At 38.8% G+C, this 72,089-nt stretch overlaps 1 protein-coding gene across 3 annotated transcripts; it reads right to left on the reverse strand.

The window, feature by feature from the left end:
• Window positions 1-22,694: 22,694 nt before the first annotated feature.
• Window positions 22,695-39,679, reverse strand: LOC134851543 (uncharacterized). 3 transcript variants are annotated; one of them, XM_063867674.1, is made up of 6 exons: window positions 39,646-39,679; window positions 34,046-34,159; window positions 33,820-33,967; window positions 30,026-30,224; window positions 23,443-23,540; window positions 22,695-23,089 (listed from the first exon to the last, which is right to left on the reverse strand). In XM_063867674.1, exons 2-6 carry the CDS (start codon window positions 34,106-34,108, stop codon window positions 22,872-22,874), a joined length of 726 nt encoding a protein of 241 aa, XP_063723744.1. In that variant the 5' UTR covers window positions 34,109-34,159; window positions 39,646-39,679; the 3' UTR covers window positions 22,695-22,871. The 3 variants fall into 3 exon arrangements, with proteins under 3 accessions (XP_063723744.1, XP_063723745.1, XP_063723743.1); XM_063867675.1 differs by lacking the exon at window positions 39,646-39,679 and adding an exon at window positions 34,871-35,093; XM_063867673.1 differs by lacking the exon at window positions 39,646-39,679 and having other exon boundaries at window positions 34,046-34,853.
• Between the last annotated feature and the right edge of the window lie 32,410 nt (window positions 39,680-72,089).

Here is a 72,089-nt window from a genome sequence, read left to right on the forward strand (position 1 = left end):
TTAAATAATCAAAAACAGATTTTGTTCTAGGATAAAAGAGAATCCAAAATCATATTCGTTTGTTGTTAATGGTTCATCCCATTTTTTTGTATTAAAAGTTGCCGCATCCGCATAAGTTCTATCCAATCTATCTGAACGGCATATTTGTTGAAGTAAATTTTTTTGAATTTACCTTTTGGGATAAATTGCTGTTCATCGAAGTTTCATTATTTAAAAAAAATTCCGCACCCGATATCAAAAGTTCATACTGAAGCTTAAGTCTCTTATCCAGATTGACCATACCTTTTGCGTTTATCTATAGAACTGAAAACAGACAGTCCGTTTTGATTTCGATTGACCCATGAGAGGTAACGCGGAAACGTCGTAGCTTACTTATTTTCATTTTGATTAACCGTATGTCCCCTCTTCAGTCATTGCCATCGCTTTTCAAAAAGATTTTTTCATTTGCAAAATCTTCAATCGATAATCTTGGAATTAACAATTTTTTTTTCTTTTGTATAACTCATTTTCCGTTAACTTTGACACAATTATACTAGCGTCCCAGATTGAATTTAAGGCAACAAGCAGCCTTCATGGTTTTATTTTCAGCTTTCTTACCGGTTCTAAAGCAGTCATTGACAAACTTCTTCGACCTTTTTTTATCTTCTAATTGATCTCTGACTTTTGAGTTGTCCGCGCTTTCAGCTAAACCAGCAATCCTGAGTTGATGTGTATGTTCGTTTCAAATTTTGTCATATGTAGTATAACGTTTTTTAACATTTTGTTTCATTTGTTTGTTCACGGGTATTGGAATATTATCAGAAGTGATTTCAAGTTTTCAAAAAAAGTTATTTAGTTTTTCCATTTCTTCATTGATATTTTTTGTGGACTTAATTGTTTTTCGTTTTGCCCATCAACTTGAAGTCAGTTGCTTTTAATCCAACGCATTTCCGTGAAACTACTCGTCGCAAGAGTTACACAATTATACAAAGTTTCGCTGACAATCTTTGAGCACCTGAAACAGATGCTTTCGTCTGCCACGTAAAATACACTGGCTGTTTCTTTAGTCTCATTGGTGGGCATCATGAATTTTTTTATTTAAAAATTTTATCACAACAATTAGGCTAAATATCTACTTTCTTATCAAATTTGGAGATTTTTTTTATATCTTACTTAGCTTTTCCTCAATTAACTCTTCGATTTTTAATTTACTTGATGGACATGTTCTCTATTCTAAGTCAAAACTAATTTCTTACGGAAATCTGAATGTTTGCTTCCTACTCCTGAACTCATCCCTAACTTTCAATTTGGCCTCAGTTTCCTAATGTGCAGGTGCTTCCAAGGTTATGAGTTTGTTTACGTTAAAATTGTAAACTGAAAACACGTTTTTGCACAGTTTTTGTGCATGTACAGGTTTAAAATTTTAACTAATATGCACAGATTGAAAAAAAAAATAAAAAGTGTCAATTACATTAATCAATATATATTAGTTTGTTACATAATTTCTATTATGCAATCAATTTTTAAATATCCCGCCAAATTTATTCTGAGAACTTGTTATTTTACCAAATTTCTCTATTCCAAGTTTTCGTTTTGAAATTTATTGTCATGCTAACCTGCCGTTTTTTAAAAAACATCTGATGTTCCAGCCAAAATTTTTCGATTTCGGAACTATAGCTTCAATGTTAGCTCCCTGCTTCTAAACTCGTCACGTTTGTTGAGTCCTGGCTTCTCTTTCCTAATATGCTGCGCTTCTAACGTCAATTATGTATTGTTGCTATTGGCTTGGTCAAGGATCTTCCAACAAAATTCTGAACTCAAACCATCGCCTCCCTACTTTTTCGGATGTTGCCCGACGGGAGTATCCGCTTTTCGGTGCTCTTCATCCCTAGTGGAAAGATGTCTGACCTTTCGGCCGACATAGATGGATTTGCATCCACTACATTCTAATCATTCTACTTTTTATACCACTTTGGATTTTAGCTCACACGAAAAAAATGATTCCAACGACGGCAAACATGTTGTTTTTAATTTCCTCGTCATAAAACTTTTTTGCGCGGCGGCGATTTTCCCCACTTTCTTCGCAAAACTCTCAGTGTGGTTACCTCGATAATGAATAATCAGCAGTATAAGGTGGTGTTTCTTTATTGCTAGTAGAAGATATCTGGTTCTCACTCATGCTCCTGATGTTATTATTTTCCCCCATGATCTTTCCGAGGTTACTGGATACTGGTTGTCTGATCTGGATACTGGTTGTCTGACCACTGTTTACGATTGATTTTCATTGCCTTATTAAGACTTTCCCAGGTAGTTGTACTCCGGAAGACACGGTGAAGAATTCCTTCAATTACACTCTTTTTTATTTTGAAGGGGTGCCCAACTCCTAAAAATAAGGTTGATACCTATAACAGTTGGTTTTTGATACCATCCATAGCTCAACCTCCTGTCTTTATCGATATTTATTTCTAAATTTAAAACAGCAAGATATCCCGAGGCATTTGGGGTTTCAATTGTGAGTAAGAATGAATTCTATTCGCTGCTTAAGGTACTGTTTCAGGGTCAAACTTGACCGTCCTTGCTATAGTATCCACGTAGCGGAGGAAAACTTTCACACCTTGAGATTCTGCCTCGTTTTCCTCCATACAAATGCAACTTTTACAATACCACACTAATTCAGCTATGTTTTGATAATCAATGTCTGATAGATCTCCGAAATTAACTTGATACAAATTCAAGCATCCCTCGCAATCTACCCCTTTTGACCTGTAGGCAACTTTTTTGTTGCATTTGCGGCACCGTTCTTTACAATAGTTTGCAGGTGTAGCCAATTTTGGAATTTCCATTTTTAGTGCATGTTCATTTTCTTTGAGCCGAAGATTTGCTAAAATCACTACCAGAGTGGCTCCTATGGCCCAACCATTTTTCTGAACAAACCAAGTTTCATTGCATTTAAAATGCATCTGGCTGACGGCCCTATTTAATACATTTTTCATGGTCTTTCTTCCCATTGCCTGTGGTTTTTGCAGCTATTTTACTAACCGCTGTATCAAGTGCTTCCTTGAGTGGGACATTCGTGTATAAACTTTTAACATCAAGAGAAATTATGTTCTCATCCGACTCCAAATTAGTACTTTCAATGATCCTCCCTCCTGTTATCCAATGAGTTTGTTTCAATATTGGAACACTCAATACCCTAAAAAATTTTGCCAGGGTCTTGTTCAAGTTATCAAATGAGCTACCAGAGAGTGATATGACCGGTCTCAGTTGTGTGTCAGTTTTGTGTACTTTGGCCAGACCGTAAAATCTGTCGGGTTGTCCGCCTGTTGATCTTACCTTATTGTAGAGATTTTCACTAATTTCATTCTTTTTTTTTTCATGGCCAGTAGTTCTTTAGTGATATCATTTTCAATCTTCACTACTATTGAGTCGGTCAATGCTCTCTTTTTACTGAATTGCTTCGGATCAAGCAGCCCAAGAAACTTTGTTTCATAAATTGTTTTCTTCATGACAGAGAAACCGACCTCCTTGTCGAAAGGAACTGCCACTAGCACGTTGCCCTTGAGATACTTTCTCGCCTTTTCCACGCCCTTGTCCGATGGTGTCTGTTTCACCCGTTTACTGTAGGCTTTTGCCGCGGCCTCAATCTCACAAAGAGCCTCCCTGGGGCTTTCCGATGTTTGAGATCTGAGAGGAAGATGTCGATATCAGCGAGAAAAAAGGGTCTCATTGAACTTACTCTTAACCGGCCGGATGTTTTGGTCCCAAAAACAATAGTTGCTGAAGCAAAAGTGTTAATTCTATGTCACGATGGTTGTCACTGATCTCTAAAATTTCCGACCTAAAGGTCAATCCTGCCTTTCAGCCAAATTTTTCAGCTTCTTTTGAGGTGTTTCAGTTACAAGACGCTGTGTTGATGAAGTTTCTGGTGACCATCCAGCAGCTCTGGCTCTGCCTTACTCTTCTTCTTCGTTATCAAAAACTTCGTGATGGAGACTGCCAAAACACCCGAGCTGATCAGTTGACTCTTGATGTTAAGTATTCCCCTTCTCTGACAATAAATAACTGCATTGATGTTCAACTCCTTTAGTACTGCAGTCAAACCACCAATACAACATCTGTGAACTGAGGAGCCCTGCTGAAAAGATTTGCCAGGTTCTTCTGAGGATTCACGGTGTTTGGATGTAAGGTTAGACCCAATTGTTAAATCCAAAAAAGTCCTCAGAAGAACCTGGCAAATATAGTCAGCAGGGCTCCTGTTAAATCCTCAGAAGAACCTGGCAAATCTACTCAGCAGGGCTCCTCAGTTGAGACAGATAGAAGTGTGGCACATGGTCATAAGCAATACAATTGCCAGAAATTTCACGAAAAACTACAGAGCTGTTATACTTCAGATTTGATTGCAGTGCTAAAAAGTTTGATCATCTACGCAGTTATTTATTGTCAGAGAAGGGAAATACCTAACATCAAAAGCCAACTGATCAGCTCGGGTATTCTGATAGTCTCCATTACGAAATTTTTGATATCGAAGAAGAGGAAGGCAGAACAAGAGCTGCTGGAGGATTACCACAAACTTCATCAACACAGCGACTTGTAACTGTAATCTCTGAGAATTGTATTCAATTACAAGGATAAAAACCCAGCGATCGAACACAAAAACGAAGTCCTTATCCAGACGAAAAGGTGAGAAAAGAAGTTTAGTGGACAGGATCGAGGAAACAGAAACCTGAAAAAATGATGAGGAGGCTTCAGCTGAGAGGGTGAATTAGAGTTGTATTTTTTGTTTAGCTCTGTGTCACGTGAGGTTTATTCCTCGTGGCCTGCTTAGTAATGAGTAAAAATTTGCTCTCACCTCCATTGTTGATATGCTCTTTTAAATGAAAACTAATTGGGAAACTGGTTCGAGACTATGCCTCCAATTATATTAAAGTCATTAAACGGGTCTATAGCTATGAGTTTTATTGCGTTGTTTGAATGATCTCTATCTTTCAACTAAACTGTACAGTAGTCGCTTCCTCCCCACACTGCCGTATCTGTATGCCTACAGTTGTGTCTATTTCTTGTGTTCCTCAATACTCACGGCCAAACGTCGAAAAATGTGTCCAATATACGCGGAATTACATCGACAAAAGACAGTTTGTAGATCACATTGGATTTCAGATCAAGCAAAAAAAAAAAGATGAGATTGGAAATTTCGTGGAGCTGACGACCGAGGACAAAAACGCCAGCCAGTATTGCAGGCAGAAACTCGGTATTGCTATTCAGAAGGGTAACTGCGCTTGCCTCAAAGAATGCTTCTTTCTAACTAATAACAACGACAAAACCAAATTTCCGTGTCTTCTGTGTTTATTTTCTTAAATTGATCCATTTTACTAATTTTCTCAATTTGCGGGTAATAAACACAATTTACGCATTTGTGATGCTGCGCACCTTGTTTGCCAAGAATTGACTCTGATTTACTCGATACTGAAGCAAAAGTATTGGAGGTGTCTCATCTCGGTTGTCGTTTGTTGCACGAGTTTCCCGCTTAGTTTGTATTATTACTGCACAAGTTTTGTTTGATAGTGATTCCGAATCAAATTTGGATTACCAATCATCTGGGTACTGATTCTCTTTTCATTGCTGTCTATTGATTAACTTTGCTAAATGGTAAAGTTCTCATCTAGATTTGCTCTTAAAATACCTGCGCACCATACCCTAAATTTTGTTTCTCTTGTAATGCATGGAGACGCCTGTATCCGTTAATTTTTGATACCATCTTCATTTAACGTGCTTGTTGCCATCTAAAATCAAAATAATCTCGGCAAAATTCAAGGGCTCGCTCTAACAGAGTGTTTTGGCTCTGAAATGTAATTAAGGATGCAATTTGTTGGTAGCTTGCTATACCACGTGTCGGTCGGCTTTTACAGTCCTCAAAACATGGTCTCATATCGTACTAAAAACTTCATACCTGTTATGTCAGCACATTTTCACACATCTCGTGGCAAAAATTGCAGAACCAAAACTTTTTTGATATGCCTTTACATTCCTCATCAAAAATGCCGCCAGTACTTTTATGATACCAATTCAAACAATCCTCACACACTTCTGATTTGGTTCTGAAAGACAACCTTCTATTGCGATTTCTGCAAGTACATCAATCTTTTGACGGTTGTACACAGATAGAACCTTCTCATTGTCTTTCAACCAATGGTTTGCACCAATGGCCATTTCATCCTTTTGTACAAATCATGTGCCGTTGCACTGAAAATGGACATCACCAACAGCCATGTACAAAAGGTGTTTCACTATGTTTCCTGACAAGTCAGGTGGCTCACTCTGGCTGTATATTTTCGTAAGGGAGATATAAATGGCCTCTTTATGTGTGTACAGGTTTTTCACATCGAAGGAAATGATACTTTCATTTCAGTTTAACTCGATATTCTCTATCATATCCTTAGCTGCTTCAGTGTTCGTCGCAATGTTTGAACCTCCAATTGTATCAAAAAACCTTGCTGGCGTTTTTTTTCAGTTTTTCAGAATAACTACTGGGGAGAGAGATGACAAACGGCAGTTGTCTAACCTTTTTATATACTATAGTCAGTGCCAAAAGTCGTGCCCCGGTTGACCACCAGTTGATTTCAACCTTGCTGATAACCCATCTCTAATCTCGTCACTTTTTGTCATGGCCAGAAAGTCTTTTTTCAAAACTTTGCTTTAATTATTTGAACAACTATCAAAGAATGAAGAACTTTAATTAGTTCTTCATGATTTCAGGTCTCCCCAAACTGTCTTGATTGTGTTATTTGGGTGAGTTTTGCTTCACATAGGGGTTTTTTGATGCGCAAAAACCAAATCTTTCATCAGAATGTACCGCCACTACTCCGTTGTGATTCGGATATTTCCTAGCTTTTTCAATTCCCGTATCTCTTGCAATGTGGCGTAAATTTTTTGTGAACGACCTTGCAGCCGGTTCAATTTTTCATAATTTTCAACCAAGCACGACATGCTTCTTCTGTTCCAACAGAAAATATCTGTTTGCTAAAAATTGACTTGAATGGACTCGTCTCGACAGGATGTTTAGGTCCCACGGACAATAAATCATCCATCCATCCCGGCAAATTTAACGTATTTAGTACCCACTTAGTTACCTCTTGCTTGACGCAGAACATACTTTATAACCGATGGTTACAACCTCTCATCAATTGCTCTCCTGAACATGCCCTTACCACTATCCATTTTCCTCCTACTCATTTCTGTCCTTAAAAGTTTAAATTGAAAGCTGTCAACCGCTTGGTCCAAATACACCTCAATCTCAGGTACCCTATGCTAGAAAAAATTACGTGTTATATCGGTTTCTAGCCAATTTCTCAGATATATAAGAATGTATTGGCTATTTAAATATATTCAAGTAAAGTGCATAAATCAATAGACTTTTCCACAATTTTTTTTTCTGAGTATAAATCTCAAGAACGCTGGTGGTAACTGCATTATATTTATTGCACTGCTGGCCGTGAGAAAGAAATACTCACAAGGCGCTAACAGCGCAAATCCAAAAATGCAACTAACCTTTCTGTGGGACCAGCTTCTTGTCGTTCTGTTGTCTATCCGCGGTTACACGCTACGAGGTCATGTCTTGCTGCTTCTACTTTTGGAAATCATCTCAGGCAACCGCTTCTTCTGCTCCTAAACCACGCGCAGAGAGTCCAGTTCGAGTTCTTATTGTCGGTGGAGCTCACTATGTCCTTCGATGACCTCGGTTTGACACCTTTGCTTCAACTTGAAGACGACAAAATTTTCCCATCTTCACCGATTCCTCCTATACGTTTGAGGACCTTTCCTTTGACAGTAAAGGATGGAACGAATATGGTCCTTTCTGTCTTCTAGATGCTTGATGAGCCCTTTGGTTGTGTAAGGGGAAATATGTTTAGTTTGGGGCTGCTCAAAATTTATTGATAAGGTCATGCCTTAACCCTAATTCATGTTCTCCTTTCAGTGGACTTCTCTGGAGTGAAATTAACAGATTCTTGTCTCTGTTGACTTTGATTTGTGTTGAAAGCCAGGCCCGGGTGGCTGTGATGTGCCCCGCATACTTCCCCTTCTCCTCTGCATCGAGATCTTTCAAGCTGTGGGAAACTGGCTGCAAAAATATGCGACAAAAATATCAAAAACCCTTTAAAAATAGCCATAATTTTATAAGACCTTTACGCTTCTTTTGCTACAATTTTCGAATTAACCAATTTTTTATTTATTTTAGAACAAATACTTGCGTGCTGGTAAAATTTTTCCTTGCCGGTAAAATTGTTCAAATTTAAGCTTTCAGTTTTTTCTGTTAACTGATAAAATACACAAAAGTGGTTACGGAGAAAAAATATTGAATTTGAAATAATTGATTTTCCGATTAATGTTCATTTTCAGGTTCAAAAATTGATAAAAAATGACTTTTATCAAAACCTCCTAAAGCCAAATAAATGATTCTAACTAAAAATTCAACCTTTTCACGGACCAAACTTACGCTTAATTAAGTAATTTAAATTTTTCTCTAAATTTTCACTTTTTTTTGTCCTAAATTCAAAATGTTGAAAGTCAGCAGTCAGGACAATAGTTGCGACATTTTTTGACATTTACAGCTATTCTTTCTTTTAACTCGATACCCAACTAAAATCACGTGGAACTTACTCATTTTGAAACATTCGAAAAAACTTTCAAAACTGATCAATTTCTTGAAACGCGATTTTTTTTTTCAAATCTTTAGCTCTGAGAAAAGAGTCCTTGAAGTCTCCCTTATTTTTTCATTACTAATACATGGCTTCCAATTATAGTCACCTTCTCTTAAAAGTTTCAAGAAACTAGAAAAATCAGGCGAAAATTTCTGCTGGATTTTTTACAAAAGAAGTTATGCTTCAGCCTTGAAAAACCTTCGATTAGTGCCCATCAGTTTCCAGCTGATTAAAGCTGACATGGTTCATCTTTAGAAGCTTTGCAACAACCGTATGGATCTAGTTACTGAAAAATGCACAATTAGTTCAATTCCGATAGCAAATACTAAGTGAGGGCTACAGGGTAGACAAGAGAGTTATGGGTGCAACAAAACCAAACTTGAAGCATCTTTGACTAACATGAAATCGGTTCCGAACTGTGTTCTCTCTTCTTAACCTTCAAACTTTGTCAAATGCCTCAAGTTTCAGACAAATTAGCCAGACTTTTCATAAAGAACTCAATCTATGTGAAGCAATAATACGCTTTTCTAAGGGAACAGGTTCAGAAACAAAACCAAACTTGAAGCATCTTTGACTAACTTGAAATCGGATCCGAACAGTGTTCTCTCTTCTAAACTTTCAAATTTTGTCAAAAACCTCAAGTTTCAGACAAATTAGCCCGGATTTTTGTAAAGAACTCAATCTATATGAATCGATTATACGCTTTTCTAAGGGAGCTGGTTCAGATCAAAAAAGTTCCCCAAGTTTTTAAAGATATTTTTCGTAAGTCGAAAATTGCAGTACTTAAATATCTGATATCATTAATTAAGCTGATAAACCGCATTAGAGATGGCAGAAATTTCTTTTTCGGCGCGAAGTTTTCGCCCTCATAAAAATAGACGGAGGACTGAGACGATCTGCCAATGCAACACGCTAAGACACATCGCTTGCAATTGCGCTGGTAGCAAGACCCAATCCAAACAACAATTTTTGGGAAAATTACAGGTCAGGTGGGGCGCTATAGGAGCAGCAAAAAAGCTGCACACTCGTTTTGAAACCTAACTGAGCTCGACGACAATCCAGATCATCTGTTTTTAATAAAAAGACTACAAGAATTCGCGTAGTTTAGAGAAATAATAATGAATCAAATTTTTTCAAATTATGCTGAATTGTACAAATACAACCATTGCGCGTATAGTAAACATAGTGTTTTTACCGGAAACTCAACCTTAATGTCAAGAGACGGAACTCAGAAAAACGCTCCTGCTCGACGCATTTTGCGGAATCAATTCAGCCGTTAGTAAAACAGCTAGATTTGAAAATATACACAAGGTTCTTAGATGATGGAAAATTAACTGAAGAAAATAAGTCAGTTTTCCGGGACCTTATATACATTGAAACGGGTACAAAATTTAAGTCACAGCTCAAACATTGAACATAAAGAACTTAAGGTTGATCAAAATAAAAGTCACTTGTCGCGCAACTTGACAATTATTATTAATTATCAACGTAAATTATGCTGGGAAAATTAAAAAAAAAGAACTTTGCATGAACTGCAATCGGCGATTTCTGCCGAAAAAAAACACTTCGACGAAAAACTTGAGAAGCTCCAAAAATTTTTCTTGACTAAGTCGTTGACAAACTAGATGCCCATTATGCACTTTATCTTCATTAATAATGCTCTCGGATGCCAAAACCCCTAAGCTTTTTGCCGAGCAATTTTTTGGCAAAATGATTATGTGGAACGCCATGACAGTGTACTTTAAAAACTCAATACTTAAGGTCTCTAATGTGAAAATTATTGCTAATCAGTTTTTACAAGCAGATCTCCTGGCAGCCAAACGTGGCTTAAGTGCTTCTTCCGCTTGTTAACTAGCTTTACCAGATTCTTAGCCTCAGCAGTAGGAATAAAAATGGCCAACTGCACAACTCTAAATTGGAGCATGTGGACGAAACTTAAAATTTTGCGCCAAAACGGTGATTAGAACATTTGAAATGGCTCCGGAAAACGTACAAAAATCTACGGTTTAGCTTGCGAAACGCTCTGAATTTCTCAAACGGCTTAAATGCGTGAGCGAAAAGGCGTTACTGAAAATGATTAGCGTGGCATTTCTTGCCTTAAAAGTGCAGGAGAGTTTCTAGGCATTCAATTCTGATCGTCTCTATGATGCAGGATTCATTTTTTTCTCACATTTCTTTTTGTTACAGAGCCACGACACTTCTAGAAGACCGAAGACGGTTTGACGCTAGTTTTATGGATTCATGGTAAGCAGATCTTGTGGTACGAAACGATAGTAGACTTCCAGTTCCCAGTAAGCTTAATGTGGTGTCAGTTTGTAACCTTCGTACGGCGGCCCCAAAAATTGTAACCCGTTTCCAGTTTAAGCTCGATCACATCAGCACTAATTATCTCCTTTTATCATGATTACCATCTGTTTACCCATTTTTTTTAGTAAAACATGATGCTTTTGGAAAAACTGATATTACATTTTCGCACGCTTTCTATACATTTTTTTCTCTTTTCTTTTTTTTTTGATTCCACAATTTAGAATTAAGTTTTTTTCTCTTTCTCCTTGTTCTAAGAAAACAGGACCATTTCCAGCTTCCTTGTGCTGAAGATAGTACAGCCACAAATTTTAGTATCTTCTGATTTTTTTTGTCGGATTTTTTTCAGTTGAAACGGTCAGAAAAAATTTCTCTGTCAGAAAATTTTTGCTCCATCATCAAAGTTGGTCTTGAAGTTACCCTTTGTGATGTCGTTTCGTCGTCGTCTTCTTTTTTTGTTCACCACTCACAATCTTGCTGATGGTGTTGTTTGCTGATGCGGCTCGAAGAAAAGGAAGTGGTTACTGGTTACTCACAAATTTTTCTTCGGCTTTTGAGATAATCGCATCGAAAGTTTGCCCCGTGGAAGTCGCCTTGTTGACACGAGCGCAGTTCCTCCTTCTATGTTTCGCTTTTACATGGTAGTCGCGCAAACCACGAAAAACAGGAGATGATCTATACTACACCTGGAACACGATAGAAAGTTGCCCTCGAGGAAGACACACATGTCAAGAAAATACAGCTGGCATTCGATACAGCTCAATCGCAATTTTTAGTGAAGGAGACTGTAAACTGTTGCAGTGTCCAAAATTCTGTCAAGCTCAAGTCACTTTGCAGAGCCACATAACTCCTAAAAAACTTCATAGGTGGCAGAACAGCGACTGTGTAGGCGAAAGTCGCCAGCCACAGTGCCACGGGGCGACCTAAAAAACCGATGGCCTTTCTTTTGCTAACAATGTGGTCTGTATACTTTCTGTGATGACATGACTTGCACGTGGAACACTCAACTTACCAACCTATCTTGGTGGCAACACTCGCAATCTTTGGCCTAATCACAGGTTGAGCACTAGTGTCCGAGAGAACAGGCTCGAACTGACTGAACCACAAGTTTGCCAAGATCACGGCCAAGTTTGATACCATAGCCAACGCCATCCATTTGTAAAACCACTTACCAAAAGCCATGAAGAGTAATCTAGATGACAAAGATCGAGAAGACCAAGAAGGCTGCCTCTATCCATCACAGGGAGGCTAGCCGCGTACACACGCCTTTCCGGTAACGACAGAACGCGGAAAGGCGTGTCATTCTTGTCTATTTTGGCAAAGCCCGTAAAATCAAGCGGGCGCAGCTCCGGTCGACCAAACTTCGTTATAGAACTCCTGATTGATCTTGTTGCTGTGTCTAAAATCCGCGATCTCCCTGTTGATGTACTCTTTGATATTGATAATGTGTGGTTTACTCTTCTTCATCCAGGACGAAAATTCAAACTGCGAACAAGATAAGACACCACTCAGCCGCTTGTAGTAGTTGTCCAATTCCCGCTCCTTTGCCGAAAGGGACGGGCAGAACATTGCTTTGTATCAGGTACTTGGCAACCTTCTCTGTCAACCTATCAGGACCTTGTCTGTTAACCATTTTAACATACTAGTTCACCAACGCATTGCCCTCGTTCATGACATCGTCTACCTTGTATATGGTAAACATCGGGTAATAAGGAAAAACAAAAGTTGAAACAACAAAAAAAGAAACTAGCCAGGGACTAGAACATCTATCCAAAAACATCACATATATATGTATACAAATGGATATTTTATATATACAATTAAGTGCTTTGTGCGTGGCAACAACTCCCGTATTAAAACAGCTAATGCTGTTTAAATAGCTGAACATCATCTGCCAACATTTGCCGTACGCAACGTATATGGTTGCTTTTTTGGCCATCAATTTTGAATCAAAATTGTCGTGAAATCTTTAGAGGAACTCCAATTTTTTTCCCTTACCAGCCCTCCACCATTAAAGTTTGTAATCGCTCACCCTTTCATTAAAAGAAAAAGTTTTTTTTTAAAGTCAGCGCTGCTTTTTGCAGTTTTTGAGAGAGGGGGTCTGAGTTGAAAGAAGCGCGTTTGGGCTTGCGTTTTTTATCCCCACTAAATTGAATTAAAAAAGAAAAACACAACTTTTCATCGTTCGAAATAAAAAAGTCTCCAATCATTTCATTTACCAGCCCTCCACGATTAAAATTAGTAATCGATCATCCTTTCATTATATGAAAACAGTCTTTCATTTAAAAAGCCAGCTCTGCTTGTGGCAACGATTTTGTTTTTGCAGTTTTTGAGAGAGGGGTCTCTGAGTTGAAAGAAGCGCAGTTGATTTTTTAAATGAAATACTGTTTTCATATAATAAAAGGATGAGGGATTACTAATTTTAATCGTGGAGGGCTGGTAAATGAAATGATTGGAGACTTTTCTATTTCGAACGATGAAAAATTTTGTTATTCTTTTTTATAAAAGAGAGATTTCATCTGATAGGAAAAAAACGATCAAACTAAAATTTCAATTATTTTTTTTCGAATTTAGTTTTTATCCCTACTAAGTTAAACAATTATTTTCCGCTTCGATCTATTTTGGATTCAGTTTTAAATTTTTTTATTAGTGTTACGGTGTAATATAAGGTTTTCAGGTCTTAAAACTGGCTCTCATTGCTGCTTTACTGTCCATGATTTGAAGAAACTTTTTATACCTATACATCATTATGAAACGGAGTAATTTCAGGGCTCTTATAGAGATATCGAAAAGACGACTAACAGATCGTTGGGTGGTTCAGTTTTAGATTCTATTGAAAGTAGAAAAAAAAGGCTAAGAAGAAGTGAGTGAGACTGCAGTCTGGTTTGATCAAATCGTGAAACCACACTTCGAAAGAAGCAACCCGGAAGTCAACTTAGAGATGATATATTTAAACATTTTTCAACGACAACGCGTGAACAGATCGCCGACGAAGCTTACAATGGAAGTGTCTTTGCTGTTATGATACTTGGCGTAGAATAATTAGATCGTCAAAAATAATAAGAAAATATACTTTAGAAAACAGATAATTTTATACTGTAATAAATCAAAAAACGGTTGCCTCGCAAAATAATTTAACAAAAAGTTTTTTGAATGAACAAAAATTTTTCAGCAAAATATTTCTAGAAACTCAACCTGTTTTAGATCCAAAAACTTCTGACAACGCAAAAAAAAAGTTGAAAACGAAAAAAATCAAAGCGTTGGTAAATTTTAGTAAACTTTTACGGGCAGATGGGCAGTCTAATTGGTGTTACTGTACATAAAAAATTATTGATTCGCAATGATCTAGGCTGAGATATACGAGTTTGCTCGCACGTTTTATTTGTATAAAGTTGTAGAATAGATGAGCGAGCTTTATCAGATATGTAGCACGCTTTAGAGCTTATTTCTAAAAATGACAAATCCTATTTGTTTTGATCACTGAGAGAGGGCAGGAAATTTGTATTGTGTGTGTTTTAGTTTACACAAAGTATAAACACAGTGTATGTGTTTTTGTGTGTGTTATCTCCACACAATATCAAGTGAAAAATAAGATCGTAAAAAACGTTTGAAAGTTTCGTTTGTATCATAGTTTTAGTGGTTTTTGAAGTTTCTATCCGAAGTATTAATTTTCAGTTTTCAGGCTATTTGAAATGAAGCTTACAAGCAACAGATTGAGCCTTTATGTCCGTATGTCAACTTTCATAACAATCGAACAATGAGCACAAAAATTTAACAGTTTACAGAAAGTTTACAGATGTGAGTAGAAGTGAGGTGGCGTGTATGGAAAATATAGCCAAATTGGCAAGTGGTAGTGTAACTGCCCGATTTGACCAAAAAATGTCATACAAATTTCATTTTCATTTTTTGTAGTCTTGTATGAGATAATCCTTCGTAGTTCTCTCAACTCTATGAATAATAATTAAAAACTATTGAATTTGGCTAAAAACTTCCTAGTAAAAAAATAATTGATTTTTTGGCTTGATTTTGTTAGACGAATTGAAGTTAGTATTTGATCAAAAGTTTTTAAAAAATTCGGTTTTTTTTTCATCAAAATTTAGCCTTGACTACATTTGGCTTTTGCATGCAGTTTTTTTGCAAAAAACGTCTAATTTTGCATGAAAATGATATTGCGACTAAAAATTGAGAAAACAATTACCCCCAAAATTTAGATTTTTACTTCGAAAATTTCTTGCAGCAAGATAAAAGTTGCTTATTATAGAAGCTCCATACCCGGAAATTGAATGATAAACTTTTTTTGCCAAACAAACCGTGTATGAAAATGTGTGATAGCATTTTTCTGGTTGATAAGTTTTTTTTTTGTTTCTGGAGGTCAACCCGAGTGTATAAAAGCCATTTGCTGCTGTTGACATTCAACATTGAGTAGTTGCGAAGATAAAATACCAATTTCTGAAAAAAATGTAAGCTAAAACTACTGTTTATTTGATGTGCATTTTAACTTCTTGGTTGACTAACTGAACATCAGTTGAAAAAAAAACTTTAGGTCAAAATTTCAGTTCTTTTAGTTTATGAAGAATTTGGGATTTGATTTGTAAAAGTTTATCTTTAAAAATCTGTAGATTCCACATGAAAACTGTAGAATGCCATATGAGTTTTCCATCAATTTTGTCGAAAATTAGATTTTTGTTTCTCTGTAAAATAAAAAATTCCTTTGCGTTTTGACAAAATTCCAAATAAACTGAGTTTTTAAATGGTGATTTCCTAAGTTGGAAAATTCAATTGCTTCCAGAGTTTTTTTTATAGCTTTTTAGACTAAGCTTTTATTTTTTTTCTGAACAAAATTTAACAGTTAAATTTTAGATTTTATCAATAATAACTGAAACAATTTAAAAGATTTTTACTTTGTTGATAATAGAATAAGTTAAGAAAGCCTTAGGAAACAATTTTGTAAAAATTGTTTATGATTACATTGCTTTTATTCTTAATGATTCAAAAAAAATGAAACGAAGTCAATTAGTGTTAGAAAAGCAAATCTTTTGAATTTGTTTTAACTTCATATTCACACTTATAGCATAGACCAATTCTTGTCATAGACTGCAGGGTGTCTTCACTACAGGTTGTTATGAATGCTCTACCATTTTGCCAAAATGTGAGTAACTAAAGTGACTATTCCCACGGTAAGCAGCACACACTCTTCATATTTTGATGATCGTTCAGTTGGATTGATTCTGTTCACGCATGTTTTCGGTTTTTTATTGAATTTTCACTGCGGATTAAGCTGAACAAGCGCTTATAGCAGTGATATTTCAGTGCTGATTTAAATTATCCAAACAAAACAATTATAACTTGAAAGTTTAAACGCATTCTTTTTCAATTGGGTTGAATTCATACAAAAAACGAAGATAACAAAATGAAGAAGAGTTTCAGCAGAATATGGCTCAAATTTTTGCACTATAACAATATAATTATTGGTTACTTTTAGACAATCAATTTTTACGCAAAAACTACCGACCACTTGCTAAAAAATTATGCCAAAGTGAGCCTCTCATGTAGCCAAACAAAGTTTAAGAAGTTTAGAATTTTTCAAAAAAAAGTACAGATAAATGTGTTTTTGTTTGGTAGCCAGTGAGTGACATTTTTACCATAAGAAATATTAAATTTTTAATGGAAAACACTTTTCAAACGTTTTACTCAAAAATTTAGAGATCATACTACTCTTAAACTTTGTTTGACTGCATAAAAATTTCGCTTTGGCATGCTTTTATCAGCAATTATTCTGACATTTTTGGCGTATTTTCAAATTGATTAAAAGAGCCAAAATGATCAGTTTCGTAGTAAAACTTTTGCCCCGAGTTTCCCAAACTAAATTAAACGTTAAGAATTCTACAAAGTAAGCAAATTGCATCCTAATCAATTTTTGTATAAGGTCAACCCAATTTCAAAATTTATTCGTTTTGTCGGGGTTGTTCAAATCAGCACTATTGTTCATGCCAAATTGTTGGCACTTTTCATGACTTTGAGCAATTTATTGGTGAAAAAAAGCTAAGTTTAGGTTAATTACTTTTTTGTTTATGGCTTTTTATGTGCTCAAAAGAAAAAAGCAGTTAATTGACCAGATATTGACAACAACTCGGCAGCAATTATAAAATTACCAGATAAAATGAACTCCAACAAAAATTTTCAATTCATTACTCTTAAATTTGGTTAGTTTTTGACAAAAAATGATAATCACAATAATTTTTTTTAGTTTTTACCAACCATTTAAATTATCCAAACAAAACAATTATAACTTGAAAGTTTAAACGCATTCTTTTTCAATTGGGTTGAATTTGCGAAATTTAAAAGCAAAACAACGCATTTAAACTGGAACATTTGAATTTGTTCAAAACAAAGGAGGTAAATATTCTCAATTGATTGAAGAGTAACTATGATACAACCTGTTTATCAAACTATTTTTGAATTGAAAAAATGACCCGTTTCAAGAGTATCAATCAGCCTAAAACTCCGCAAGTTGTATCATAAAAAACTAAAAAACTTTTATAGTGCTAATACATAAAGAAGATTTTAGATGAGATAGTTGATTATAGAAATTTTATGCCAATTTTAAAACCGAAAGCAAGCAGTGATCAAAAACCAGCTGCATTAGACAAGGAAAAGACATTTTTGAAGAAAAACATTTGCAGATATGGTACAAACTTGTCCAGGTCAAGATAGGACACTGGTATTGTTTTGAGACCTTACACAGACAGTAGTAGCAAAGCATGGGATGTTTTACGGGTGAGGTTGAACAGTTTTCAGAGACCGAGACTGCAAAAAATAATCTAAAAATTTACCAATCTGAAATGGAAGAGCAATAAAACAGTGATCGATTATTTGACTAGAATAGAGGAGATTCAGTATAACAAAGAACGAGTTAACGAAGGAGTGAGTGAAAAAACGTTAATTTGAATTGCTTTTGAAGCGGGTCTAAAGCATTTTTTTTTCTATAGCCAAGTTTAGTAGAGATAAGAAAATTTAAATGAGTTGGAAAAAGATTCAGTGAATTTTGGTAGCGAGAGACTAATCTTTGAAAAAGAGCATGCTTTCAATAGCGATAACAGAGTTTGTTTTAAGTGTTAAAAAACATGTGTCGAAACAGTGCAGAGAAAACTTAGGCAGGAGACAAGATAGTGAAGACAAAGCTCAAAAATTCAGTGCTATGAAAGCAAGGAGTTTCGACCTTTTGCAGAGTTTTGCCAGGCAAAGAAAAAATTCATAAGTAAGGCCAAACGAGAACAACAACAAAATCTAGCAGAGGCTCATTTTGTTTTTCGTGGAGTTTCACCGGGCGAGGGCTTAGTCGTAGACTCTGGAGCCACCAATAAACTGGGGATCGAGAGATAATTGTTATTTTAGATGAGTACTTCAAAGGATCGATTAGGGATGCAAATCTATCTGAGTCAAAGTTTTAGGGAAAGGTGAAGTTAGAATTGGAGTGAAAGAGGAGAAAAGCGAATTTAAGATGATTGAGCTGAAGGATACTTTGTACTTTCCTGAAATTCAGGAAACTTGATAAGTGTACCAAAAATGAAAAAAGCAGGAGCAAAAGTTGTTTTTGGTAAGAATTCGTTTGTTTGTCAGAGAAATGGTTAAGCGTTTTATGAGGAGATTTTGTAGGAAAAGACGAGTGTCTTGTAGTTAGCGCAATTAAACATTGGCACTGTAGGATGACTCATAATAACTACAAAGACTTTAGTCAATCTTAGCAACATGTTGAAGTCATGAAGATAAGTGATTTTAAAATTGAGAATTGTGAAACTTCTGACTTGAATCAAGCAGAAAAGAAGCCAGTCCCGAAAGATTGTTACACCAGGTAGACCAGGTCACTAGATATTGTTCAAACAGTTTTTTAAGTCCTATTGACCCGACAGAAATAGATGTTCTTGGTGTGCTACAGATTTTGTGGACTGTTGTTCTAGATATCTAAAAATATATTCGACGAAGACGAGAGATGAGGCAACCGAAAAAATGGAAAAATTCTTAGCAGGTGTAGGAGTCAACCAAACTGTAGTTCCAAATGTCGCAATAGATTACATTGGTCAGGAGTTTAGGCAAGTTTGTAAGAAACAGAAAGAATAGACTGGAAATGTGGGCTCATTATACCCATCAAGAGAACGGAAAAATAGAAAAGATGTGGGAACGGTTACTCCAATAGCTCGCTGCATAAATTTTGATGTCAATTTTTCGAAAACCAATTGGCCTTATGCTATTATTCTGGCTACTAATCTCAAAAACATGTGCTTTCTATCTTCTATAGACAAAACACCCTACGAGTCTATGCATGGAGAAAACGCAACCTTTGTTTGGTGATAGTTTTTGAATGTGTAGCATATAGTTTTATGGAAAAATAGTTTCGCTAAAAACTAGACAAAAAATCCTAAAAGGAGAATTTTCTTGAGGACATCAAAAAATTATTGAAAATTATCTGATAGGAATTAAGAATTAAGGAAAACTCAAAGTGCAAAAATCTGGAAATGTTAGTTTCGACGAATCTAAGTTTTATTTTGGGAAACTGTGATGAGGAAGAAAAAGTAGGCGATGAATCATTTTTTGGAGAACTTGTCAAAAATATAACAAAAATTACTAAGAACGCTTTAACAGACCAGGACTGTCAAAAAACAATGAAAAAAAAGTTTGATTCATCAGATAAAAACAAAGTTTTGAAAATAGTTAGAAACGGAGAAGAGAAGCCTATAAGCAGGTTTGAAGTACGGACCTATTGGTGAGTTTTCATGGTTTAAAGCTAGACATATTGCTAAAAATTTTAACCAAGTTGAGGGAGGGGATTTTCACGAAACACGTATTCGCACACAACTAAGATGTCGACAATAAGAATAGTTGAATAGTTCATTTAGACAGTTAGACAATAAAATTGCATATTTGAATGCCAAATTAGATGAAGATATTTTTATTAAGCAACCTGAAGGGTTCGAGAAGTTTGATGAAGAAGCAAAACTTTTAGTTTTTCTCCTGAAGAAAAGTCTTTATGGAGCAAAGCCGTCCGGTAGAAACTGGCATAGAACCCTGAAAAGGAACCTTGAGGAGTTAGGTTTTGAAAATTCAGTTTTCGATGTGTGCTCGTGAGGAAAATTGAGGGAGAGATAGAAGGTTTAATTTGCTTCTGGTTCTATGATTTAGGGGTTTGTGGTGCGGGCAAAATTTTTTTTGCTGGTTTGAAATCAAAATCTCCGAAAAATTTGAGATGAACGAGATAAGTGATCTGAAATGGTTCAGAGGAACAAAAATTGATATCTCAGAAAACGAAATCAAGATAAATCAGGAGATATATATTTGAAAAATTTTATCAAGGTGTAAGATGAGCAAAGCAAAACCGATAAGAACCCCTTTTAGTGAAAACGAGAAACTGACAAAAAAAATTATCAGTTAGAAGGTAGCGTATAACAAGCAAATATGAAGAAAAGTGACTATCGAGGACTTGTTGGTTGGCTAAATTACTTAGCTTCAGCAAGTGTACGCGACACTTGCTTTCCAGCAAACCTTCTGAGTTCTTGTGTGGAAAACCCAAGTAAAAAGCTTTGGAAAGCCGGGAAAAAATGTCTAAGGTATCTGCTAGGAACAAAAAAATTATCTTTAGAAAATTGAAGGGATAAGGCGTTGAATCTTGTTAGCTATCCGGATGCGGATTGGGCTGGAAATATAGAAAACAGGGGAAATAGTTCAGAATATTGACTCAAGCTCCGTGAAAACTCAGGTAAAATAAGTTGGACCAGCGTTTTGTATGAACTTCAACAGCCGAAGCAGAGCATAATGCTTTGGTCGAGACAGTAAAATAAAAAATTCTTTTACATGGCATACTTAGAGACATAGGCATAATATCTAATGGGCCTTTGGAAGTGTTCGTTGATAACCAAGCTTGTATTGCCCTAAGTAGACATTCAATGAACCACGTAAAGCGAAGTATTTTGTCAAGAAGCACACTTTTTTCGAGAGTTAGTTGAACAGAAGAATACGACATAATTGGCGACATTGGCGTTTTGTCTAACTGATGAAAAAAACTAAAATCATCGTTCCGCTGTACGACTTTTTACCCGAATTTTGCAAATTAAATTGCACGATTTTAGTTCTAAAAAATTATGCAAACTGTGTCTTGTTCAATTTTCGAATTCGTTAACCTAATTTCAATTTTTATTCTTTATGTCCGGGTTATTCAAATCAGCACTGTTGTTCATGCCAACTTGGGGGCAATATTCAAGACCTTGAGCAAGATATCGCTTAAAAATGGTGGCTTTAGATTGATTAGGTTTTTATATATGGCTTTTTCGTGCTCAAATGAGAAAAAAACGTCAGCCCGTCGAATTGAGCAGTTAACTGACTTCATTCAAATTTGTTGACCGAAAAAGATTTGACAATAACTCGGCATTAATTATAAATCAACCGGATAAAATGAACTTAAATTTTTTAAAACTCATTCCTCTGAAATTTGGTTTTTGTTGGACAAAATTTTTGAGGACAAATTGAGAAAAAAAGTTATGTGAAAATTAACCAACCTTTTTTAGTTGCGGAAATTAAAAGCAAAACAACTCATTTATTTTTGATCATTCGATTTGGACCAAAACAAAGGAGGCATACATGCTCAACTGATTGAAGAATAACTACGATTCAGCCTGTTTATCAACTTTTTTTTGAACCAATTAATTGACCCATTTTAAGGATATCATTTTAGTCTAAGACTCCGCAAATTAAATTGCATCATAAAAAATTGGTAAAATTCTGTTTTTTGCTCAAAGTTAATTGAATTTGAGAGAAAAGTTAGAAATTTTAGTTCGATTGCAATTATTTCGGCTATTTTATAAAATTCTTCTTGAAACTTTTCCAGCTCAAATTGCAAGGAAAATGCAATTAACCAAATAAACATGCAAGGTTCGGGCATTGATTCCAGCAAGTTTGTGTGGGTGATTTACCGTATATATTTGATCTGAATTATTAGTAGAACTATCAACCAAATCTCATTAATTTACTCCTTAATAATTATTCATTTGTCGCTGCGATAATCTTGATTCTACGAAAAAATTTTCTGGCTTCCATTTTGCCGATGGTTGAAATTGATTATACCGAAATTGAACTCTTTTGCTTGGAATTTCATTTTTTGTTTTTATGCAGTTCAGAAAACGCAGTTCCGAAAATGCTAATATTTTGACGCAGTTTCGAAAACAAAGTTTGTCTGAATCCCAGACATTTCAAATGACTGTAGCTCTAAAGCATCAAATCTAATTAAGTTCTAAAAAGCTAAGGAACTATCTCTAAGGAACTAACCAAAATCATTGAAGAACAAGCAAAACTCATATTGATTAAATTTTCAATCGGAAGTCAAACGAACGCTAAAATGAAGTAAATATTTTTGAGAAATTCAGTTTTCAAGTCAATTTAATTTAAGACTATTTATCCACGGGGGAAAGGACCAACACAATAGCTGTACAGCTCATCACGGCGAACCGCTGTTGAGCCTCTGTTTAAGAACTACATGCAATTTTTTTGGTTATTTTTCTGGGCTGGGTAATGTTGCTTCACCCTCAAGCAACGCGCACGGATCATGGTGGGCCTCGAACATCCGAGCTTTCGACTGAGAGGCGGAGACGTAACCACTTCACCACCGCTCAATGAAGTCAAACAGTCAGGTTTCTAATCTTTTCTTTTCTAACATTTTAAGTGGTCAAATAATAAAATGTTTTCAGATGATTCTAAAAGGTAACATATATCTTGAATACAACATAGATTAAATATACATTTTTTGATATTTCAAATATGTTCCTCTTAGCCATTGTCGCGTTCAGTTCAGTCCTAACTCTCAAACTGATCGAACTCGACTCCTGCAGTCTCGTGTTTGCTGTCACGTCATTCATTCACTACCCTCACTGGAATTGAAACTGGGTCACCCACCTTTTTGTTAGTCGCCTGCTCCAGAATTGTGATCATTGTATCAGCTTCAAAATTGCTCCATTTGTCGAGGACTGGTTGGAAATTTTCTTCAACTATACTTGCAACGGTGCCACAATAGGAGCCAATTTTCAGACCGACGAGCATGATATCACATTGTGACACTGATACTTCATCTAAAACGCAACCCGGGCTGAGATACCGCTCAGAAACCACTCAAAAACTTGAGCGGTTTGAGAAACTTTAGCGTTCTTTTTTCCAATCAGATGGCTCAAAAACCGCTTAATCATTTGCAGAAAACTGCTCTGAAACTGTTCAAGTTGCTTCTTCGAAAGCAAGATTTTGAGCCTAATTATTTAAAACGAACCGCTCACATCGATTAATTAATGCTAAGAAACAACTCGGGAAGCACAAAATGACTTAATTTTATAATACAGAGTGACGGTACAAACGTTTTGGGTTTCATAAATTCAAGCAGGAAACATTAAGATTTTTTTCTGATATTCTGTTAAAAACTAGCCAAACTAACCAATCACCCAGTTTTTTGGTTTGAATGAGAGTGTGAGGTTGAAGCCAAACTGAAGTTCTGGTTGATTGTCAATAGGTACAATTTTTGGATCGATGGCACTAAACAAAAATGAATATTGTCGAATATCCCTCATGTGATTTCTAGTAAAGAATTTCCACCTTCTAAAACAGACTTCAACAATTCAACTAAATCCAATTTTCTTACCTCACAACGAAGTTTGGATAAAGATAACATCGCGCCACATTCACCCCTCCCCCTCCCCTCAGACCAACAGTTTTAAATTGAAATTGCTCAGCGCTTTTTGTAAAAAGCAGCTGGTTGTTTCCGATGCTTCTGATTGACCAAAATTTCCAATTTAATATCAAGTTATCATCCCACCTATCACTTAAAGGCTTTGAGGGGAGGTGGTGGTTTTTGCCATGGTGCCGTATTTCATCCCTTTGGCATCCCTTTTTTTCCAGTCGCTTTTTCCAGAACGGAAACTATAGTATCTGCTTTAAATTTTTTCTATGTATCGAGGAATGCCTGAAAGTTTTCTTCAATCTAAATTGCAATAGTGACAATAAGAAACATTTTTTGAAAAGACATTTCTGCCTCTTTTTATGAAAATTTTAAGTGTTTTTTTTTAATCAAAATTTCATTTGAGCTAGTCTCGAAGCGACCTTCCTTACGTGTGATCAGTTTATGTGTGATGATGTTTACGTTGCATTATTGCGAGTTGCGCAAAATCGTTTACTTGATACAATAATCTGATTCTGAGAACCTTGTTGTATTCAAAACGGCGTATTCAAAACTTCTGTTATATCGATACAGTGTCCTCTATATTATCCATCTAAATAAATTACGTATTAATTTACTATTTTCTTTTAATCCGTCAGTTTCGAGTCAATAATGGGCGAGTTATACCATAGCACAGTCAGCAATTCCTGTGAGTGAAGACAGGACTGAATTGTTAGATATTCTGCCTTTTTGGACGAAACACTCAGTTGAATCCTCATTCTTATGGGAAACTTGTATCGTCCAATTCCTCCTGGTCGCCAAATTAAAGGTCAATATCATCCTCAACGACCGTCTTGTAGACCCAGCGACTATTGCCGACGAACCACCTTCAAAACCGGAAACACCTGCAGTTACTCGTCTTTGCCGCGATCAAGCAGCCGTTAGAATAGCAGATGATTGGAACGCGGCGAGAAGACGCAAATACCCTCGAACTGACCAGAACTGGTTCTACCACGAGGCAGAAGCTCACATGAAATCACGCTTCTTTTTCTCCTTGGGGAATGAAAGAAGACGGCTATTCACATACTCTATTCCTCATCTCAACCTTAATACCTGTTCGTTCAAGTTTTGCCCAGCTGTTAAGCGCTATTCATGACCGACCGTGATTACGCGGTAGAAGGGTTAAACAGTATAACACGCATTTCATGCTAGAATTCGATAGATTTTAATCTTTTCTAGGTCGGCTGTCCCTGTAAGCGTCATTTGGCAATTGGTCCCAGGCTCTGAAAAGAGAAATTTTGAATGATTTTTCATTGGATGGGTTCGCGATATTGAGGTTCGAAAGCAACTGATTAAGGCCAAGGATGATCTCGATAACACATTGAAATTAGCACTAGCGTTTGACAAAAGGCAAGCAATTTGGCCGAATTTCAGAGGCTACTACCTCACAATAACCAGTGTTCTGGTATCACTGAAATCAAACAAGAGCCAAAATTCTTGATTCAGTCAGGAAATAGTCGCTACACTGCGAAAGGAGGATACAAAAGTCATTCCTCAAAGCAAGGACAGGGCAGCAGTAGGAAGTCATCCTAATTCTGGGGGAAACCTTTCTCCCTGAAACACCGAAAGTCGTGTCCCGCGAGAGAGGTCACCTGTAACCTCTGTAGGAAACGTGGGCATTTTGCAAAGTGTGGCAATTCATCTTTTAAACAAAGAGTAAATGTAGTGCGCGAGGGGAATCTGGAAGCATTACCACCTACTCGATCAGAATAACTTGTGATCGAGTAGGTGGTAAAAAACAGCAACATTGAATTCCATGTAGTCCAATTCTTGAAAGCCAAAGTTCTGCGAATTCAACTGAGATCCAATCAGAATTTTTGTATGCAACTGTCGATAATGGGAGCTCGTTTTCGTTCCTTAATCAGCTTACCGCCAATATTCTGCTTCAGAAGAACCCCAATACCATCATCAAGGGTGCTGCGAGATTCTCTTTGAACACAACGCATGTGGACCACAAAGCAATGGGACCCCAGCAAGTTTTACGGAACAAATTTTACACCCATTTTGTCCAACGGAAGGGAGGTAGATTCCGCGTTGTTCCTGTTCTTGGAAAACACAACCCGATATCTGCAAGGACTGCAGTTACATGCGGCTCATGGCATAGTCTCTACCCAAACAAAACCGGTAGAAATTGACTCAATGACGATCAATGAGCTGTCAGATCCGACCTCAGAGTTCTGGAGAGATGATTTACTTAAGAGGTATGCCCATGTTGTCAATAGGCTGGTTAGGTCGATGAATTGTAAAGTTTTCTCTTAGTTGAAGGTCCATCTAATTCCCAGTCAAAATAAAGAGGGAAAATCCCATTCCACATTCACGATCGAGTAGGAAAAAAAACCTGGCCAAAAACAAACATAAAAGGAAACATGAAAATTGCACGATTAATCATTTCTAACTGCAAAGACGGACTATTCAAAAAATTAGCTTTAAACGCGAAACGCATGAATGCCTGGATCTGGAAAAACGTACCAGATGCCAAATATGCATGAGTTTATTATCCCGGCTACTCAAATCGCGACTAATGCGAAAAATGTGGTTTATATCTCTAGGCCTCAAATATGGCTTCAGTCAACTACCTCTTTCTGATTTCACTAGCAGTCATTGTATTTTCAGCATCCTATGCAGAGAGACCACTTGAACTTATAGAATCAAGAACGGGTTATACTACTCACAGACATGCTTTGTAAATTCTAAAAGGCGATGTACTGCATTTTCCAGGGACTAAAAAGAGTGATTTGCGACATGGATGACATTCTGGTGGCGACTAAAGAAGAAGCGTCGAACCACAACGCGCAAGTTGAGAAAGTGAGGCAGAAGCTAGACGAAGAAGGCTGGGCAATAAAAAATAGTAGGTGCAATTTTTTTGTGAACCACTTTATCTAGCTAGGATATGAGGTTGAGGAAAATGGTTACGCGCGAAGTTTTCAAAAACTCAGTCTATCAAATTGTTGAGAACTCCTCGAACATTGAAACAATTACGATCTTCTATGGTGACTTTAAACTACTTGCAAAGGTTTATATCGGACTTGTATAAGTTTACTGCAAACTTTAGCCCCTCACTAAATAGTTGTAATGAGCAACCTTTCTGTAGGAAGAAGAACGAAACGTTGCATTCTACAAAATATAATATATGACTGCCAGAAACCCAAAAATATTTCATGATGATTCTTCCATGAAATCACAAACTAAGTGCAATGGAAGTCATTGTGGTCAAGGGGCGTGCCCTGAACAAAAATTCGATTGCATTTGCGTCGAAAAACTTAGAAAACACGGAAGCAATGTATAGTACGAATGAACTCGAATTTTTAAAGCAACTATGTGGTCGTGCGAAAATTTTAAACCGTAAATTTTGGGTAAAAGATTCGAAGTCTCAATAGACCCCAAGGCTACTTTTTCCGCACTCAATGAACATTAGGGTAAAAAAACAAGTTACAAACGTTCCAGGAGTGACATGGAGTATTGTGGACTATATCTATAAACATCCCACATTCCACTTTTGCAGCCCCTGTACCTTTCAAACACCATGAGTTCATCGTCGTTGAATCAATTCAGGCTTTCAACAAAGCCGTCACTCGTTTCGCAACGATTGGTAGATAGGAGGATGAAAGCATATCAAAATTTTCAGGGGGTTGATAATCTAAATCTGGGCGGCCATATGTTAATCGCAAGATCTAAATAATCAAAGACGAGATATCATAATTTCATCTTCCGCGGATCGCCGATAGAGGGTGAAAAGATCCAGCTCTCGACAATTCAGGTTGTGATATGCGTTTAACTCGCTATATCTTCAGTCGGTAGAAGGCAGCGAGTTATGCGGGATATATGCCAATCAATCATAAGCTGGTGTGCATATTGCGAGTCGCATATACCGAAAAACGAATCGAAACCCTAGTCTTTGACCTGATCTTGTCAAATTCACTAGCTCTCCTTCATCTCCCATAATGAATTTAATTAAAAGTAAAATTGGTTTTTGTTATAAATTTCTTGGGCAACAAAATTTGCAGTTTTGTTTTGAAACGCTCTCATAGAACTCTTCTTTTTTAATTTGATGAAACCCATTGAGGTCTACATCGATCTCAAATTCAAATCGAGGCAAAAGATGGACCAAATCAGAAATCAAAGATTTGTACTGGAAATTGCTTTGGTGCAAGATATCACTTTGTGGCAGCACTAATAACCGGAAGTAGGGGTTAGCTAAGTTCTTAGAGAGCCAAAATAGAAAATAATTAACCTAAAAGTTCTGAAATCAGGTGACCGCAAAGGTCGGTGTTTATGCGATCAACAACGGGAAACCCTAAGTTAACCGCAGTAAACAAGCATTTGTGATGCTTTCAGGTCTCTTTGACGCTGAGCTACTAGCAGAGCTGACGGAGGAAAATCACTTTGTGCGCCCAATGAAGAAAACCATTGTCAGCAAGGATATTTCTTCATTCAATAAGATGATCGCTTACATGGTCCAATTTTGGACAAAGATGGCGGTGGTCGTCGATTGCGTGATCGTCGACAAAAAGCTGACAATACCACATCAATTGCGTTCGGCTATGCTGGCGCGGTTACAGCGCTTGCACCCAGGAAAAGAAACTAGGATGTAGGCAGGCCTCCGAATACATCAAGTCGCTTTTCCTTAACCGATATGCGTAAAATGTAGAGAGTGTACTCGCTTCGAACTTTTTTTATGTGTTTATTCCTTCATAGCCGCTACTGGAGCTGTCGGATCCAAATCAAGAGTTGCAACCTGATTTTGCGGGTCCAATTGTTGACGAAAACGATTAAAAAAATCTTCATTTTAGGCGGTCAATCGGTTTTTTAAGTCTCCTTCTGTCGTATCAACAAAAACCCCCGGCGCGAATAATGTAATGAAACTCTTAGCATCGTGCATTTGCATTAATGAATTACCGCACTCGATTTGAACTGGCCATAGTTCAGGTTTTAAAAGTGAAGTCGTCAGGCAAGGGAAAAGTATATCGGAAAAATCATATCTGTTTAAAGTTCAACGCCAATTTTTTTTGAAATTCCAGCCAGTCAGGGTATTTTGCGCCAGAGAAACGCTCCTGCTCAGAAAAAGATCGCTCCGAAACAACAGTCGTCTTTTCCAGTACCGGGTGCTCAACATTATGCCTCCTTTAGTTCAAGTTCCGCGGCGTTGACTTGACCGCGGTGTATTTAAGTGAGGGTTCAGTTGTAAGCCTTCCCAATTCTGCGACACAAGCGTCGTCATCAACACCGGTTAACGAGCAGCGGCAACCTCCAGTCATTTTTCAGCACCCCCGAAAAGAAGCTGAAGGCATGGGAGGTGACCCATTTTCCGGAAAAGGCAATCGTGAGGCCAATCGAACCCACTCCACAGAAGACCGCAGCGTCTAGCTCACAAGCAACAAGCTCGTGCATGATGGTGACTCAGTCTGGAGGCGAGGTCGGAAATGGGGATGCCTCAGCAATCAATGTAGTTCCTCCCACTCAGACCCCTGATAAATCTAAGGTGACCAGTTCCACGGCACGAACCAAAAAAAATTACAAGATTTTGTGGCGATCCTCTTCGCCACTCTGTTAAATTAGTGGAATATGAGGCGTTAGTGCAAGAAGCCTCTGTCGCCCAGCCCAGTTCAATCCCAGTTTCTCCTCGAAAAAATAATAAAGTCATAAGACAACAGCGAGGCTTGATCAAGCAAGATCAAGTGACCCTTTTCAAACGAGTAAAACAAGCAGAGATCCGAAACCAGCAGAGCAAAAGAATAGAAAAAAAATGCAATACTTTTTCTCAGCGCTTTCAGAAGCTGACTAAGTCAATGCGGGTCCTGTTAGTAGCTATTTTCATCTTGCTCTGATGCTAAAGTTAAAACCTTATGCTAGAGATGAAACCTTCCTACCGCGGGGAATGTCGTGAGGCGACCTTCGCTACCGCTTTTAGTCTACATATATCTATATTTCTAGGTCTAGGATTATGTGCTAACGTGCTCTGTGACTCCACTCAAGGCCTCTTTTATCCAGTTAATGATGTTTCAACAATGATGTTTACGTTGCGCTTTTGCCAGTTTCGCAATATCCTTTATTTGATACAGTAATGTTATTCTGAGTGCCTTGTTTATATTCTTAACGCCATTTACACTTATCTACTCTATCGATACTGTGTATCTAATTATTCTCTACATAAACAATCTTTTTAAATTACTTATTAATTTTACTATTTTCTTTCAACTCTTCAGTTTCGAATCAGTACTGATCGGGTTATATTAGATTGTTTTTATAAGAGACACCATAAAATTTTGCATGCAAGGATACAGATAGCGCCTCTAACAAGGTTCACCTGATTGCTGCTTTCAATTCCATCAAACCACTCCATTTCAAACTGTCAATATGAGCAGTTGTTTCCCAAACAAAGTCGCAATTGTGATTCCAAAAGATATACTGGCCAAACACTGCCTGTGCCGAACATTGAAAGGAGGCATTGCTGTTCAGGCAAGCTTTAAGGAAACTGTTTCCATCAGTGTCACAATCCTCACTTCCTATAACAAAATACCTTGCTTTGTTGATACTTAGGTAGGTATGCAACACTTCGGTTGAATGCACTTTTTTATTGCTGGCGACTGGTAATGGCTTCAGCTGAACACTGATTCTCGCATGAACAAAGACCACCGACCCATAGCCAATACAGTGCTGATTTAAATTAACCGGACAAAACGAACAAAACTTGAATTTTTAAACGCGTATTTCTCAAAGTTAAGATAAGACAAGTAGTGAAAAGAACAAAAGTTGCTTAGAGTTTCACCAGAAGTACTATGGAGCAACTTTTTCTCCAAAACTCTCAGCCAACATTCTTCCCGAAAAATGGGTCCATTTTCGCTTTTTTCAATTTATCAAGAACTACGCTGCAAATGCATTGTTAATAGATAAGAAATCTATATCACAAGAAGCGTTTTACACATCCCAACAAAGATTTGGAATGATTAAAGTTCCAAAAATCTGTAAAAGGGAAAGTATTCTAAGTTGATAGTCAAGAAATGTATTTTTACTATATAAATTCCAAAATTTTTGCTTAAAAACAAAATTCAAACAATTTGCGCACATTTTTTGGAGATTTAATTTTCCAGAACTTTGTTGGGATGTGTAAGAGGCTTTTTGCGATGTAACTTTCTCATCTATTAACAAATTAGTTGCAGGGTAATTCTAGGTAATTAAAAAAAGCCAAAATGACCAATTTTTAAGTTAAAATGTTGGCTGAGAATTTCGGAGAAGAAATTGCACTATAGTATTTCTGGTGACATTCTAAGCAACTTTTGTTCTCTACAATTTTTGTCGAAACTTAACGCAATTTGAGGAAAACGCCTTTGAAATTTCAAGTTTTTGTCCTTTTTTCCGGATAATTTAAATCAGCGTTGTAAATACCAAATTTGAGGGGAAAGCGAAAGGAAACAAAGTTTTCCAAAAGATGCAAAATCTCTTTTTTGGCCTGTTTTTTCAAGATTTTGCCTGCAGCAAAGAAACTTTGGTCAAAATAAGGTCTTTATTGTGATTTGCCAGAGCTCGACAAATCAATTTGGTCCACGTAATTAAAGGGTCGATAAAATTTTGCCTAGTTTTTTTTTATTCATTTTTTGTACTATAATTTTTCCAGTTGTTCAATACTAAAGTTAATGAAGTCTGATTTTCCCTAATACTGATTTTCCTGTATCTCAACATGCAGCCTTTGGCCCAAACCATGTGAAGCCGATAGCCTGTCACCCAAAACATCTAATGAATTAAATATATCAACAATTACTAATTAAGTTGTTTTTGCTTGATTGTTACTATGATATAAGTAGTTCTTCTGTAGGAAACAAACTAGCCGTGTGATGTTTCTGTTAGTTAAACCTAAATAAAAACTGGTTAATTGCTCCCTTAATTTATTAAGATTGCCTTCTATCTTGTTTTTGTCAAACTTTTCGATTTCATTGATTCTGATTTCCGAGTTAATTTGTTATTCGTAATTTTCGCAGAAAGAAAAACACTTTTTAAATTTTTTTTATAGTATTTGGCAGATACTGATATTCTTAGTTCAAAAAGGTTATCTATTTTCTGAGATTTTAGTTCGCGAAACAATGGTGCTTTGAAAATTGTCCAATGGCCCAGGTTGACTTCCATGGGTTGAAAATGTCATACAATTCCATAAACTAAGTCTATGAAAAAACATTAATCATAAAAAATTTATACATTATGCTAAAAAGAAGTCATCGAACTTTCAAAGAAAGTTGTCTTGTATTGTCATAAATAAAAAGAAAATTTTGTCAACAACAAATGCTAGTCATAGATTTTCTTTTAGGGAAATTCTATGACTAGCATTCTTTTGATGGCGGCAGCAAAAACTCATGTAGTATCGAGGTTTCCTCAAAATAAACTTTTTTTTATAATGGCAACACGAATTTGGTATTCAAATGAACATTTAGAAAAAAAATAGCTTCCAAAACTTAGTTTTTTGTGTTTATAATGTAGTCCTAGATACACAAGAGTTGATTTTTTTTTCCTTTCTCAGGAACACTTATTTCAAAAACGCTGAAAATGCCAATTTATTTCGAAAAGGCATGTCTGTGTATTCATTGATCAATTCATGATTAATTAAAAACTCAAATGTTAACAAAAATCACATTTGATCATTTCTGCAACATTCAAAAATTTTAAATGTTTATTATAAAATTTTTCTAAGACAAACCTAAGACAACTCAGGCCATTTCCGATGCATTGTAGTTTGTAGTTGCGAAAAGGCCAAATCTTTGCTGACTCTAATTTTGAGTATCCAAGGTTTTTGCCACTTGAGTTCGATTACGAACGCAACCCAAACACTTCGAGAAATTAAACTTGAAAAAATCAAACTTTTTGGTTTGAGGAAAAATGTTAGTCATACGGTTTCCATATATAAAAATGCCTAAAAATATACCCTTTATGCAATTTTCTGTACTTATGGAATTACAGTAAAAGTGTATGATTAGCGTTTTTCAGTATATGAAAAATGTCCGATAAGCTTTTATGATCAATGCGAGAGTCCCATCAGACCCAAATTCTTAATTCTCCGTTTGGGCTCGTTACGATCCCTGGTACACTGTATGCTTTTTCTACTCTTTGCAAGACCTGCAAATTATTAAAAAGGTCTATCTCACGCTGTTCAGTGCTAACTCAGCTTAGTATTTGACGCGTGGTAATACTGATGGGTGGGTAGGTGGTAGTAACTGTTTTTGTGCCTGTGCAACTCTGATTTTCAAAGCACTGTTTGCGTAGGTTTATCATAGAAAAACCATGCTTAAAGTAATCATCTCACTTTTTGCGTAAATGCATAGCTTTTTAGAAAAGTTTTAGGGTGAGTTAGCCGAAAATGGATGTCTCAAAAAAGTAAAAATGTGGGACCCTTTTGGTCGGCAGGGCGTCGAATCCTTGAGGAGGAGCGTCCGCCGCCACCTCCCCTAATTCCTGAACTGGTATGGAAGTTAAACTTTTGTGGAGTTTTTGAAATTAAATAAGTCTTTTACCCACAGATACAAAAAAGACTAGCTGCACGTTTTTTTGACAATTAGCATAGCTTAAACTGTATCTAGAAGTTCTCACAAAAATAAAAAATTTATTGTCTAATAATTACTGAATATTTGGTCAAAATTTTTTAAAAATTTTTCACTAATTCGGTCGATTAGTTTTTTTTCATAATTTCCTTTAAACATTCCCACAAATCATAAACCTCGTGGAATCAGATCTACATTAGAACTTATTATGGGATTTTCTTCTGATGTTTTATCTCAACAAAATATTGAATACTAACCAATCATACTCCATCAAACTAACAACCCACTTATTTGTAAGTGCTGAAACTACTTGTAGTTTCAGCACCAGAGCAATTTGGATTAAACTTAGAATACAGTTGTTCTGATTCTGGAAACTAATCGCATAAACCGGTGTACACTAGATCTACTGAGACTAGGAGATATAAGAGTAAGATTAAGGCTGGTATTAGATTAAGAAGTTGCACGAATCTATCCGGCCAAAAATAAGATAGCGTGACGAGCAGACGGCGTACCTTATCTGAAATTACTCTATGAGTATAATCAAAAGGTCATAACTCACTCGTATAACTTTACGAACCTGTAGTGAAATGCGCTGGCAGGAAAGAGCCATCCATTGTTGCTTGCTTAATGTTGATTTTCATTGGTGTTTTAACTGAACAATGGGTAGTCTTGAGAGTGAAGTCCGGAATACTCGTTTCCATTGTGTTGAAGTCACTTTCAGTCACCTTCAGATTTAAAAATTAATATCATGACGAATTACTTACATCAGACTGATAAAGTTACTGGCGGTATAGCGAACTCACTGGAATGTTTGAAGCCCCTGTCTGATTAAGCTGACTCTGGAAAATCAAGTTCACCTGAGTCATCACCAAAGCCCTGGTGTTTTCATCTCCTGCATTGAACTCGTCGATTTGTTCCTGAGAAAGTACAATCTCGCTAGTTGATTCAGTACCAAGACTTGCATAGCTTTTAGTTATTTGCAGAAAAACGAACGCAGTGTTCAGAATTGAAATCAACTTGAACATAGCGAATGAAAAAAGGTGAAATTATCAGTTTTTGAGAGAAAACTTCAAAATTGATTTTTTTCCCAAATTGGGCGAAAATCGAAGCGATCTGAAATTGGTACTCTCGAAAAGAGCAATTATATTTCAGCAAAGAAAAGGCGTCGAATGTTCAGTATATCAAGTCTCGACTGCAATGGGCAAAAAGTAAATATTGTTATTGACAGATTAACGAAAACTATCCGAAAATAAAACAAAACTTGTATTCTCGACTTATGCATGACCTTACAAATCGGGAGTTTCCATTTACTTGAAATTTTAACAGTTTGCAGAGTAAACAATATCCAGGAATTGGTTGCGCAAGGCTTCAATGAAACCAAACAAAATCGAACCACGAGTCAAACAACTCCAATCTTGAGTCAAACTGGGTCGAACAATGGCTGTCCAACGGGGTGTAAAAAACAAACAATGCCACAAAGGTGAATTGAATTAGAATAAAGCCAAATTATGAGGCTTTCAAGGCCGAATCATGTGTCGAAAATGATCAAAACAAGAAGCGACACGGTAACTTTTTTAAATATAAAAAAAAACTGCTTTTTTGAAAAGTTAGCGACACCTCTAACTAACCGATTATTTCTGCCAGAGTGTCACATTGAGCCTCAACCAATATCAAGGAAATGCTTAACTCAACTCAAGGTCTAATAGTCAATGGAACCCTTTCAAATTTGGAAATGCTGCGACTACGGCAATTTTTTAGATGCGATAATTTTTCTATTGTTCTGATGGTGGTAAGTGGATAACAAGAGAGCAATTATGCAATGTCTTACAATTTTTGTGATATATGATTCAATAATCGTTTCACTGGTTCTTTCTTCTAGTGAAACTTATAATTTTGTTATGATCAAAGCTCATCAAAATAGTTGCCCTGAATAACATGAAAGGAAATTTAAACTAACGTTAACCCGTTTTTCATCAAAACAGTTGCCCCTCAGCACATAAACTGAAAACGAAACTTATGTGTACTCTTTTTACGTGATTGTTATATTCTACGAGGGAAGTTGAAGAAAATGCCCTGCAACACAAAAAAAAACATCATCAAAGTAGTTGATTCTTAGCAAATAATGCAAAAGCAAACATATGTGCACCCGTTTTACGTAAAAAATGAACAAAACCGAGAGTTTTTGAGTTGAAAAAACCAAAATCAATTGCTCTGCAACACAAAAAAAATCATCAAAAAATATTTTCTTCAGCACATAAACTGAAAACGAAACTTATGTGTGCTCTTTTTACGTGATGGTTGGACAGGGCCAAACATATTCTAATAGGGGAAAATTGAAGACAATGCCCTGCAACACAAAAAAAATCATCAAAACAGTTGCCCTGCAGCACATAAATTGAGCAGGAAACATATGTGTACTCGATCTAGGTATTTGAACAAAGGCGAGCAATAGCAAATTCGAGCCAGGTAAGCTGAAACTAGTTGCCCTGCAACACAAAAAAAGTCGTCTAAACAGGTGCCTTGCAGCACATAAACTGAAAAGGAAATTTATGTGCACGCGTTTTACGTGATATTTGACCAAAAGCGAGCAAATTCGAGCCAGAAAGCTGAAATTAGTTGCCCTGCAACACAAAAAATTTCAGCACATAAATTTAAAATATATTTTATATTACTCCTTTTAAGTGATAGTTGATTAGAGCTTAGCAAGTTCGATTCGGAAAAACTGAAGAATTTACTGCAACACATAATTTGAAAAGTAAACCTGTGTATGCTTGTTTTACGTAACAATTGAAAGGAACCGAGTGAATTCGAGTCGGAAATGCTGACAATTGTTGATCTGACTCACAAAAAAAATCAACAAATTAGTTGAACTTCAGGACATACAATGATCGTTTTATGTAATAGCTGAACAAAACCGAGCCTATTTGTGCTGGAAATCTGAAAATAAAAGACCTGCAACACCAAAAATTTCATCAAAACAGTAACTCTTCAGCACATAAACCGAAAATGAAAAATATGGTTACCCGTTTTAGGTGGTAGTTGAACAAAGCCTAGCATGTTCGAATAAGGAAAGTGGAAAAAACTGCCCTCCAGTATAAATTTTTTCATCAAATTAGTAGCCCTGCAGCACATATCTCGAATTTTTTTGTACTGAAAAAATGTGCAAATTTAAGTAGAAAAGCTGAAGGTAATTGCTCTGCAACACAAAAGAAATTAATGAAAATAGTTCCTTTTCAGCACATATATTAAAACAGAAACTTATGTGCACTCGTTTTACGCGATAGTTGAACAGACACTAGCATGTTCGAGTCGGAAAAGTGAGCAAAAATTGAAATTAGTTGCACAACAAATTTTTTCTTGAAAGTAGTTGCCTTGCCTTGCAGCACATATATTGAATCTTTTGTGTACTGAAAGAGTTTGAAGCTACAACTCGGCCAAATAAAATAATTAAATTTGGGTCGGGAAAACTGAAATAAGTTGCACAAAAAAATTTCATCAAAATAGTTCCTCTTAAGCACATCAATTGAGAAGGAAACTTATCTGCGTTCGCCTTAAGTGATAGCTGAAGAGCGCCTAGCATGTTCGAGTCAAGAAAATTAAAAAAAAGTCTTCAATACAAAATTAATAAAAGAAAATAGTTGATCTTAAGCACACGAAATAAAAAAGAACCTTATGCGCATTCGCTTCAAGCGATAGTTGAACAAAGTCCAGTATGTTTGAGCCGAGAAACCTGATAACGAATGCCCTGCAACACGAAAAAACTCATCAAAAATAGTTGATCCTCAGCACATATATGGAAATATGTGCACTCGGTTCACGTGATGGTTTCACAGAACCAAGCGATTTTGAGACTGGAAAGCTGAAAACATTTTCTCTGCAACACAAAAATGTTCATGAAAGTAGTTGTCTTCAGCTCATACACTGAAAAATTTTTTATGTGTACTCGTTTTAGGTGATAGTTAAACAGATCGTAGCCTGTTCGAGCCGGGAAAGCTTAAAATATTGCCCTGCAACACCTAAAAATGCCTTGTAGCACATAACTTGAAAAAGAGACTATGTATAATTGTTTTACGTGATAATTGAAAAAAAAAAATGAGTGTATTTGAGTCGGAAACGCAAAAAATTGTTGCCATGACATACAAAAAGTTTCAACAAAACAGTTGAACATCAGGACCTAAAATGAAGATCAATTCGGAATGCACTCGTTTTATGTAATAGTTGAGCAGAACCGAGCTTGTTCGTAGTTGAACAGTGCCTTGCAAGTTCGAGTCGGGAAAGCTGAAAAACTTTAACCAGCGGCACAAAAGTTTCCATCAAAACAGTTGACCTGCCATTAAAATGCAAAGAACTTTTACTCGTTTTACCTAACAGTTGACCAGAACCGGACACATTCGAGCGGAAAAACTGAAAATAATTGCCCTTCAACGAAACAGTTAGTCTAAAAAACCAGAAACATAAAAACCAGAAAAATCTTATGTGTACTCGTTTACCTGGTAGTTGAACTAGTTAAACAAAATTGAGGGAAAATGAAAAAATTTGCCCAGCAACACAAAAATTTTCATTAAAACAGTTTTTCTTCGGCACAAAAACTTAAGAAGAAAGCTAAGTGTCCACATTTTGTCTGATAGTTGAACAGATTTTAGCATGTTCGATTCGGGAAAGCTGAAAGACTTGCCAGCCACATAAAAGATCCATCAAAACAGTTCGTCTTGAGCACATGAATCGAAAATAAAGTTTATTTGTACTCGTTTTACGTGATAGTTGAACGGAGCCAAGCATGTTCGTATCTCAAAAAAGATGAAAATGCTCGCCCTGCATTGCGAAATTTTTCATCAATAATTGCCCTGTAGCGCATATATTGAGACTTTTGTGTATTGATCGAGTACAAAACTCAACTGGGCCAACAAGATGAGCAAATTTTGAGAAAATTGAAAAAAATTGCCCCGCAAAACAAAGATTCATCAGAGCAGTTGCCCTGCAATCGATGAGGTGCTCAGAAAACTTAAGTTAAATTTTCCTATGAATTATTTTAGAAAAATAAAACATAATCGAACAATGAAAGCTGAAAAAGTTTGAGCTGCAACACAAAAAAGTCATCAAAGAGTTATCCTGCAGCATATAATCTAAAAATAAAACCTATCTCTACTTGTTTGACATAATATTTTAAGATAACCAAGCGTATTTGAGCCGGTAAAATCGAAATTTATCGACCTGCAAGACAAAAAAATCACCATAGCTGTTGCCCTGCAACAGTTGAGTGCTAATGAATTTCAACCTAACTCATGTTAAAAAATTTAAAAAAGAATCGAGAACATTTGAACCGGGAAAGCTGAAAATGTTTGCCTAAAACAAACAAAAATCATCAAAAGAGTTGCCCTGCAACAGATGAGGTGCAAAATAAACTTATGTTAAGACATGTTATGTAATAATATAAGACTAACCAGCAAATACGAGTAGGGAAAGCTCAAAAAAGTTGCCCTACTACACAAAATATTTATCAAATTAGTTGTTCTTCAAAAATTTAAATTGAAAAAAACTGAAAAAAATTTAAGTGTTTTCGTTTTACATGATAATTGAACTGAGCCTAGCAACCAGCAACCGCTGAAGAAATAAATATTTCATCAAAACAAATGACTTGCAGCACACAAAGGGAAAAGGAATTTTATGTGCAACTGTTTTACCTAACAGTTGACAAGAACCAAGCATATTCGAGCGGGAAAGCTGAAATGAATTGCCCTACAAAACAAAAAGTTTCATCAAAACAATTAGTCTTTAGCACATAAAATTCAAAAAAAACTTATTTGTTCTGGTTTTACTGGTAGTTGAACAAAACCGAGATTATTCGAGCGGGAATAGGAGAAAAAATCTTTAAAAAGAACTACTTCAGCGCATAAATTGAAAAAGAAAAATGTTTACTTATTTTCTGTCATAGTTGAACAAAAAATAATATATTCCAAACAGGAAAGCTGAAAAATTTTGCCCTGCAACACAAAAAATTCTATCAAATAACTGATTTTCAGCGCATAAATGAAAAAAATTTGTGTACTTCTTCGTTTTACGTGATAGTTGAACAGAGCTTAGCGTTTTTGAAACGGGGAAAACTGAAAAAATTGCATCAAATAAATTGAGAAGGAATTTTTTTGCGTTTTTGTTTCAGCAAATACCTGAACTGAGCAGATTCGAGCGGTAAAGCTGAAAAAAATTGCCTCGCAAAACACAAAATTAATCAAATTAGTTTATCTTCAGCACATAAATTGAAGAAGAACCTTAAGTGCACTCACTACGCGTAATATTTGCGCAGAGCAGAGGAAATTTGAGTAAGAAAAAAGGTGCAAAAGTTTGCTCTGTAATTCAAAAAAGTTCCTTTCCAGCACATAAAAAAATTTAGGAAATTTAATCGTACTCTATTTAGGTAAAAGTTGAACAGAATCTAGCATGATCGAGTCGGTAAAGTTGCAAAATTAACCCCTGCAAAAAAATTCATCAAAACAGTTGACCTGAAGCACATAAAGAAAAAATATATGTGTACTCGTTTTAACTAATGTTTGAACAAAACCGAATACATTCGAGCAAAAAAGCAGAAAATAATTGCCCCGCATCACAAAAAAAATCATCAAAACAGTTGATTTTCATCAAAAAAATTGTTTAAAAGTGCACTCGGTTTGAATAGTAGTTCAACAAAACTAAAAATATCCCAGCGGAAAAGCTGGGAAAAAATTACCCTGCAAACAGAAAAATTCAGAAAAATATCGATTTTCAGCACAATTAGCGATAACGAATTTTATGTGCACTTACTGTACATGACTCTTAGCATACTCGAGTCAAAAAGACGTAAAAATTTGCGCTGCACACAAAATAACTTCATCAAAACAGTTGACCTTCAACACATAAATTGAAAAGTAAACTTATGTGCTTTCGTTTTACGTTTTAGTTGAACAGAATACAAAATATTCGATTCGAAAAGCTGAAAAAAGTTAAACTGCAACACAAAAGTGATCAACAAAACAGTTGACGGGAAACACAAAATTGAAAAAGAAAATTATATGACCTCGTTTCAGATGATAGTTGAACAGAGCTGAGCGCATTCGAGCGAGAGAGCTGAAAAAATGACCTTCAACACTAAAAAGTCCTTCAAAATAATTGATCTTCAGCACATAAAATGAGCAAGAAACTTAAGTGCACTCACTTCTCGTAATTACTAAACATTAAACGTTTAGTTTGAACAGAACACATCACACTTGAGTCAACAAAAGTTGAAAATAGATGCTCTGCAACACAAAGTTTTCTTTAAATTAGTTCCTCTTCGTAAATTGAAAAGGAAAGCTTTGTGTAACTTTTTTATGTGATAGGTGAACAAGGAATATCATGTTCGACACGAGAAAACTGAAAACACAAAAAGTTCATCAAAACAGATGGCCTGCAGCATATAATTTAAAAAAAAAAATACGTGTTTTCGTTTCTTCTAATGGTTGAACAGAAACGAGCTTAATCGTGCGGGAAAGCTGAAAATAAAAGACCTACAACACAAAAAAAATTCATCGTAACAGTTGCCTTTCACCACATAAATCGAAAATAAAACTTATGGTTACTCGTTGTACGTTATATTTGAACAGAACCTAGCATGTTAGAGTAAAAAAGCTGAAAAAGTTTAACCTGAACTACAAAAAAAGTTCATCCTTGTTCTAGTTGTCGTATCCAAACGAAAGACATTTTTATGGATTCGTATCTTCCAAATAAGTAACAATATAGACAAATAGCAATCGCAAAATTAGGACGAATATTTATTTGCTGTAAAAATAAGAAATAATGCCGATATAAGTAATAAAAGAAAAAATCAAAACAAAAAGCATTTCCAAGAATTTTTCCTCAAGTTAAATGAATTTTTTGTCTGTAATCAATGATTATTGCTGATTTTTGAGTAGATAGTTAAATTCTTTGATTTTGATGTAAATTTGAGAGGATAGCTCAAAGTTGATAAAATTTTCACAGCAACTCTCTGGAAATCTTACTCAAAATCTGGTCATGCAGGATCTTGAACTTTGAAAATCATTAAAGAAGTGAAGGATTCAAGAATTTTGCTGGGGAGTTTCCACACATTTGGGTATCGGGTTGGGGATAAAAAGAGTATTTGATTTTTATCAAACGGTTTCGAGCAATTTCAATTTTTCGAGAATAAACAAAATTTTTTTCCTTGTCAGGTGTAATTCACCCCTGAGTTTAAAGCTTTGATGCTCAATACTTGGTTCGAAATAAAATTTTTTCATTGAGTTAGTTTCTCTAAAGAGACCTTTTCTTATTCGAGAAATTTTGTTTTGTACATCATAATCGTCCAACAAATTATGAAAAAAGTAAGAATCACCATTTGTTCCGTCAACAAGGAAATTGCACGCACGGAATATTTTTTTGTTTCTTACAGAGTAACTCGAGAAATTCAAATATTTTTTGAACGATTTTTTTAAATCATGATTAAGGTTTATGAAAAATGATAAACAGTTCACTTTTAGAAAATGTGAAGAGTTCACTTTTAGAGTCTGGTTGGTCGATTTCCAACAAACAATTTTACTAAAAAAATAATCAGTTCTAATTGGTTGACTTTCTCCGTGCAATAGTAAATGAAAGTCTTTTAATTCTGCTTTTCTTTTACTTTAAAAGTAATTGCTCTACACTTTGTATAACTACTTGAAATTATTTTCAAATGTTTTCAAAAAATCCAATTTTCAACATTTCAATTTTATTAACTTTTTTTGGACATTTTAAATATCCGAATTTTCAAGGAACCATGTGATTTTTTTTAGGTTTGCTCTATGCTAAATCTCCCAGTTTTCCTCTCAGATGGTAACACTCAACTGGAATGTGAAAGTGAAGAGCGACGACTGCAGTATGATGTCAAAACGCTGCCCGACATCGCAAGAGTTGCGTTTGAGGAGCTGTTTTTGTCCAAAATGTAGCTACTGTACTTACAACCAGCAAGAATTGAATTTCCATGCGAGCAAGAAGTACATTAAGTCAACCCCAAAGTCAACAAATTGTGTATTATGCAGGATAGAATTCCCAAGCTAATATTCACTTCAACAACATCGTTAAAAAAATCACGGGTTGAATGCGAGGAAAACTAGTGATTCTAATGCTGGTTTGAATAAAATCTTGGACAACGAGGAAGATAGTGATCAGCTACGAAATAAGTTGAATGCCTGTCAACACTTCTTAACGGTTACCGAGAGAGAAAATGGACGCCACAAGGTATTCAATTTTCAACTTTCAAAACTAGATCCGAATCTACTCAATGAAAATAGGATCAAGTCTTTGAAAAACTTGATTGTATAGCGAAAATAAACATTGCTTTTGGATTTGTTTTATGTAATTTAGAAACTGGCAAATATCGTGATTTCTACGCTCATGAAAATAACACACTTTTAGATAAATCTATGCTGCTTTGCGATCGTTTTAACACGCAGCTTCTACTATGCAAAGATCGAAACGAAAACCATTTCCCCAAAAGTGTTACAGTCTAGGGGAGACGTTACTCAAAAAACTGGATGGGTTCATTTTTGAGTATACCAAAGAACAAACTTTATTCAAAAATGTTTAGACATTTTATCCTTTGAATCAATTTGCGTGCCATCCGAAGAAAAAAAACAACCAAATAAATAATTTTGATCGGAACTCATGAAGCCATATACGTGTCACTTTCATCGAAATTTTTTGACAAACCCAAGTTTTTGTGTGACAAAGATCTACAGTGCGTCAATATTAACTTTGTGGCAAACTTCAAAATCTGGTCATGCAGGATCTTGAACTTTGAAAATCATTAAAGAAGTGAAGGATTCAAGAATTTTTCTGAAGAGTTATCACACATTTGGGTATCGGGTTGGGGATAAAAAGAGTCTTTGATTTTTTATCAAACGGTTTCGAGCAATTTCAATTTTTCGAGAATAAACAAAGTTTTTTTCCTTGTCAGGTGTAATTCAGCCCTGAGTTTAAAGATTTGATGCTCAAAACTTGGTTCAAAATAAATTTTTTCATTGAGTTAGTTTCTCTAAAGAGACTTTTTCTTATTCGAGAAATTTTGTTTTGTACATCATAATCGTCCAACAAATTATGAAAAAAGTAAAAATCACCATTTGTTCCGTCAACAAGGAAATTGCACGCACGGAATATTTTTTTGTTTCTTACAGAGTAACTCGAGAATTTCAAATATTTTTTGAACGATTTTTTTAAATCATGATTAAGGTTTATGAAAAATGATAAACAGTTCACTTTTAGAAAATGTGAAGAGTTCACTTTTAGAGTCTGGTTGGTCGATTTCCAACAAACAATTTTACTAAAAGAATAATCAGTTCTAATTGGTTGACTTTCTCCGTGCAATAGTAAATGAAAGTCTTTTAATTCTGTTTTTCTTTTACTTTAAAAGTAATTGCTCTACACTTTGTATAACTACTTGAAATTATTTTCAAATGTTTTCAAAAAATCCAATTTTCAACATTTCAATTTTATTAACTTTTTTTGGACATTTTAAATATCCCAATTTTCAAGGAACCATGTGATTTTATTTAGTTTTGCTCTATGCTAAATCTCCCAGTTTTCCTCTCAGATGGTAACACTCAACTGGAATGTGAAAGTGAAGAGCGACGACTGCAGTATGATGTCAAAACGCTGCCCGACATCGCAAGAGTTGCGTTTGAGGAGCTGTTTTTGTCCAAAATGTAGCTACTGTACTTACAACCAGCAAGAATTGAATTTCCATGCGAGCAAGAAGTACATTAAGTCAACCCCAAAGTCAACAAATTGTGTATTATGCAGGAAAGAATTCCCAAGCTAATATTCACTTCAACAACATCGTTAAGAAAATCACGGGTTGAATGCGAGGAAAACTAGTGATTCTGTTGCTGGTTTGAATAAAATCTTGGACAACGAGGAAGATAGTGATCAGCTACGAAATAAGTTGAATGCCTGTCAACACTTCTTAACGGTTACCGAGAGAGAAAATGGACGCCACAAGGTATTCAATTTTCAACTTTCAAAACTAGATCCGAATCTACTCAATGAAAATAGGATCAAGTCTTTGAAAAACTTGATTGCATAGCGAAAATAAACATTGCCTTTGGATTTGTTTTATGTAATTTAGAAACTGGCAAATATCGTGATTTCTACGCTCATGAAAATAACACACTTTTAGATAAATCTATGCTGCTTTGCGATCGTTTTAACACGCAGCTTCTACTATGCAAAGATCGAAACGAAAACCATTTCCCCAAAAGTGTTACAGTCTAGGGGAGACGTTACTCAAAAAACTGGATGGGTTCATAATTGAGTATACCATAGAACAAACTTTATTCAAAAATGTTTAGACATTTTATCCTTTGAATCAATTTGCGTGCCATCCGAAGAAAAAAAAAACAACCAAATAAATAATTTGGATCGGAACTCATGAAGCCATATACGTGTCACTTTCATCGAATTTTTTTGACAAACCCAAGTTTTTGTGTGACAAAGATCCACAGTCCCTCAATATTAACTTTGTGGCAAACTTGGAATTGTTGGCGGAAAAAATATAGCCGAAACGCGATCAAAATTTATGAAAAATGAAAATAAAATCAAAAAGTGGCTACGCACTATTTTCAGCACCTTTACTGAACGAGGCAGTTTCAATAAGAGCGAAGCAAGAGAGTATAATGAGGAAGTAACAGACGCATCTACTCAATTTCCTAGGAATTAAAAAAATCAGTTGACTGATTTGATGCAACATCTAGAGAAATACACCAACACTCCACCAGTATTTGGTTTCAACAGCGGTCCGTATGACATAAACCTTATTAAATAATACCTCATTCCCACCTTATCAACTAAAAAATTTTGAACCTCCACTTATCAAGAAAGCAAAAAACTTTGTTTCCTTCAATTCTGGAGATGTTCAGCTTCTGGAAAATATGGACTTTTGAGTGGAGTTACTAATTTAGACTCTTTTCTAAAAGCTTAAAAAGCCAGTAAGATAATAGGATTCTTTCCATACGAGTAGTTTGATACTCCCAAAAAGCTTGGCGAGCAAAAACTAACCTCGTTTCATGACTTCGACAGCAAACTGAAGAATAGCAACCCTCTCGAACAAGAGTTTGATTATTATCAAAAACTTTTTAACAGTGGATTAACTGAAGAGCAAGCCTTGAAAAAACTCAGCTTTAGAACCAAACCACCTACGGGGTTCAAAAACTACAACTACCATAAACCTATCTGGGAACAGGAAAATTTTTTTATAGTGGTATAACAACAAGGCTGCACACTACCGAATCTAGCAATTATCTGTCTACAAAAGTCAACCGACTATAAAATTTACTTATCCTCTTCGAGTGATAGCGACTTGGTTGAAAAAAAATGGGAAGATATGACCGGTGGTCCATCAATTGTTTTGACGAGGAAAGCAGTAGCAAACGAGATGTTTATTCGAAAATCAAACAACTTGTGTAAATCAATCGTTGGTATTGATGCTAGTCAACTCCATCCTTATTCTCTATGTCAGGATATGCCCACAGGCTTGTATACGAGATGGGACTACAATGAAGAAACATCAAAATTCAAGGCAAGGCAAAATCGAGTTCGAACGTCCGAAAACATGGTCATATATTTTTTCAAGCAACAGGACATGAATATAAAATTGAGAGTTACTGCACTACAGGAACAAAGAAAAAAATTGAATTCTTTAGAGTTGATGGTTATTGCAACCAATGTAAGCATGTTTTTGAAGCAATTTTGTTGTTATTTCCATTTTTGTTTTTATCAAGAAGCTAGACCAAACCTAACTGATGATGATGTCAAACGAAGAACCAAGAAAAGAAAAATGGACGAGCTTCGAAAAAATTCAGTTTGAGAAAAAGGATACTCTATAGAAGGAATGTGGAAGTGTTGTTAGTGGGATATCAATTTAAAAACAACTTAGACGTGAAAAATCATGTTAGAACCCACTTTGGCTTCAAAATACATCTTTTTTCCAATTCACTACAGCAAAACATTATAGACTGAACAATGTTCAGCTACGTGCAAGGCCATCCAAGTATTCTAGTAAAGGAAAAATCTCCGTTTCTCCATCTACTTTCAAAAATATTGGTGATACCAGAAACTATATTGGGGAATATATGCAGACATGTGCGGAAGAAAACGATTTGTGAAAACAACGGCAACGAATGTTAATATCGAGATTCAAATTGACCAGCAGTTTATTTACTACTCTACTTTTCAACTTTTACCTGGATCTAGGACTACATTGTACAGAAGTTATCGAATTTCAAAGTTTTCAACAGTTTTGTTCAGTCTGTTGTTGATGCTAGGCGAGGCGGTGATGAAAATGCATTATCTGATGAATAGGCCGAAACAAAGAAATAGTTCCTACGGCTATCAAAAAAAGGACATATCAAAGCATACAATGACAGAATATCTTGGAGACGAAAAAACCCATAAAGCTATTAAAAGTCGGTTCCTCAAGAACCAACTATATGGGATTCTTTATACTACAGTATTGCAAGTTGCGAATGTTGGAGCTGTATTTTAAATTTTTCGATAAATTTTCTGATGTCAACAAAGTCGAAGAACTCAAAGTGGATACAGATTCCCTCTATTTGGCTCTGGCAGAAGAAAATTTAGATAAATGTATCTTTCCCAGCAAGCGAGCAGAACGCACTGAAAAGCGAAGCAAGGTTTGTCCAGACGATTTTGGAGCAGATGCGATAACCAACTTTTCCCCCCGTACTTGCTGCTCTAAACCTTTGAAACATGACAAGAGAGAACCAGGATTGTTAATATAGGAGTTCACATGCAACAAAAGTCATGCCTGTGTAGTAAAACCTACTGATGTTACTATAGTAAAGATCAAAATTACAAGTTTAGCAGTAAAGGATTGAACTAACGCGCATTAGAAGTCTTTAGAGATGGTCCGATTGCAAAGAATCGGCAAGTACGGGATGAGGCAGTGAATTTGAAGTCGACGGATTGTGGATTTAAAATGATTAACCATGCAGTCGCAAATTATGAACAGACTAAAAAAGGACTGAGCTCTTTTTACCCTAAACGGGAAGTTGAATGTGATGGAATAGATACTAAACCTCTAAATTTATTTTTAAAAAACTATGTTAAAAAATTGGTCACGATGCTGTACCTTTTTACATTTTTTCTATAGTTAGCTTTTCAACAATTTTTTCAACAATCCTTTTTAAACGCTGCGTTTGGGTTGATTTTTTATTGTTTTTTGATTAAGAAAACGTTTAGAATCCTAAATAATGGAAAAATCGTGTGTTAAAAATTTTATTCTCGAAACTTACCATCTTACCATCTGGAACAATGAAACCTATAGCCAATCTTAGTGTTTTGAAAATCTATTCCCGCGTAATACATCGATGAAATTTACAAATTAGGTAACGCGCGCCGAAAGTTTTGCGAAAAAACAAGACATTTCTACACAAAATTTTAAAAAAACCGTTTTTCTTACCTTTCTCATACCTTCACTCAAACCATGAAACGTTACCAATTCTATTCCTTATCTTAATACATTGAAAGGTCTATTCCCTATGTTGATATTAGGGTGAAGACAGGATACTTTTTAGCCTCTGCTCATACATGGAGATCTTCACCTCCCTCCACGCTGAACTGCCCCAACATACACTACTGTCCTGAGTGCAATAAGAAGGTCAGATACAGGTGAAAAGGTGTGGAATGTGAAAACTGTTTGAACTGGTATCGTGTAAAACGCGGCGATCCATCAGATGATGAGAATCGAATTATAAGTGAAACCGTCTGGTACGGTAGAAAATGCATCCCGATAGAGGAGAAAAAAAAGTCAGTGCATCAAGCTAAGTGTTTTCTCCGTTACGTTGACAATATAGTGAGAGCAGTGGGGTGGGGGTGATCCTGAAAAAGCTCTACGGGCAGCAAACTTAATACATCTAAATTTACAGTCACAATAAAGACACCAAACACAAATGGGAAAATTGGCATCTTTGGATGTACAAATCAGTCTAGAGAAAAACAAGAAAATGAATTTTGTGTTGTATCAGAAAAAAACAAATACAGGTATCATTGTAAAGTTTCGAAGTTGTGCTTCCTTTCAGTACAAAAAAGTGTGATTGAAGAAACTGTTCACTGGGTTTTACGCAGTACGTCAACATGGGACGATTATGATAAAGCGATGGAAATCAGCCGTAAACAGTGGTTGGATAACCAATAACCGGTAAGTTGGTCGTCGCGGGTTGCATCGCAAGGCCTTGAAAACATCAACAGGGAGGGCAAATACAAGAAGAAAATGGCTGAGAAAACGAAGCCCCGTGATTATAGCAGCGATTAACCGCCCATCTTGATGGTTTGACATTGGGGAAAGCACAGTCAGATATTAGCAAAAAAAAGCGCGACAATACCAAAGCGAAGATTCATATCACGATGAGGTAAATGAAAACTTGTATGCATTCTTTAAAATCCTCCTTTTTCATTGAACTGAAATCATAAGTGGTGGTGTACAGACTTGAATGTTTTGGGTGCAAATCTATCTAGATTGGCCAGACGGTCAAACATCTCTTCACAAGGATTAAGGAAGACAGAAAAGAAGATACCACAGTTCGACAGCTTCTAACGCAGTGTGGTCGTGATAGTTGTAAGTCGGAGTTTAATTGAAAATAATCGAAAGTTAATTTCTTTAGAGGCGCCGCTTATTAGGAAAGAGAAACCAGCAATTAAGAAGCTCGACGAGTTCAGATGTAGGGAGCTGACACTAAGGCTTTAGTTCCAGAATCGAAAAATTTGGGCTAAAACAAAGAACTATATTGAGTTAACTTACATGTTAGCATAAATTTAGCAACAAAACAAAGTTGTAATAACAAAATGGTGAAAGCTCTCAAAAGGTTGCGACCAAATGAATAAAACTGTTACATAATATTTGTTTCATAACTTAAGTAATAATTGTGAAATTGCGATTGATTAAGTTTTTTAAGTTTCGAATTAATGATGTGTATGACAGGTTTCATGTTCTTTATATAGTTTGTATTCATAGTTGAAATTTTTAAAATCTGAAATTTTAAAATTTTCAAAATAATAAAAATGCGGAAAGTGCAAGCAGGCCGACAACCTCGGTGACGAAGGCATTTGGATTAAATACGAGCACTACCGACGTTGCTTCCATGCTGACGCCCACATTGATTACGATTCTCTGAAAAACGATATCATTTCTTCGGTCAGGGAAGCTCTAGCAAGCTCTGCGACTGCATCAGAAGCGACTGGAACAAAAGTGGCTCGAACAACTCGTGTGCAGAACTCTTTTTCACAGAGAAATCAGTACGAAATCCGTATTGATGGAAAATCCGAACTTGATGCCCCTAATGCCGCAGAACGAATTGAGAATGACCGCCAGACCATATCGAATGTGCTCACATACCTAGATGAAGGTCATGAGCTCGGACATATCGACAATATTGAACGACTCGGAAGATTTGACAAAGGCAAAAAACGGCTACGAACAGTTCTCGTAAGGTTAAAAACAGAATTTGTCCCACAAAAGATATTAGCAAAAGCGTATCTGATGAAAGACTATGACAAAAAATTCTACCTTTCCCCGTATCTTTCCGAAAGTGACAGGAAAATAGAACAAAAAATTTTGAAAAAAACGACGTGAACTAATCGATGTAGAAAAAATTGACAGACGAGTTCTCAAAGTCCACAATTTGAAACTGTACCACCGGAAAAAGTTAGTCGAAATAGACTGACTATCACCAAGTTCACGAAATCAGGCGAGTAAACACGGACGTCTTTCTTTTTTAACAATAAACGCACGATCTATTGCTAAATTCAATGCAATTGATTGCTTACGGATTGAAGCATTTGCATATAAACCTTCAGTAATCAATGTGACAGAATCATGGTTGGAAGATTCCAAGCATGAATCACTTTTCATGGAATATCGGGGTACACTATTTCCCGCAGAGACAGATCACATAAAAGTGGTGGTGGTATCTTGATGTACAAGAAAAATGATTTTGAAGTTATTCAGCACATCAAACCAAGTTTCAACAGTTTTGAGTATCAAAAAATCCAATGTCAGTTTCAACGAACAACTTACCTGGGTGGTTTCATTATATCACCCCCAGTACAGGATTACGAAGAGAAAGATCTCATAAATGACATATCACAGAACATCATGGTTATTACTGAAGAAATTAGAAACAACAACATTTTAGTTATCACAGGTGATGCAAACATACTAGATCTCTCAACTTTCACAGAAGAAATCCAGTTGACCAACATGGAATGTGAACCAACACGAGAAGACCGCTTGCTGGATGTGTTACTCGCAAATAGACCTCGGTGTTACTCGGTCGAAGTTTTAAGTTCAACCGTTCAGAGTGACCACAAAGCAATTTTTGCTAAACCAACACAATTGCACATTGTCCGTGCTATCAGACGTACACACCATTTTCTTGACCGTCGCCGTCAAAACAAAGAAGCACTTCACAAAGCAATCCTGGAAATTGATTGAGCAGAAGTTCTAGAACAAGAACTAGACAATGTGTATACACAATTCGCCAAAAGGTACGTGCAGTAATACAGAGGAATATATTGGTTATGAAATGAATATGTCAGACGGAGATCCACAATATGTGTCTCCACTAATAAAAACACTTCTTAATTGGCGTGGTCGCTATTTCGGACAACGCCGCCTCAGAGATGCAAACAACCTATCAGATAGAATAGGAACCATAATGGCCAGAAACAGATCTAGTGAATTGGCAGAATCGTCTAGCGGCACTTCAAAATGGTGGCAAAAAGTGAAAGACATTGTTAACCTGTCAAACACCAGAGAAGGTGAGACCCGAAGAGTTGAATGAGTATTTCGCCGATATAAACATTGACCCGAGGTATATATTTACTCCAAAGAGAACTACTGTAACCAAAATCCCTCCAATTACCACTGCAGAAGTTCATCGAGCACTGAAACGGCTGGAGAAAACGAGTAGTGGACCGGATGGACTACACTTGTGTTTCTTGAAAGAATATGCAGACGAACTCAGTCCTATTATAGCCACATTTTTTAATCGATCAATCATCGAAGGAAAAGTTCCAATTCTTAAGAAGTCTGCTTACATTTTACCGATTCCAAAGAGAACCGACTATCGCCCAGTGTCAGTTACCCCTACTCTGGCTCATTTGTAAGAACGAATTTTTTTGGATAAGTATTTGGCACTTGTCATAGAATCTCATCTCTCCAATTCGCAGTTTGCTTTCAGCAAAGGAAGTTCCACTGTAACAGTCGCCTACTGCAGTCACATATGAGGCTTAAGAAAAATAGGCCCTATAACCATTGGCTCAAGAGTCAGGGACACTATCTCTTGTGTTTTTCTACCTCAAGAACGGTCGGAGCCAATTCGGTTCGCTTGCGACATGAGACTAGAACCCGTTACAGCTTAAAGGCTACTACCAAAACATCCCCCCACTCTAGAAAATAAGAACGTTCCCATTATTAGGTCTCGAAATACCCAAAATACACAAACGCCGTTAAAAACAGGGTCGGAACAATCCGTTAAGTTACTTTTATATTGGACAGTGGAACTTTGATCCATTTCAGATGGATCAACCTAAAACTCGCCTTATCTCAACATAACAATCATAAAACACACTCGAGAAATTTAAATTGGGAACTCACATGTTGATGTACTCGAGTACAGGGAGTAATTAAATTGGTAAGCAACTCAAGAATTAGGTAATATAACTAAATAAGTTTAATACTGGTCAGTTTTGGTAACAGAAGTAAATTCTGGCTCTAGAATTGGAGTTTTTATATGAACCATTGGGACACTCAAGCTGTCCACCTTTCCATTGAAGGTTCACTCTAGTTCGTTCCAAATAATCGTTCTTTCTTCTATTTATCGTCTCTCCTCCTATTTCGGGATAAGACAGCTCTACTCGTGTCCTATTTTATATCTGGAAATGGCGAATAGCAATTTCCCGCTGTTTTTCTTGAGTAATTTCCCGCAATTGTAAATTCGGATGTTCTGATTTTTCACTTTCTGTTTTCAGTTGGTACGAGAAAACTGAGCATGACAGGCTCCATTCGAAATTTTGAAAATTAAAATTCCACTCCAAAATTACGTATTTTCGTGTCTCTCAAGGTCAAACTTCCAGACATGACCGACTGGCACACACTGAAACCTGCCTTCTACAGATTCAGCACCATATAGGTGAGAACATAGACAGAAAATGATGCAGATACGTGCGAACGTTTCTTGTTCACTTTTCAAAAGCGTTTGATTTGGTGAATCACAGCCTAATGCTAGATAAAATTGCCAAGTTGCCTTTGCCATCAGAAGTTTTTAATTGGTTTGTAGATTTTCTAGCAGATGGACAACAACGATTTGTTTTTGATGGACAGACAACAAATTTTCTGCGTATCAATAGAGGAATACCACAAGGAACCGTCAGTGGACGTTTGCTTCTTGCTTTTTTCGTGGAAGATTTGAAACCAATAAACAGCCATGTTAGGTTATCCAAGTATGCCGACGATGGCACTTTAACGGTCCCGGTGTATGAGGGTCATGGAGACAGCTCACTAGAAGAAATAAACAATATCCAGACTTGGTATCAGCAAAATTCAATGGAAATCAATTTGAGTAAAACAATAGAAATGTAACATTCGCCCGGAAGATACATATCGACGGATAACAAAACTAAGTCTTAAGACGACTGGCTAGCGTCTAAACAGGGCTTTGCATGTTTTTCACCGTCTCTACCAAGCCAGTACTTTTCGGTGGTCTTTCTTACATCGGTTCGACAAAAACGTTACTGTTCTCCGGCTTCGACCAGAACGCTCAAATTAACTGAATTACATGCAAAAATTGTGAGCTCATGGCTGGGTCTCAGTATCCCCAGACCACGAGGTCACTCCTAAAAACAGGGCTACTACTTATTATATTACTATTGTTTTTGTTCAGTAGATAAAAATCATCATCTCCATCGAAGATGGATCAACCCTTTCCCCCCAACTCTTAGCACCTCATCCTTGTCAAAACTAATCAAAACATCAGTTAAATTCAAGTCAGGACATGACAGGATGCTAAAAGTTTATGTGAGTTTATAAAAGTTTCCGTCCCGAGACCCTTCCGGATTCTTGAATCCAGTGAATCAAGCTCCTTAAGTTCAATTTCACGCCAATCCGGAAGGCTGGTTCTCACCCTTCACCGTTGTTGGCAACGGCCTTGCAACTATTGTAGCAGCACAATAGTTGCAACTCGGAACGTTCTCTGCTATTCTGTAGTTCGTTGTCGTTTTCCAATCTCGATTTTCGTACTGTTCGCAATCGCAGATAAAAGTTGTTCTCTTTTTTCACTCGTTTTCTTTTAAAATGGCCGTTTCAGCATTTCTCAGAAATGTGTCGTCATCATTCGAATTTTTGAAAATTTAAAATACCAGAATATTCCAGCCCTCACCGTTTGGCTAAACGTTCCAAAAACACTCTTAATTCTTAAAAACCACCAATCCGGAAGGCTTGCTGCTAAAATTCCGAATTCTGCAGAGATTGCATTTTTCACATTCTGGTCGAATGTCACATACTCCCCGGACAGTCCGGTCAATGTCCTCATTGAATCGCGCAATGTTACAGTGCCAGCGAACAGAATTTACAAAATGCACGAAATTACTCTTATCCACGTCATATCAACTCACTGCAGAATATAAATGGCATCATACTACATCACTATAGCCTTCAAATTCTTTCATTAATCTGCACATTGAGAATATGACCTAAGATAAAACATCTTTTCTGACTTCCAGTGTCAATGTCCCGATGAAAACTTTTTCTCTTAGATTTAAAAGGTGTTGGCTTGCAGGACAGTCCTGCCAACCAACAAGCTAAAATTATCCTACTATGCTCCTTCCCTTCGGAAATTATGCTTGTTTATTGTCCTGAATATTAAAACTAAGAAACTTTGTGGTTAGAAAGAACAATGTAACAACCTCCCTCTTCGAGAGATTACTCAAGTCTTTCATGTCACCACAAAGTGATCAGTTTTCCTAAGTGATTAAAAACAATCATGCAGGCTTGAATATTTAAATATACTCTTCTCTTCAGCCTTTCTAAATAAATAATAAGTGTCTCTAAAGCCACTTCTGCTAAAATCAAAATGCAAATTTATAAATGCAACAATTTCAGAACTCAACAAAATGTTTCGGTTTTCAATTACAACTTGGTTGCTTGGTTTCTCACTTGAGTTTTTCACACACATAAAACAATTCTGAGTTTTAACTTTTCTTCATCATTCCTTTGTTCTCTTCTTTTTTTGTCGTTTAGAAGTTCTAAAACTTCTAAATTCTTCTAATTTTCTTTCTTGTTGCCTCTTGTTTTCTCGACCATTCATCAATGTTCCATTTCCTCCTCCTGCGATGCTGACTCCGCACTTTCGGTTTCCGTGTCTTGTAGCACATCGTTGACTATCCTGACGCTGTTGGAAGCCGTCCTCCAACACTTCTGCTCTTCTACCCTCTGTTTACAGCAAGGTAGGGGATCCACGTTGGATTCTCTATTTCTACAGAAGCTGTTGTGGAGACACAACGTCACGTTTCTCTCCACTTCTTCTTTCAGCATTTCTGCTTTCTCGTTTCCACTACGCTCACTCGTTCTGGAAATTCTTTTCACAGCGGTGGTCACTGCATTCCGATGAGTCACGAAAGCTCGCTTGAAAGCTCCTGCCCCAAAGTCCAGCTGATATTCACTGTACACTCTGCCATGCTTCGACATATGCTTTTTCGCATACTCGTACAACCACGCAGTCATGTTAGCTCTGAACCATGGCATCAATCGTTTTCTTGCCCATATCTTTTTCACTTCCATCGGAATGTTTAGAACTTTGCACATTGTCTCAAAAAGATCTAAATCTTTTAGACAATCTAATTTCCGCAATTGTTCTCTCGTTGGTGCCTCCTGTCTATTATTTTCTCTAACATGAGCTTCCAGCCATCGTATCGCCATCATAACTCCCACTATCACTATTGTTACGGGCTGTGATGAATCTGGTAAACCCATGGAGAGCAGCTCTCCAGAGTCCCAAATCAACATCAGATTACTACGCTTGGGATACCACCAGGTCTGCAGCAAGCAGTGGCAAGGAAACTCATCATGCGTCAACATGATGCTCCTCCAATTACGTTTTCCCGAAGCTTCCAGCAATGGTTCCACTTCCATCATCACTCGGTGGATTTCATCATTCTCATCTACTGCATTGTAATCTGTGACAGTTGATCCTCTCTGTTTCTGTTTCTCAAAGTCACTGAAGTTCCCGCTCACATATCCCATGAACTTCTTTCCCAATATTGACTCCAACTCTTCTTTCGTTCTCTCTGGAACTGCTGAGAACACCTTACATAGTAACTCGTAAGACTTTTCAGACATTCTCGCCAATCTCACACACTTCGGCACTGAGAAGGCTTGATCCACAATCGTTCTTGTACTCTTTACGTCCACAGCTACGAAATGTACAGGATATCTGCTCTTGCACATTGGAGCCAACGTTGAGCCCACCAAGTATCGTGCTCCTGATGGTCTACAATAAGTTTCGCTGTGTCTGATGTTCATCTCTGTTTCGATTGCTTCCCTCCATTTTCCTATATACTTCTGCTCAGTCTGCAGAACTCCTGGGAATACTTCTACGCTGACGGCTGTGACCATCTCATGTTTCTGTTCTAGATTCAATAGTGACTCTAAAGAACCAAACATGCTGTAGAATCCTAGTGCAGTCACTAGATTCACATCGGTTCCTCCATGGCAATCTGCTATCAGTTCCGTTTCCGTTCTTGCTTTCATCACTACATTTCCAAACAATACTGTCAACTGCTTGTGTTGTTTCTCCAGGGTTTTCACACAGTCTAGACTTCCACAAACGTGACCCTCTAGTCCACAGACTTCCGCCAGACAGCTACCAGGTTTGACCCAGTCTTCTGGTCCCCAGCCAGGCAACTCCACTTTATCTTCTCCGTTGCTCTTAGAGGCTGTTATCATCACATTATATATGATGTTGAGGTCACGCAGGTTACAGTCTGCATTCAGTTCCCTCTGTATGTCTTGTGTCGCCCGTAATATTGAGTCAGCGTTGGGACTAGGACACCATGATGGCTTCATCAATTCCCACACTGCCATCAAGCTCGTTCTCAGTAATTCATCTGAGAATCCCAACCCAAATTCCACTCTCTTGTCGGATTTTGGTACTGAAGGTGCAGTCACCTCTTCCTCCAAGACCAGTCCCAATTTGGCCTGTGGATTGTTAACGCTCTTGATCGTTACAATTCTGGACGTCCAAAACCTTAGTAACACCGCCTGCTCATAATCAAAGAAGCAATCACGTATGTCTTCACTCAGGAAAGGATTGTACGCTATCCCTATGATTCCAGATACGTAGCTATATGACTTCTTCTTGATCGTTCCACAGTATTCACTGGATTTCGGCAATGCTCCCATAGATTCTTTAGTGAGTCTCAGCTCCTTGTTTGAGAATCTCCTGATCTCATCTATCTTTTTCATGGGTTCCAGTTCTTCAGGTTCTTTCATGTTCACCCTCATCGGTTTACTTTGCTGCATGTCCAGCAATGCCAGCAAGAACAAGGCTTTCGTTCCTTCATCGCCTTCCCTCAACATTCTAACACAACTGTTTAATGCAGGTACTGAAATCTGCTCTATCAGGAATCGAATGAAACAGAGAGCGTCTCTCCGCTTTGCACACGCTACTGCTGCTCCCTCCTGGACTATCAGATCCCTCAGATTCGTCATAAGGAAAACTTTTTCCTCCTTTGATCTCTTCCTTTCTTCTGAATCATATTCTTCGCGAGTCAGTCCCATCATGCACCAGGCGAACCTGAGTTGCAACTCTGTCCTTACGTAAGGTACTGCCACGAGAGCATGTATCCTTGGCGTAGTCCCCATTTCTTCTTCGAAATACCTCAACACTACTGCTTTCCATGGAAGGCTCACCAACTGCTCGATCGTCTCCGCCTGTACGTCAGACGACGCCAAAGTTCCGTACGCCTTCTGCTTGAGGGTGGTGCCTTGCAACATTGTTTCCAGATAACCCTCCATGGCTTTTTCTTCTTCCAGGGCCATTACATACCCTCTAGCCGAGTTCCGATATTCCAACATCTCCATGTATCCACCGGTGGGTTCATCTATCGACACTGTCTCCGACACTGTTAGTCGGTTGTATTCCACTGATGTCAGTTGTCCTGCAACACTTCCTTTTCCATGATTCATGGGAGATGGTTTGAAGTCTCTCATTTTACTCTCTCCACATTGACTGAGTATTTCCATTTCTAAAGTCGCTCCAGTCAGAGTGCGGTCACTCTTTTTGGATTTATAACCGGTTGACTTTATCCCTGCCATGAGAATGGGTGGCACCATCGCTATATCAGTTAATATTCTATCTGTGCCGGACAATTGATAATCACCCTGCCCCAAATCCATAACTTCTTCGACTCGCTTCCTTTTCGCTGAGTTACCAAATTTCATCGATATTTCTGAATCCACTTTCGTCTTTCCAATTCTCCTCGGCATCACTCTGCTGCGTAACTTCATTTTCATCGCATTGATTTTATCAATCACCATTTTTGATCGCATCGTTCCTCTCCTGGTCCTTGACAGGTACACCACCTCTCCTTCATTGTCCTGCGGTGTCATCTTGATGGGAGAATTCGCTTCACTCTCATCAGTGGCTGAGTCGATCAATAACTCACTCAGTCTCCCTTCACACTCATCAAGCTTGTCAAGTACTTCTCTCATCAAGGGTTGATTGAGACCTGTTTTGAGAATGGACTGGGTCCCATAGCTCTGAATCACAGTCCAGACTTCTTCCATGAACGCCACTCTGTCCAGCTTACATCCCGTCCTACTCTCGTGGTCTCGGTGATGTACTTCCCACTCTTCTTCGGGCAGCGTTCCCAAGAAAGGTACTCTGGCTGAGGCCTCTATTCTTCTCCTCCGAGGTGATTCCATGAGGATTCTCTGGTCGTTATTTCTTGAATTGCCAGGAGAGCTGCTCTCCGGCAAATTCCGTTTCATTTCCTCAAAGGCTGATGGAGGTTCCAGTGTAGAGATGCCTTCATCCGCTGGCTCAGTCGTTTCCAACGTGTCTGCATTATTTTCAAGATCACTGAAGATATTGAAATCCAGGCTGGATGTTCCTCCTGTCGATGCCCTGTCATCTTCCCCACCAGCTTGATCTTGTTGCATGGGTTCTTCCGTCTGACGGCTTCCATCCTGTCCGTCATCTCCTTCTGATTTATCCTTATTCGAGCTCGATGGTCCTTGTTCGTCATTGTCGGCTTCTTCCTGGAATCTCGGTATGAGCAATGTACCGGCCGATTTATCTTCCTCTTCTCCATGGACCACTTTGACTTCTTCGCAGCCGAAGGGTGCTAGGAAAATTCTCGTCTGCAATACTCCCGCAACTTTCATCTCTTTTCTCACACTGGTCAGGATTACTGAGGCTTCAGGCAATTCAGTCCTGCCTCTCATCCTCATTGGAGCTAAGCCTAGTCCCCTCCATTCCTCATCAAATCCTTCAGGCTTGGGAGTAGCAGTATTGCTTATTCGCCTTCTCGTCGCTTGATCCGTGTACGCAAGTCGTGTGTACTGTAACACGGCGGCATTTCTCCCCACGAAATATGGATCCATCGTCACCGAGAAATTCCCTACTCTCCTTTCATTGGTTTCGAATGCTCTCAACCTAGGAGTTTGTACTACGGAGACTGCTCCGAGCAACATCCTTCTTATCAGAGGGAATTCAGGGATTGCTTCGGGTAGCTTCTTGTAATCGCCCCAGTCCTTCGTCTCTTCTCTCACCTTGTGATACGCTGCTGTGAGACGAGGCACTCTGGTCATTTCACCATTCATTTTGTCATAGGGCCTCAGATTCCAAAGCTTTGGAAACACCTCGATGTGCCCTCTTTCTACTTCTCCCATGCGGTCACAGAAGTGATCGTCAAAATTGATGACTGTCATCTCTGGCTCCGATATTTTCGCAAATAACAGATCTTCACTCATGAGCTCTCGCAATGCGTGCTGCTCGCACCAGTTCAGTGTACTACCGTCCACTGCCGATATGAGGTTCAGGTGCAACACCGACCTCCTATATGCTTCCACTTTAACGTCAGGGAACGCAAAGGTGACTGCTGGTCCATAGATCACTGTCACGAACTCCGTGACTCCTCTGATCAGCGCCAAGGGATCGATTCTCATAGCTAAGCTCAAATCTGTTAACAGCGGCATGCCTCCAACATGTCGTCTAACATCTTCCTCTCTTTCAATTGTCTCGTCTTCTCCAGTTCCAAAGCGATTTTGCTGCAAGAGATACTGGATAAGAGTGTGTCTCAGGTCTCTTATTTTGTTCCACGAGTCCGTGGATTTCTTCATATCCAGATTCCTCACTCTCTCTTTCATCTGCTCTGGACAACGTGCCAGTTTCATCAGTCCTCCCAAGTTTCCGTGGGTTATTGCGATCAATGTCAGAAGTCCATCTAGTCGCAGGTTCTGTATTCCATCCGTAAGCAGTATCACTGGTCCTTTCACGAAATTCTCCGCTCCAAATGTCACGAACAAGGCTATTAATTCCACTATCGATACTTTCACTACCGCTTGGAGGAATTCCTTTATCAAGTAGTGCGAGACTTTCGGGTAGACTTTTGCCAAGAAGGACGCCGTCCATCCGGCTCCCAACCCTTCTAGCATGCTGTCTGTCCTTTCAAATCCCTCCTGTCCTTTCACTTCCTGGGTCCAGAAGGTTTCCAGAGTAATCTGACACATTCTGTTCACGAACTCAGCTGTCTTTTCTCCGGCATTTTCCGCCAGGTTCACCTCCTTCAACAAGTAGGCGTGTATCCTAGTGATCATTACTGGGCCTTGCTGAAAAGCATCTGCACCCAATGCCGCTACTCTCGGATTCAGGTGTAGCCACTGGTTTGCTTCCGGCTTGGTTCTCAGCACCATCGCTTCCAGATGAGCTCTCGTCTCCAGTGAATTCTTTCTTCTCGTGTCTTCACTCGCCACTTCCATTGCTCGGAACCACAAGTCGTTGGACATTGCCGTGATCACTCGATGGTCGTCATCTATTCCTGGTTTCAGTTTGAGTTGCCGACTGAAGTTGGACAGTTCCAACCCCAGCACCTCGTCCAACACTAACATGTGTAGCGCGTGGTCCTTGAACCCTCTCATCGCGTTTGAGATATCTGACCATACCGCAGGCAGTTCAGCCTTAAGTGGCCTCAGGTTCTCCATTTCTATCATGCGATTCGGGGCTGATATGATCACATCATATTTCCCTTCCGAAAGTAAGGCTACCATTGCATACACAAATTTCAGTCCATCCGGGAGATGTGCATATCCCGGAGACAACGCAAATACTACCTTCAACGTCACTTTATTGAATGATCCCTCCTTCGTCGCATCCACCACTTCACCCATCGACTCCAGGATGTCTTTTATCGCTGGCCATACTGCGTTTTCTGCTGTTGCAGGATCTCTGATCCTGCTCAGAAAACCTCTACTATGTAGATGGTCATTGATACCAGCAAACACAATCGTTATCGGGTTCATTTCTGTCTGTCTTTGTACCCCTATAGCCAATGACACTGATTGCAATAGGTCTAGGTCAACTGCGGCCAGCATTATGACGTCCGGCCAAAACAAAGACTTAGAGGTGTACACGAACTCTGAATTCGCTACTACCATGATTTTGGCCTTTCTCATCTCTGCTTTGTCGTAGGCGGCGAAGATGGTCTCATCTTTCTTTATCGCTGTCAATCCGCCATATCTCTGGGCATCACCATCTTGGTTCGCTAGTTTTGGGTACACTCTCTCCTTCACATGACCAGGTGGTGTCGTCAGTTGCCTGAATATCTTCACGTGTTGTCCAATCGGCGCTCTCGCCGTCAGGAATCTTCCTGGCCTTTCTTCACGATTCCTCTCATCATGGTTCAATCTCACATCTTGCAACGGTCTTGCATTCACAGGTCCTATTGTGTTGTTGGAAGGCAGTCCCTCCAAGTCGGCAAATCTCAAGGCCGTCGTGGAGCTGAAATTTATGCTAGCGGCTATCAACCAGTCTACGCCGGTTATCGAGTACAATCTGCTGACAGATAGCGTCGCTCCATTCAGCATCCTCCTTGCATCTTCGATGAAGCTCACTCTCTGTAGGTCCAGCTTCATTAGTTCTTCTTTGTATATATGCCAAGGAGACGGTATGGATCGCGACCACATCAATGAACCTCTGCTCGGTCTCATCTCTCGACTGGTACTCGTCGTCTCCGATCTAGTGTCCGATCTGGATGTGCCTGCTACTTCCTCGATTGGTTGGTTGACAGGTCCTATCCTTTTCCTAGGATGAATTGTCCTCCTCATCGGTGCTTCTCCCAACCGATCTTGTACGTCTGTTCTTCGACCTGGTTCACCGGAGCTTTGTTGCCGGTAATTTGTGACGGCTGGGACCGTACCCAAGCGGGTTTCCAGGTTAGGAGGTACAAAGGTGGTGATCACCGTATCACTCACCGTTCCCTCTTCCTTCAGTACTCCTGTGTCAAAGAGTTCTGCTTCCAGCTCATCCAACCGTTCTTGGAAGACTCGATTCAACCAAGCTTGTCCTTCGACACTGTCGAAGTGGATGCCATCTGTGGTCAGTCTGGCTTGATCCATGGCTCTCAATTCATGTTCAATGTCCATGAGGATCATTCTTCCGGCATTTCGATTTGCTAGGTTTCTCAAGATGTTGTTCCATCTCATGACTCCCTCGTTGTGCCTTCTTCCTGATGCTGTCAGGCTTCTTGCGTTCATTGGCACCGTGCAAACGGTCAGTACCGCGCAACTGAACTTCTGCCAGAGAGTAGTGAACAAACACACCATCATTGATTCCCACAGGGCTTCCTGCTCATCTGATCCTCTGGAAATATCATTCGTCCCAACTAAGATCATCACATTGGGTATCTTCCCTGGATTCATCAGCTCCACCATGCGATATAATTGGGCAATCGTCGCGCCTCCAAAGGCCATCACCGTGGTGACCCATGAGGTCCTCAAATTCGACAGCACTCTGACTAAGCTGTCTCCCAATATCAGGTGAGATGTCCCGAGTGGTGGTTGCTGCAGGTTCACAGCTGGGCTCCAGGTAGCTCGATTGAAGCAGGCTCTCGGATCTGTCTCCGGAACTCCCCTGAAATTATACTTCAATTGATTATTCTTCTGCACGTCTATTACACGAGATACTTTCTTCGCTGGCATCTTCCTTACTTTCCTCTCTGGGATTTTCGAGCTCCCCATGAGTGGTGTCACGTTACTTATCCCTTGTCTGATTACTGTCTGGGAGAGTTGTACTCTGCCCGTATCGTCAATCGTTCCATAGGGTGCAGTCACCCCGGAACCTGGTGCATTCTTGTTAGCGACCAATCGTCCAGCTGTCTCTATCAGTTTTCTCACTGTCTGTTCTACGACGGGATCACCCAAGGTGTCACTAGGATCCGGGGTTGTTACTCGGTTCGTCTCTGCTGGAAGCCGTGTCTCCGTTGTTTGACTCATTTCTCGAGGTGTCAAGAGCTCCATCGGGGACTGCCCACGAGGAATATCCCTTGCAGGTATCACTTTCTCAATGGACGTCGTCAACGCCACCTGCTCCGATCGCTCTTTGTATTCCTGCCTTAAGCGTTCGATCTCTTGAACCTGCTTTTTGTTGCAGTCTTCAAACAACTTTCTCCACATGTCCCGGTCTTCCTCCATCGCCAGCATGGTCTTCGTCATATCGTCTAACTCCTTCTTCGTACTTCTCAACTGACCGTTCATCTCGTCCAGATCTTGTATGGTTTGGTTCGTCTGAACCTTCTGTGTTACTTTCGCCCCTTTTGGTGGCACAGCTGCTCTCAGTGGTGAACCAGACGAGGTCGCCTCGCTGTTTATCTCCCGATGCATTCTCGTCAGCCCAGGTTTAGGCTTAGAGGCCATTGGCATCTCACCTGGTTGGTAAGTCTTAGAACTTCCCAACCCAGGCTCATTCGCCAAGTCACTCCCTGAGAGAGCCCCGTTTCTCCACCTCATCACTCTCATGTTCGGGCGGTCTAGTACTCCTCTTTCTCCATATGCTGCCATCAACAGGACTTCCGTGGGGCGGTCCCCACGGTTGTCGTGCCCCAAGATGTTGATCAGGGCGGTCAGCAACATGACCACCTCTGGGTCCTCCAGAGCGAAGTCTCGTTCGATCAGCCGACGATAGATCGCATCTACCATCGGTCCTACATATGCCTCTGCCAGGTCCATCAATTCATCCAGGTTGAAATTGTCCATACTGTTCTTTTCCAAGTTTAATTTGATTCGATTTCGGTTTGATAATTTGACTCAAGTGAGTAATTTAAATGATCAATCAGGATCTAGAAAAGAAATCACGAATGTCACACTTGTCAATTTCACCTTAACATACATCGTTAAAATTTGCTTAAAGACAGTTCAGATAAAAGGATATTTATCCTAAAATTTATTAAAATCAATTGGTTTCTAAATTTTTGGGATTCGACCTAAGATTGGACAGTCCAAACTTTGGATCTATTCCCAAGATCGTCATCTAGTTGTTCATGGTCACTAACCCCTACTTACCCATGATCTTAATAACCTAACACATAACATTACATTACATAACACAACATAACACACACATCACACATTACATGTAACTTGGTCCCCGGCCCAACACCCTCTCGCTCATCACTCAGCCTATACTTAAGTAATATTTCTTATGTAGATACACTTGTATGTTCGTATCAGAGAATATCACGTGTACAAGCGCGTACAATTCCCGAGGATGCAGTCTTCCTCTATTTGGATCGTACACTGGAAGCGAAAGCTCCTTCACGTCCATTTCCACAAGGAAGTCCCTCAGCCTCGTCAAAGACAAGACTAGGTTTTCTGGGTCCACGTGCTGCTTCTCTGTCGCCCTCATTACCAAGAAGCATAAGTACTTTCCCGGTATCTGCGACACCGCCGGGGGTAAGGCTGCTACGCCCCCTATCCCTGGTCTTTGCTTCCAAAGGAATTCCACGTTTTTGTATTCCCTCTTAAAATCTGCCGCTAGCGCCGTCCTAAAACTCATGTCTGCGGTGATTGCTATCGCACATGTTCTGTTTGTGAGTATGAAATCACTATCTGTTAGTACTATGTTACTTGAATATCCATTTGGTAAGTTAAAATATGACTCAACTACCCTGCCTATGTCAGGTTTCTTAGGTTCTTCGCCTGTTTCTGCTTCTAAGTTTCCTGTTTCTCTTGCTATTCTCAATTTTTTTATTATCAAGTTTCCAGTGTGGGTAAGTCCTACCCCCACTCCTCGGACAAAAATATCCATCGGCGTCCCCGTCGATCGCATACCGGGTATTAAGTCAAGATTAGAAGCTGGAATGAGAAGTTGTCCTTCCTGGGCAGCCCAGGAAGGATCATCTCGTTCGGTCTTAATGTATTTCGCGCTTTCGCGATCTACGTCTTGAATCGTAACGCTGGTCTTTTTAGGTTCTGATGTCATTTCGTTCAGCCACTCTAAGACACGCAGGTTCGTCAGGTCTTGTTCATTTGATTGCTGTTGCTCATCGTCGAACTCCACCTCGGGTTTCGACCAGTCGTCAACCCACTCATCGTTGTGATCATCGACTATGTCAATGTCCTGTGACACGGTTATTTCCTCTAAACCCACTACTTCTTCCACTATTTTCTTTAGATCTATCCTATCCACTACAAAGTCGTCACCGTAAGGATTGTATTTCTTTCTTGGTCTCGTCCCGTCTTTCTGACGAGTCTGCATCGTGAACGGAAGATCTGGTTCCATGTTCTTGGGAACCTCTGTCTGTTCGGAATCCTGCCAATCTTCCTCTGCGTAGGGCAAGGTTTCATCGTCCGCTTCGATCTGATCGTTTGGATCCAGGTCCAATGGTGTATCCGTACCTTCCTCTACGACTTCGTTTCCATCGTTCTTCTCCCTGGTGCCTTTTTCATTGACCTCACAAGCAGGATCCATCATTAGATAATCCCCTTCTTCCATGTCTGCAGGTATACACCAGTCTTCTGTCGATGGATTGTGTGGCTTGATGTTCTCGTAGTGGGCGGCTCGGCCAGTACTCAGTCTATAAAAGCGTCCCTCTTGGTGCACCTCTGTAATCATGAAGGGTCCCCTCCACTTCTTCAGAAGCTTCTTTGTCCCTTTCGGTGGTATAACGTTCTGAAATACCCATACGTAGTCTCCCACCGAGTAAGCCTTTGCACCAGCTGCTTTCTTGTCGAATCTTTTCCTCTGCTTTGCTTGTGCCTGCTGAGTGTTTCGTCTACACAAGTCGTTCAACTCCTGTTGGCGTCTGATCACATCCCTCACGTAGACCTGTGGGGATGTTTTCTTTCCCTCATATTCTGGGTAGAAGAAGGTTAAGGGTAAAGACTTTTCGTGTCCAGTTAGCATCATGTGTGGACTGACTCCAGTGGTGGAGTGTTGCGTGCTATTATATGCCCCCATCACCTGTGGAAGATATCTGTCCCAATCGGTCATGTACCTGGAACAATATACTCTCAGCATCGACACTAACGTCCTATTCTGTCTTTCCACTAAGCCATTCGTCTGCGGGTGGTATGTCGTGGAGTGAGCCTGAGCGACCTGTGAGCGTCTCATAAGCTCTTTCGTAAGCTCTCCTACGAAAGCTGTTCCATTGTCCGATTGAAACGTCATTGGACAACCATGTCTTGCTATCCATGTATTAATCAGGTGGTCGCATGTCTCTTCCGCCGAGGCAGTTATGCAGGGCACGGCCTCTGCATACTTCGTGAAGTGATCTATCATGACCAAGACTTGGTTGTAACCGCTGTCTGTCATGCATATCTTCTGGTGATCTATCTGCACCACCTCGTTGAATTCAGACGACTCAATCGACTGTAAAGGAAATCGCAACTTCCTTGGATCCTTGACCTGTTGGCATGACAGGCAGGCTGTTACCCATTTCTCACATGCCTTTTTCATTCCAGGCCACTCAAAGCGCTTCAGGATCCTCTGATACACTTTGTCGATCCCTTGATGGCCCATCTGATCATGCGACCTGAATAATAGTTCTGTCTGATAGAGTTGCGGCAACACTATCGCGTTATATTTGTATAAGACCTTGTCTTCTTCTCTTCTCCTGCAAGCCACGATCCCGTCCTTGTTCAGATATAATCTCCCCTCCTTCTGCATGAAGTATTGTCTCAGGATCCTATAGCTGTCTTCTTCCAGGTCACCTTTGTCAGGTGCACCGTTTTCTATCCACCTTTTTAGGTTGCTTGTCATGCGATCATTTCTCTGCGCCCTTAGAAGGTCCGAGAGTCTGTATCTCGCCTTCAAGTACGTCTTCATGACTCTCATCTGACTGTTCAGCTCGTTGGGATGATGTGTGTCTTCTTCCATCTTAACGCACCAAATCTTCGCCAACGGTTGTGTTTCTTGCTGAAACGGCTGAAGATCAGTCCTGACTACCTCTTTCTGTGGCAACAGGTTTATCGAACGTTTCGATACCGCTATCGTTTCTAAGTCATCCGCTGCGTTGTCAAAGACTCTTTCGCTTGGTATTAGGTAGCGATCACTGTCAGGATCCTGGTACACCTCTCTGTCCAGGTCTCTCGCCCGAGTTTCCACTAGTAGCGTGTGTATCGCCAGTTCTGACAGTTCAGATCCCGAAGTCGAATTCCTGTCGGAATAGGTGTCCATTCCTGAGTTTCGGGATTCATCATCCGTCGAAGGTGTTGTGCTGGAGACTGCACGCTCCTCCAGATCATGTCCGTATTTCCTTCGCATCCATCTGAACTCTCCGGACAAAACCTTGTTCTCTAGGTCCTGTTTCTCATCAGGTATTTTCTCGTCTATCTCGGACTCCCCGGACCAATTCACTTGTCCCGGGTGTTGATCTTGTGATCGCTGGTTTTTCTCCTCATCCTTCTCCCCGGACAAATAGTCTTGCAGCAGATTTTGTTTTACAACTTCACCGTCTTTATCCCGGTCTACAAAGGTGACAGTTTTCTTTTGCCTGCCGCTCTCCTGTCCTTTCTGTCCGTAAGAAGTACTGGTTAAAATCTCTTGGGGTATTGAGGATACTAGTTGCTGAACTATTGTCCTACAATCCCTCTCGTTCTCTTCGTGTTGTCGTCTGGACGGCATGATCTTCACTTTCTCACTGATTGTCAGCGATGCCACTGCTGCTGTCCACTCGGGGTCATCTCTGGTCACTTCTCTTTCTAACAATCCACCCAGCATCCGCATTACTTGTGGTGTGACTTGCACCGTTTTCTCCAATAGTGAGAGGCTGTTTATATTCATGCGAGAGAGTTCCTGCTGGACCAGGTTCGAGCGCAGCAACAGATCCAATGGGACCGGGTCCTCCCTTGACAGGATCTTTATCTCGGCTGCTTTCTCTACAGGTAACTCAGGATGCCCCGGAATTGGATGTCCAGACTTATCCAACCATCTCGTTAAGGGAAGCGCTTCATAAGTTTGTTTGTCCAGAAACGAGAATCCCTCCTTTACTTCCGCCTGATTGGCTTGCTTCTGCTCCAATCTTTCATAGAACTCAGTTTTCTTGCTGAGACTGTCAGCATTCTGATGTTTATCACGCATCCTATGTTCGATTATCATATGGTAGCCATCCAGTCTTACTATCCATCTACCAATATAACTCTGATCCATCGAGTAGGTCTTCAACCAGGATAACGCTCTGTTGTCCACGCGTAACTTGAAGGGAGCGCTCCCCAAGTATGCACGGTACTTCTCCACGAAAGTGACTACTGCAAACATTTCTGCTTTTGGTGCGCCATATTTCATCTCTGTGTCACTCAAGACTTTGCTGCCGTATGCAATGGGACGGAGAACTGTTCTTCCGTTCCATTCTTGCTCTTGATGCAATATTCCTGAGATGGCCACCACCGATGCGTCTGTGTCAAGAACATACATGCCCTTTTCTGTAGGCATGCCCAGCACTGGCGCTTCGCACAGTTCCCGCTTTATGTTCTCGAAAGCAACTTGTGCCTCATCGTTCCATTCGAACTTTTTCCCTTTGTTGCGCATCAGCTTCTGCATCGGGTACACCTTGTCCGCGTATCCTTTTATGAATTCTCGGTAGTAATTGGCAAACCCTAGGAAGCTCATGAGCTGTGTGTCCGTTCTAGGAGCTTTCCATGCCAGCACAGCCTCTACTGCTTCTGGATCTGGCCTCACACCATGCCTGTCCACCATTCTTCCCAGGTACTTGATCGAATCCCTAAGGATTTCACATTTCGATGGTTTGCATTTCAAGCCTGCTCTTTTCATACATCCGAAGACCTCATCGAGTCGATCAATGTGATCCTCCAGGGTTGGTGTCGCTATGACTACGTCATCCACGTAGCACATCAAGAGATTCCCGTACTTTTTGGTCACTCCTGTCAAAGCCTGAGCCATCAGCCTTTGAAAAGTTGCTGTTGCATTGCACAAGCCGAAGGGCATCCTCTTCCACTGGTACAACCCCAATTCGCACGCGAATCCGGTTTTCTCTCTGTCCTTCTTTCGCAGAGGAACCTGCCAGAAGGCAGAACCCAAGTCCAATGTGGTGAAGAACTTTGCATCACCAAGTTTGGATAGGCTCTCGTCTATTCGCGGTATCGGGTACGCATCTTTAATCGTTGCCGCGTTCAAGTAACGAAAGTCGCAACAAAATCTAAGCTGCCCCCCTTTCTTTTTTGCCATGACTACCCCGCAAGCCCACGGCGATTTCGAGGGTTCTATCATGTCGTATTCAAGCAACATTTCCATTTCCGCTCGGCACGCTTCCGATTTATGTGGTGTCATTCGCCTTGCGCCTTCCCTATGGGGAACGGCGCCCTCTTCTAGTTCGATTTCGTGTTCGACGAAATTACAGCAACCGATGTCCGCCTTATGTTTTGAAAATACCTCGGCGTTCCGATTTAGGAGGTCCCGCAATTTTTCAAAATCTCCCTCACCTATTTTTCCTTTTAAATGTTCTATTTCTGGCAAAACCGGTTTGTCAGAATCTAGTTCATATGACGAGGGTCGTTCCGGAAAATTCGAGCAACTTGATAAGCCGTCGTCCGTTTCGGATTTCATTGAAAACAATTTATGAATAGATTTTAATTCATTAATTCTCTTTAAAAATTTATCTTTATTGGCATGATAAGGACAGTCTTTCACACTATATTTCTTCAAGTTTTGTGTCTCTTCATAGTCGGTCCTCATCGGCAATGCGTAACCAAGCTTCTTTCCACGCTGGATTGAAACCGTGGTGTCCAGTGTGTTCAACAACACACTGACACACAGTCCGTTTCGCGTTACCGAGAAGCTCCGGCCTAAAATCACCGAACTCTGACTATTTGGATTCGGTACTAAGCAAACCTGTTTACTATCATATAACGAATTTAAATTTCTCATTCTAAAAATCGCTACTACAGCTTGTCCTGGTTGTAATTTTACTTTTCTATCCAAAAAAACTGGTACCTTATTCTCGTCTGTTATTATCCTATTAATTGGTCTCTTAACATACTTTCGTTCCGGGTTTCTAATCCGTATTAGACCGTTGTTCAAGTCAATCATCACGTCAAAGTTCCTGACAAAATCTCTGCCCAAGATGAATTGGTCGGCGTCGTCCAGATTCTCTACCACCAGGAAGCTCATCCAAAGGTTCCGTCCTCCCATGTGAAGGACCGTTACCGGTGTTCTTCCGGCTACGTAGATAGCTCCTCGATTTGCAGCGGCTAGTCGGAGATTCGTAGGAATCAGATCTTCCCGCGTGAAGCCCATTCTTTCCCAGGTTTTTATCGGCATCACACTCACCACCGCGCCTGTGCCCAGAAGCCCTGTGACTCCGATTTTTGTTCCGTTGGTGTCAAGCAGGTGTGCTGTCACATCTGCTTCATATCCAATATGTACCGCGTCTTGTTCCATCATGGCGTCATGGCCTATCCTGCGGACTTTGAGTTCCTCTTCACCCAAATAGATCTGCCCCATTTGGTCATCATCTGTTGTTATGTACGTCCTGGTGTAGATGCTGATTCCATCCACGTTCAGCATTATTTGATACGGCCCATAGACCTCCAAGTAGCGTCCATGAAGTTTCTTCATGCGAGGGCCACCCGTCGTTAGTAGTGCTCGCACAGCTCTCGACTCAGTGCGTGGCTCCACCTGCCTCAGATAATCTGCATATGTGTCCAAATGCATTAAAGTGAACTCTGATGGTTCACTCAAATTTCTTATTACCTGGTGTCCAGCCACTGAGATTATCGACTGTATCTTCTTTCCCTGCGGCGCCATGCCGAACCTCTTACCGGAGATCACTTTAAGTTTCATATCTAAACTGCTTGGTGTTTTCGTCTCCTCGAACTCCAATGCCTCGAAGGTATTCAGTTGCTCCTGAAGCTTTTCATTTTCCAGTTCAAGTTTCACTTTTTGTTCGATCTCTTTCGTCACCAATTCCTGCTGTACTCTATTTAGAGCATCCTTTGCGGCTGCCTTATAATCGATCTTGAAGTCATCGGCCGCAGTCGCTGGTTCCGGTTCACGTGCTTCTTCTGTTACTGCTTGCATTTTCTTTGCCGCCAGCTCTTGAGGTTTGTCCTTCCTGCGTGCCTCTGCTTCGCTCAAAAGTCGAGCCTTGCTTGCTTTCACTCCTGACAAAGCTTCTTCATGCCTTGGATGCTTGATGTCTGCCACTGCATCCCAGAATTGCGGACAATCTGATTTAAAATGACCTTCCAAGTTACAAAAGAAACACCTCGGGCCGAATTTCGCAATTACTCCTCTCATGAAATCCTCATGGTCCAACTCTGACGCATCTTCGTCCTCGAGGCTAAAGCCTATTGCCTTCATGCCTTGTTTGTAAGCTGGGCATGCTGACACATGATGGTCTGTTGAACTGCAATTAGCACAAGAACGTCTCTTGTCCATATCATCCCTCGGTTTGTACCAATTGTTCCCTTGGTTTGCTGGTCCGTTGTTAAAATTGCCATAATTGTTCTTGTAATATCCAGATCTCGAAGGAGGTTTCAACAAAAGATACTCTTTTGATTTGAGCCTCAACTCCTCCGGTGTTGGCGCATTAGTTGATAGTGGTGTGTAATGCGTTGCTGGCATCGTACGAAGTTCATCATTTTTCACACCATCAATGAATTTTGAGGCTACGGCCAGGTTCATCCTTCGGTTTGACTCATCCGGTTGGCTGCGTCTTCTCAGCATTTCCAAATCATCGAGAAACTTGTCTATTGTTTCATCTTCTCGTTGCCTCCGTTTCTCGAAGCGCATCATCGCCTGGTGCCCCTGCACCCCTGATCCGAAACGGTTTAACAAGATTTCGAAGATTTTCTCAGCAGTGTCACGTTGATACTGTTTCTTGGCCATGACACAGTTCAGGGCTGTCCCTTCTAAGTTGCTGGTGAGCGCGCTGCATTCCTGTCTCTCCGACAAGTCCTCTTCCTCGAAATGCAGCTTCATTACCTCTATCCAGGTATCAATACAGCCATCAGATTCGTCTTTGTAGCATCTTGGTTTCTTAAAGACTCTTCTGGACTTCTCACTGCGTTCATTGGTTCTTGATAACCTCGTCAGGAATGTCTCTAAAGACCTGTTCAGGGGTTCAAATGCTGTGGCCATTGCCGTAGCATCCCTTGAGTGTCCCGCTTGAGTGTCCTCACACCTTGTCGAAGGCTCTGTGTGCGGTGCATCCCTGCAATCCGAATCACCATGAGCGTTTCCCGCTTGGCCCATGTGACTCCTCCTCGGGCTTGTATGCCCCATGTTGCCAGAATCGCTTCTCCCAGTCGCATGTGTGCTTTGCGTT

Source organism: Symsagittifera roscoffensis, chromosome 7 (assembly GCF_963678635.1).
Source record: "Symsagittifera roscoffensis chromosome 7, txSymRosc1.1, whole genome shotgun sequence".
NCBI classification, from domain to species: domain Eukaryota; kingdom Metazoa; phylum Xenacoelomorpha; order Acoela; family Convolutidae; genus Symsagittifera; species Symsagittifera roscoffensis.

Coding starts and splice junctions, on each gene's coding strand:
- LOC134851543 (XM_063867673.1), bottom strand. CDS start 34,267: ATGTTCAAGTTGATTTCAATTCTGAACACTGCGTTCGTTTTTCTGCAA. Junction 23,541..30,025: donor GAATTGAAAGCAGCAATCAG/GTGAACCTTGTT, acceptor ATTTTTGTTTAG/TGCCATCGATCCAAAAATTG. Junction 23,090..23,442: donor ACCAAAAAACTGGGTGATTG/GTTAGTTTGGCT, acceptor GTTGCGTTTTAG/ATGAAGTATCAGTGTCACAA.